At 44.6% G+C, this 72,089-nt stretch overlaps 1 protein-coding gene across 1 annotated transcript; it reads right to left on the reverse strand.

Annotated features, from left to right (window-relative positions):
* Window positions 1-24,405: 24,405 nt before the first annotated feature.
* LOC137345857 (probable G-protein coupled receptor 139) lies at window positions 24,406-34,820 on the reverse strand. Its single transcript, XM_068009105.1, has 2 exons — window positions 34,781-34,820; window positions 24,406-25,316 (listed from the first exon to the last, which is right to left on the reverse strand). The coding sequence occupies exons 1-2, from the start codon at window positions 34,818-34,820 to the stop codon at window positions 24,406-24,408; spliced, it is 951 nt and encodes a 316-aa protein (XP_067865206.1).
* Window positions 34,821-72,089: the final 37,269 nt, after the last annotated feature.

Genomic DNA, 72,089 nt, shown 5'->3' on the forward strand with positions numbered 1-72,089 from the left:
TTATCCACTCGGTAGGAAAAGAGAAATGGAGAGTATTTCTTAAATGGTGAGAGATTGGGAACTGTTGATATCCAAAGGTACTTGGGCATTCTTGTTGATAAGTCACTGAAAGCTAACATGTCGGTGTAACAATCAATTAGAAAGGCAAATGGTATGTTGGCCTTTATTGTAAGAGGATTTGAGTACAGGAGTAAAGAAGTTTTGCTGCAATTGTATAGAGCCTTGGTGAGACAGCACTGGAGTATTCTGTAGAGATTTGGTCTCCTTCCGTAAGGAAGGATATATTGCCAAAAGGAAGTGAGAGGACGAGTCACCAGCTGATTCCAGTGATGGCGGGACTGTCCAATAAGGAGAGAATGAGAAGATTAGGCCTATATTCTCTGGAATTTAGATGAATGAGAGGTAATCTTATTGAAGCATCCAGAATTCTTACAGGACTCGACATGTTTGAAGCAGAAAGGTCACTGCCTCTGGCTGGGGTGGAGGTGCATAGAACCAGGGACACATTCTCAGATAAGGAGGTGGGCCATTTAGGACTGAGATGAGGAGGAATTTCTTTTCTCAGAGAGGGGTGAATCTGTGGAAGGCATTCTCTACCAGAGAGCTGTGGAAGCTCATTCACTGAGTATGTTCAAGACAGCTGTTGTTAGATTACTAGACATTAAAGACATCAAGTGATAAGGGGATAGTGCAGGAGAATGGCATTAAGGTAGAAGATCATCCCTGATCTGGTTGAATGGCGGAGCAGACTCAAGGGGACAAATAGCCTAATCGTGCTCCTATTTCCTATGTTACTCACTGACCAGGCGATCCCTTCTTATGCATTATTTTCCCATGAAAGCCTATGGAGATCGAATCATGCAATTTTTTGAAGTGCCCAACTACAAAAGATTTCATTGAACCATCTGGCCGCCCAAGCCAAGCCAAACCCGCAAGATCTCTGACTTCCCATTCTCTGACATCTCTTAAGCATTTGAATGTTAGTGCCTGGCCAAAACAGTCAAAATATGGTGTCCTTGGCACCCAGTTGTTGTATCTCAGCTCCAACTCACATCTGGGCTTCTGAAATCCTGCAAAGGTGCCTATCTGTGAACAGTGGTATTTTAACAGATAATCTCCTGTATCTGTGTTCATTAACAGTGGTGCTTCCAGTAGTGAGTCTCCTGCATCTGTTGTTATGACTGAGGCGGGAAGAGTGCATTGTTTACTCTAGTTCCACTCCTCTTCTTATAACAAAAAGAAATGGAAGCACTTGTAAAACCTCCACACTTGGCAGAGTGAAATGCCATTGTTAGATGTGTTTCATTGCAAAATGTGGAAAAAAAACAGACGATGGAAAAAAATGAAAACAACATTTTCACACTCGTACTCATTCTCTTTACCTGTAGTTAATACAATTCTGCTTTGTACCATCTTTGAATTCATATAATATAAACAAAGTTAGATTCTAGAAAAAGTGTCAGCAATTACATTATTTTTGCCCGAAATGTGGATAATCTTTACGCGATAAGGTGGCAATAGTAAACTCCATCGGAATTGTCTGGCATTCTGTCAGTTCTGAAGAAGGGCCACTGACCTGAAACATTAACTCTGCTTCTCTCTCCACAGATGCTGCCAGACCTGCTGAGCATTTACAGCATTTCTTGCTATTACTTCAATGATATCTGATTTCTTAGTTCCTGGTTTTAACTCTGATGCCAACAGGTCAGCTAAATCCTTTCGGCTAACCTTGGTTAACGTTCTCACATTAAGCAGAGAAACATCCTCCTTCTCCAGAAAGGTCACAGCTACTAATGAAGACATTCCCGTGGTGTAGACGTTACTAAATTGCACAAGAAACCTGGTTTTGTTTTGTTTTTACTTTTTTTCTTTTCAATTATTGCACATCATTGGCGTTGGGTTTATCCCACAAAGAGCCCCCAAATATATGTTACAAACGAGGCAAGAGGAGTGCACTGTTTATTTTAATTCCACATCTCCACAGTTCACAACATATATATATTTCCAATTATGGATACAGTCAATTATGGACTCTATTTTCTCCCAGACGAAAACACACCCACCAGGTTTCTGTAACAAGCAACAAAATTATCAGTTCTTATAAAACAAGTCTTTACCAGTGATAAAGCAAAGCGTTAATACACAGATTAAAATATTAAAGTCCCATTTTTACCTTAACCCCTCACACACACACACACACCGCTTAACTGAAGAAAAAAAGATTTCTTAAAGGAAAACGAGAAGATATTATTACGACAGTTGTCATAAATTTTGTTACAACTTGGAATTGTTATTTTTGAAACTTCAGAGGCTGATCTTTGGGTGTTCTTTTTTAAAAGGAATTTCAACAAAATGTTGACCAGTAAACACGTTTTTACGAGAAAGCATGTGATATCAAGTAAATAGCACAAGGGGTTCTAACATGAAGGGACAGATATTTTCAAGGAAATGACAGACCACAATATATGGCTGTCACAGGATTGTTGATGAACGTTTTTTGGTTTCACTTTAAACTGTTAGAAGCCAGCTATTTTTTGGTCGAAGAAAGGCAGTTGGATTTTGATTATTGAGCTGCCAGCAGATCAGAAGAAAAAGAAACAGATCAATGTTACCTCTCTTTGAATAATCCGTGCTGGTGAATGCAAAAGCCTGTGTGAGGTTGTACCCTTGCCTCCTGTGCTTTGAAGACATTCCAAATGGTTGCAGAAACTTTGAATCTTTAAAAAATGACTTTGCATCGAATGTGTGAGGATTGAAACCCCTGTTGCTGCACACCTGCTGTAAGACCAATGTGAAGCCTTCTGTAGCTGAATTTCTTTCAATGCCTACCCAAACAGAAGGTTCACCAACATCACCTGGAAAGATTTCTAGTGGCAGCCACCTATTCATCTTTGGGACACCTCGCTAAAAGAAAGGACGTCCTTCCATATCTTTGCAGTCTAAGTTTTTTTTTATTCCTTCTATTTCTTTGTAACAGCTGCAAAAAAAATGTCCTTTTTCCCCCAGTTAACTTGTTTTTGGATGTATGTACATGTGTGAGTGGTAGGATAAAAAAAACTACTACGGGACTTTAATATCTCAATTCACGTATATATTTACTCCCTTATTGGTTCAGACTTGGTTTTATAATAAACGGATAATTTTGTTGTTTATTAAAGAAACCTGGGGACAAATAGAATATCTAAGTGACTTTTTTGGTAAGTGTGAAAATGTATTGATATGTTGTGAACTGTGGACAAGTGGTACTGAATTAACAGTGCACTCCTCCCGCCTCAGTGGTAACAATTTGGAAAGATGTCTTTTTTATTGGTTTTACGTCCCAAATGCTAATAGACAGCTGACACTGGGATCGATCTAGAACAGTTCATTTGAGGCGACATTGCGGATCAGTTTGGATAGGCTTTCCAGGAAATCCAGCGACAGAGCTTCCTTACTGGCTTTCCAGGAAATCCAGCGACAGTTTCAGTCTACTTCTTTCACTTACTTTGCAGATTCTCAAGAGATGGTAAACTGGCAGGCTTTTTCCAATCTGCCAGAACAGACAGAGTTGGGGTGGTTTTCTTGGCAAGTTGATTCTGCAACTCCCTTTCAAAACAGTGTTCAACCCAATTGTCCTTTTTTAAAAATTCAAAGCGAAACCAAAAAACATTCTGGAAGGCAAACCACTTGACCTCTAAATTCTTGACCTCTATCTTCTCTGTAAACATCTTCTCCAAGCCAAACAAACACAACCCTGATGGATATTTATTTGAAGGCAAGTGTATTCCAGTAATTGTTTACAATCCAAACCTCTCAGTGACCCTGGTAAACAAAAACATCCACGTACTCCTTTTCAATTTGAACACAAATTCTCAAAATGTATCAAAAAATAGAAGCACTCCTAATGCTATATCTATAAAAAGTGGAGTTTCCAGCAATGAGTCCTCTGTCGCAATGTCTGTGAACAGTGGTCTATGCGATCGGAAGTCTAATGCATTTGTGTCTATGAGCATTAGTGTTTCGAGTTGTGAGTCGCCTGTACTAGTGTTTGTGAACAGTGGCGTTTCCAGTAGTAAGTTTCCTTGATCTGTGCCTATGAACAGCCGTCTTTCTAGCCGTGAGTCCACTATACCTGTGCCTTTGAACAGTGTTGTTTCCAGTAGTGAGTCTGCTCTATTTGTGTCTATGAACAGTCGTACTTTGAGTAGTGAGTATCTGTTTCTGTGAACAGTGATGTATGCAGCAGTGAGTCTCTTTAATGTGTGTCTATGAACAAACGTGTTTGCAGCATTGTTTCTGCTTAATAAGTGCACCTTAGCGGTGGTGTTTCCAGCAGTAAGTCTCCTGTGTCTGTACCTATCAACAGTAGTGCTTCCAGTAGTGAGTCCCCAGTGTCTGTGCCTATGACCAGTGGTATTTCCAGTAGTGAATTTCCAAGATGTGTGTGTATGAACAGTGGTGTTTCCAGCAGTGAGTCTCCTGCATCTGTGATTATGACCAGTGGTGTTTCCAGCAGTGAGTCCCCTGTGACTGTGTCTATGAAGAGTGATGTATCTGTGTCCATGAACAGCGGTGTTTCCAGGAGTAGGTCCCCTGTATCTGATATAAAAACAAGAAATGCTGGGAATACTCAGCAGGTCTGGCAGCATCTGTGGAGAGAGAAGCAGAGTTAACGTTTCAGGTCAGTGACCCTTCTCAGAACTGGCGAATATTAGAAATGTAGAAGGTTATAAGCAAGTAAAGTGGGGGTGGGGCAAGAGATAACAAAGCAGAAGGTGTAGATAGGACAAGGTCACAGAACAGCTGACCAGAAGGTTGTGGAGCAAAGGCAAACAATATGTTAATGGCGTGTTGAAAGACAATGCATTAGTACAGATAGGGTGTTAATGGACTGGAAATTGAACAGCCACAAGTACAAACATGAAAAAAAACCAGTGGGTAAGCAAACTGAACAAACTAAGATGAAATAAAATAAAATAAACACAAGCAAATTTTAAATAAAGGAAAAAGAAAAAATAGCTAAAAATAAAAGTAACAAGGGGGGGCCCGTCATGCTCTGAAATGATTGAACTCAGTGTTCAGTCCGGCAGGCTGTAGTGTGCCTAATCGGTAAATGAGATGCTGTTCCTCGAGCTTGCGTTGATGTTCACTGGAACACTGCAGCAATCCAAGGACAGAGATGTGAGCATGAGAGCAGGGGTGGGGCGGTGGGGGGGGGGGGGGGGGCAGTGTTGAAATGCCCAGCAATCGTAAATTCAGGGTCCTGCTTGCGGACTGAGTGGAGGTGTTCTGCAAAGCAGTCAGCCAGTCTGCGTTTGGTCTCCCCAATGTAGAGGAGACCACATTGTGAGCAGCGAATACAGTATACTACATTGAAAGAAGTACAAGTAAATTGCTGCTTCACCTGAAAGGAGTGTTTGGGGCCTGGAATAGTGAGGAGAGAGGAGGTAAATGGGCAGATATTACATCTCCTGCGATTGCAGGGGAAGGTTCCATGTGAAGGGGACAAGGTGGTGGGGTAATGGAGGAGTGGACCATGGTGTCACGGAGGGAATAATCCCTTCGGAATGCTGACAGGGGAAGGGAGGGGAAGATGCGTTTGGTAGTGGCATCACGCTGGAGGTGGCAGAAATGGCGGAGGATGATCCTTTGGATATGGAGGCTGATGGGGTGGAAAGTGAGGACAAGGGGAACCCTGTCACGGTTCTGGGAGGGAGGGGAAGGGGTCAGGGTAGAGGTGCGGGAAATGGGCCGGACATGGTTGAAGGCCCTGTCAACCACAGTGGTGGGGGGGGGGGGGGGGGGGGGGCGGAATCCTCGGTTGAGGAAAAAGGAAGACATATCAGAAGTAAAAACAAGAAATGCTGGAACCACTCAGCAGGTCTGGCAGCATCTGTGAAAAGAGAAGCAGAGTTAACATTTCCGGTCAGTGACATATCAGAAGCGCTGTCATGGAAGGTAGCATCATCAGAGCAGATGTGTGGGAGTTGGAGAAACTGGGAGAATGGAATGGAGTCCTTACAGAAGGCAGGGTGTGAAGAAGTGTAATTGAGGTAGCTGTGGGAGTCGGTGGGCTTATAATGGATATTAGTAGACAACCTATCCCCAGAGATGGGGACAGAAAAATCGAGGAAGGGAAGTGTCGGAGATGGACCATGTAAAGGTGAGAGAAGGGTGGAAATTAGAAGCAAAGTTGATAAAGTTTTCCAGTTCGGGGCAGGAGCAGGAAAAAGCAATAATACAGTCATCAATGAACCAGCCAAAGAGTTGGGGGAGGGGGCCTGAGTAGGACTGGAAGAAGGAATGTTCGACATATCCCACAAAAAGACAGGCATAACTAGGACCCATGTGGGTACCCATAGCAACACCTTTTACTTGACGGAAGTGAGTGGAGTTGAAGGAGAAGCTGTTCAATGTGAGAACAAGTTCAGCCAGGTGGAGGAGGGTGGTGGTGGATGGGGATTGGTTGGGCCTCTGTTCCAGGAAGGAGCGGAGTGCCCTCAAATCGTACCAGTGGGGGATGGAGGTGTAGAGAGATTGCACATCCATAGTGAAGAGGAGGTGGTTGGGGCCAGGAAACTGGAAATTGTCAAAATGACGTATGGTGTCAGAAGAGCCCTGGATGTAGGGGGGAAAAGACTGGACCAGCAGAGAAAAGATAGAGACAAGATAGGAAGAAATAAGTTCAGTGGGGCAGGAGCAGGCTGACACAATGGGTCTGCCAGGACAGTCCTGTTTGTGGATTTTGGGAAGGAGGTAGAAGCGGGCTGTCCGGGGTTTAGGGACTATGAGGTTTGAAGCTGTAGAAGGAAGATCTCCAGAGGAGATGAGGTCAGTGACAGTCCTGTGGATAGTAGCTTGATGGTGGGGTCATGGTCCAGAGGGAGGTAGGAAGAAGTGTCTGAGATTTGGCGCTGAGCCTCTGCAAGGTAGAGGTCGGTACGCCATACAACAACAGCACTACCCTTGTCTGCAGGTTTGATAACCATGTCGGGGTTAGACCTGAGAGAACGGAGTGCCTCAAGTTCAGAGGGGGACAGGTTAGAGTGAGTGAGGGGTGCAGAGAAATTGAGATGTCCAATGCCTCGCCAACAGTTTTCAACGAAAAGATGATGAGCAGGTAAGAGACCAGGGGGAAGGATCCAGGTAGAGGGAGAATGCTGGAGGAGGGTAAATGAGTCTACTGATTGGAGGAAGGACTCTTGGTCAATGAAGTGAGCCCAGAGGTGGAGGTGACCGAAGAAGAGCTCAACGTCATGCCAAGTGTGAAATTCATTGAGGTGGGTATGTCAGGGGTTAAAACTGAGACCTTTGCTGAGTACAGAACGTTCAGTGTCACAGAGGGGGAGGTCAGAGGGTATAGTGAATACACGGCAAGGGGTCAGATCAGAAGGGGTGTGGTCAGAATGAAGTGAAGGGGAAGAAGCTCTGGTGGGGCATTAGTCCCCATCAGCTGCTGGAGCTTGCGTTCCTTGATACCTGAAAGGAAGAAAAAGTTTTTTGTTAATGCGTCAGATGAGACAATCTGATTCTATGAGCAGTGGTGTATAAAGTATTGAGTCTCCAGTTTCTTTGTCTGTGATCAGTAGTGTTTCCAGCTCTGTGTCTCCTCTGTATGTGTCTACAAATAGGCTTGTTTCGTGTACTGCAAACACACACACACCACAGGCCAAGTCATTGAGCAGTTGTGTATCCAGTAGTGAGTCCCCTATTTTTATGTTTGTGGACAGTAGTATATCCAGTAGTGAGTCTCCTGTATCTCTGTCTGTGAGCAGTGGTGTTTCCAGCAGTGAGTCACCTCTATCTTTCTCTATGAACAGACGTGCCTCCTGTAGTGGGACGCCTGTATCTGCACCTATTAACAGTTGTGTATTCAGTAGTGATTCCCCTATTCTATGTCTATGAAAAGTGGTATCTCCAGTAGTGAGTCCCTTGTACTTGTGTGTATGAACAATGTTATATCCATCAGTGAGTCTCCTGTATCTATCTGTGATGTGGTGTTTCCACCAGTGAGCACGTGTGTCCACGAACAGTGGTGTTTCCAGCTGTAGGTCCCCTTTAACTGTGTCGATGAATAGTTGTGCTTCTAGCAGTATGTCGCCTGTATCTGTGTCTATGAACAGTGGTGTTTACAGCAGTTAGTCTGCTGTATCTGTGTCTGCAATGAGTCGTGTTTGCAGCAGTGATTATAATGCAACTGTGAATATGAGCAGTGATGTTTCCAGCTGAGTATCTCCTCTATCTTTGCCGATGTTCTTTCGTGTTTCCAGCAGTGAGTCTCGTGTGTGTTTGTCTACCGATAGTGATGTATCCGTTCGTGAGTCACCTGTATCTGTGTCAATGAACAATGGTGTTTAGAGCAATGGGTCTCACGTAGCTATGCCTCGTAAGGGGTACAGATAGGATTTTTGTGGCCACAAACGTGAATCCAGGATGGTATGTTGCCTCCCTCGTGCGAGGGTCAAGGATGTCACGGAGCAGCTGCAGGACATTCTGAAGGGGGAGGGTGAACAGGTAGAGGTCATGGTATACATTGGTATCAACAACATAGGTAGAAAGAGGGATGAGACCCTGCAAGAAGAATTTAGGGAGCTATGTAGCAGATTAAAAATCAGGACTTCAAAGGTTGTAATCTCTGGATTATTCCCGGCGCCACGTGCTGGTGAGATTAGGAATAAGAGGATACAGCAGATGAATGCGTGGCTGAAGAGATGATGCAGGATGGAGGGCTTTAGTTTTCTGGATCACTGGGTCTGTTTCTGGCGAAGGTGGGACCCGTGCTAGTTGGACCAGTTGAACCTGAACGGGAACGGGACCAACATCCTTGCTGGGAGATTTGCTTGTGCTGTTGGGGGTTTTAAAGAAAATTTGCAGGGGGATGGGATACAGGTACAGTAGGCGGTGATGCACAGTCAAAATAATAGAAACTGAATCAGTCTGGAAGGCAGAGCAAATATAGACCTGTTAAGGCACAAGTGAAAAATGCAGGTCTGGATTGCAGCTATTTTAATGCAAGGAGTCTTCCTAATAAGGCAGATAAATTGAGGGTGATGATTAGCACATGAGATTATGATATTATTGCTATCACAGAGACATAGTTAAGGGAGGGGCAGGACTGGCAGCTCAATATTCCAGGGTATAGAATCTGCAGGCGAGAAAGGGGAGGTGGGGGGGGGGCGAGGTTGGTGGTAAAAGAGGAGGTGACATTGCACTCTTGATCAAGGAGTCAGTTACTGCAGTAAGGAGGGATGATATCTTAGAAGGTTCCTCAAATGAGGCCATATGGGTAGAACTTAGAAACAAAAAGGGGGGCAATCACTTGACTGGGAGTGTCCTATAGGTCTCCAAACAGTCAGGGAGAGATAGATGAGCAGATATGTAGGCAAATCTCAGAGAGGTGTAAAAATAATAGGGTAATAATAGTGGGGGATTTCAACTTCCCCAATATCAACTGGGATAGTAATAGTGCAAAAGGCTTAAAGGGGGTGGAATTCTTAAAATTCATACAGAAGAGCTTTTTGAGCCAGTATGCAGAAAGTCCTACAAGAGAAGGGGCAGGACTGGACCTAATCCTAGGGAATGAAGCTGGACAAGTGGTAGAAGTGTCAGTGGGGGAGCATTTCAGTGATAGTGACCATAACTCTAAGATTTAAGGTAGTTATGGAAAAGGACAAAGATGGACCAGAAATAAAGGTACTGAATTGGGGGAAGGCTGATTTGAATATGATAAAACAGGATCTGGCCAATGTGGACTGGGAGCACCTACTTGTAGGAAAGTCTACATCAGAGCAGTGGGAGGCATTTAAAGAGGAAATAGTGAGAGTTCAGAGCCAACATGTTCCTGTTAAGGTGAAGAGTAGGACCAACAGGTCCAGGGAACCCTGGATGTCAAGGGATATAGAGGATTGGATAAGGAACAAAAAGGAGGCTTACAGCAGATTCAGAGGCCTGAAAACAGCAGAGGCACTAGAGTAGGATAGAAATTGTAGGGGGGTACTTAAACAAGTAATTTGGAGAGCGAAGAGGGGACATGAAAAAACACTGGCAGGCAAGATAAAGGAAAATCCCAAGGTGTTTTCTAAGTAGATTAAGAGCAAGGGGTTAACCAGTGAAAGAGTACAGACCAAAGTGGCAATCTGTGTGTGGAGGACATAGATGAGGTTTTAAATGATTACTTTTCATCTGTGTTCACGATGAAGAAGGCGATGTCGGTGTAGAGATGAGGGAGGGGAATTGTGATATACTTGAACAAATTAGCATTGAAATGGAGGAATTATTAGCTGTTTTTGCAGACTTAAAAGTGGATAAATCCCAGGCCCAGATGAGATGTATCCCAGGCTGTTATGTGAGGAAAGGGAGGAGATAGCAGGAGCTCTGACACAAATTTTCAAATTCTCTCTGGCCACAGAAGAGGTACCAGAGGAATGGAGGACAGCGAATTTGGTACCATTATTCAAGAAGGGTAGCAGGGATAAACCAGGTAATTACAGGCCGGTGAGTCTAACATCAGTGGTAGGGAAATTATTGGAAGAAAATCTGAGGGACAGGATTAATCTCCACTTGAGGAGGCAGGGATTAATCAGGGATAGTCAGCATGGCTTTGTCAGGGGGGAATGGTGTCTAACTAACTTGATTGAATTTTTCAAGGCGGTGAGTGGATGTGCAGATGAGGGTAAAGCAGTTGATGCAGTCTACATGGACTTCAGTACAGCTTTTGATGAGGTCCAATTTGAGATTGGTTAATAAGATAAAAGCCCATGGGATTCAGGGCAATTTGGCAAACTGGATCCAAAATTGACTTCGTGGCAGGAGGCAGAGAGTAATGATCGAGGGTTGTTTTTCCGAGTGGAAGCCTGTGACCAGTGGTGTACCACAGGGATTGGTGCTGGGCCCCTTGCTGCCTGTAGTGTACATTAATGATTTAGACATGAATATAGGAGGTGTGATCAGTAAATTTGCAGATGACACGAAAATTGGTGGTGTCATAAATAGTGAGGAGGAAAGCCGTAGATTACAGGACGCTATAGATGGGCTGGTAAGATGGGCGGAGCAGTGGCAAATAGAATTTAATCCTGAGAAGTGTGAGGTGATGCATGTTGGGAGGACTAACAAGGCAAGGGAATATACAATGGATGGTAGGACCCTAGGAAGTACAGAGGATCAGAGGGACCTTGGTGTACTTGTCCATAGATCACTGAAGGCAGCAGCACAGGTAGATATTGTAGTTAGGAAGGCATATGGGATACGTGCCTTTATTAGCCGAGGCATAGAATATAAGAGCAGGGAGGTTATGATGGAGCTGTATAAAATGCCAGTTAAGCCACAGCAAGAATACCGTTTACAGTTCTGGGACAGAAAAGGCTAGGGTTGTTTTTCTGAGAGCAGAGAAGGCTGAGGGGGGACATGACTGAGGTATACAAAATTATGAGGAGCATTGATAGGTCAGATAGGAAGAAACTTTTCCCCTTAGCAGAAGGGTCAATAACCAGGGAGCATAGATTTATGGTAAGTGGCAGGAGGTTTAGAGGGGACTTGAGGTGAAAAAGTTTTCAATCAGAGGGTGGTTGGAATTTGGAACGAACTACCTGAAGGGGTGGTAGAGGCAAGAACCCTCACAACATTTAAGAAGTATTTAGATGAGCACTTGAAACGCCATAGCATACACGGGTCAAGTGCTGGAAAATGGGATTAGAATAGTTAGGTGCTTGATGGCTGGCACAGACACTATGGGCCGAAGGGCCTGTTTCTGTGCTGTATCGCTCTATGACTCTATGACAGTGGTGCATCCAGCAGTGTGTATCCTCTCTGTGACTATGAACAGACATTTTTCCAGTACTGAGTCACCTGCTTCTCTGTCTGTAAACAGTCGTCTTTCCAGCAGTGAGTCTCGTAAATCAAAGCCATTTGACTAATAATCCAGAGGCTCAGGTTATTGTACTGGGGACATGGGTTCAATTCCAACACAGCAGATGGTGAAAATGGAATTCAATTAAAAAGTCTGGAATTACAAGCTTGTCTAATGGTAATCCTGAAACCATTGTCGATTGTTGTAAAAGCCCAGCTGGTTTACTAATGCCCCTTAGGGAAGGAAATCTTTCCTTACCTGGTCTGGCCTACAAGTGACTCCAGAGCCCCAGCAATGTGGTTTCCTTATCAAACCACTAAGTTGTATCAAAGCTCGGTGAAAATTAAGAAAAGAGATGAAAATGGACAGACTCCACTGGAAATGACAACCTAGGCACTGGAAATGACAACTGCAAACCCAGCCCTGGCGATCCTGCATAGTCCTCCTGACCAACATCGGGGGTTGTGCTAAAATTGGGAAAGCTGACCCACAGAGTAGTCAAGCAACAGCCTGACATAGTCATACACACAGAATCATACCTTACAGATAATCACGCAGAGAGCACCATCAAAATCCTACCAGCAGAACAGACCCACCAGAAGTGGCACTAAAATAAAAGCAAAATGCTGCAGATGCTGGAAATCTGAAATAAAAACAAGAAATGCTGGAACCACTCAGCAGGTCTGGCAGCATCTGTGGAAAGAGAAGCAGAGTTAACGTTTCAGGTCAGTGACCCTTCTTCGGAACGGTTCTGAAGAAGGGTCACTGACCCGAAACGTTAACTCTGCTTCTCTTTCCACAGATGCTGCCAGACCTGCTAAGTGGTTCCAGCATTTCTTGTTTTTACACCAGAAGTGGCGACAGACTGGTATACAGTCGGGAGGGAGTTGCCTTGGGAGTCCTCAATATTGAATGTGGACCCCATGAAATCTCATGACGTCAAGTCAAACATGGGCAAGAAAACTCCTGCTGATTACCACCAACTGCACAGCCGCCACCCCGTCTCCCCCAACCCCTGCCCCCCGGCTGCTGAATCAGTGCTTCTCCATGTTGAACATCAATTGGAGAAGACACTGAGGGTAGCAAGGACACAGAATATACTCTGGGTGGGAACTTCAATGTCCATCACCAATAGTGGTTCAGTAGCACCACTACTGACCGAGCTGGCTGATTCCTAAAGGACATGACTGCTAGACTGGGTCAGCAGCAGGTGGTGAGGGAACCAACAAGAGGGGAGAAGAAAACTACTTGACCTCGTCTCACCAATCTATTTGTCGCAGATGCAGCTGTCCGTGATAGTATTTGTAGGAGTGACCACCTTACAGTCCTTGGGAAGATGAAGTCCCGTCTTCACATTGAGGATATCTACCATCATGCTAAATGGGATAGACTTTGAACAGATCTAGAAACTCAAAACTGGGCATCCATGACTCGCCGTGGGCCATCAGCAGCAGCAGAAATGTATTGAACCACAACATGTAACCTCATGGCCACATTTCCCACCACCCCCACCCCCCCTCCCCAACTCTACCATTACAAACTATTCAGGGGATCAAACTTGGTTCAATGAATAGTACAAGAGGGCATGACAGTAACAGCAACAGCAACAGGCAAACCTACAAAAATGAGGTGTCAGCTGGTGAAGGTGCAACACCGGACTCTTGCATGCCTAACAGTGGAAACAGCATGCGATAGAGAAGGATGAGCGATTCCCACAATCAATGGATCAGACCTAAGCTTTGCAGTGTTGTCATCCAGTCATAAATGGTGGTCGATGATAAAACAACGAACAGGAGGAGCAGCTGCCACAAAAACCCCTCCACAATGATGGTGTGGGAACTCGGCAGCTCAGTGCGAAAGACAAGGCTAAAGCATTTGCATCCAGCTTCATCCAGAAGTGCCAAGTGGATGGTCCATCTCAGCCTCCTCCTAAGGTCCTCGGCATCATAGATGGCAGTCAAATGCCAGTAATGACCATCTCCAACAAGAGAGAATCCAACCATCTCTCCTTGTCATTCAATAGCATTACCATCACTGAATCCCCAGTATAAACATCCTTGAGGTTAACATTGACCAGGAATTGAACTGGACCAGCCACATAAGTACTGTGACGACAAAAGCAGGTCGGACTTGGTGATTCTGCAGCGAATAACTCACCTCCTGACTCCCCACATCCTGCCCATCTACAAGGCACAAGTTAGGAATGTGATGGAATACTCTCCACTTGCCTGGATGAGTGCAGCTCCAACAATACACAAGAAACTCGTTACCCTCCAGAACAAAGCAGTCCTCTTGATTGACACACCATTTATCACTTTCAATATTCACACCCTTCATCACCACGCACAGTGGCTGCAGTGTTTATCATCTACGAGATGTACTGCAGCAACTCACCAAGGATCCTTGACAGCACCTTCCAAACCAGCAACCTCTACCACCTAGAAGGACAAGGTCAGCAGGTGCGTGGGAATACCACCACCTGCACACACTCCTCCAAGCCACACATCATCCTGACTTGGAACTACATTGCCACTCTTTTTCTGTCACTGGGTCAAAATCCAGTTGCTCCCTTCCTACCAACATTATACCACATGGACTGCAATGGTTCAAGAAGGTGGCTTACCGTCACCTTCGCAATGGCAATTGGGGATGGCTAACAAATGCTGGGTAGCTAGTGATGCCCACCTCCTGTGAAAGAATAAAAACACAATCACCTTGGAGTATGTTCTTGACACAACTGGAGTGCAGGATGTTACACAACTGGTTAACTCTTTCAGCTGGCTTCAGTTTCTCCGTGAAGCCACTTCATTCAGTGTCATGAACTCATAGGACCCAGGTTCAGTGCATACCTTGGAAACCTCTGCAGGAGACGAGGTTCCTTTGGTTGGATGTATGACCTAAACATTTCATCCCACGTATCGTCTAGACAGCTCTGTACCCGCATTTCTGTCATATATAGACGTTTTCTTCCCATGTTTGTCAAGAACCTTTTCTTGCACTTTTGGAAATTTGGACCAATGATGTCTGGGCAGTGTGGTTCTTACTCGGGGTGTTGTTCCTAGGTGTAGCATGGCATAACGTCTCAAAGCCCCTATGGTGCTGAATCTGCCCTTGTACATCTTCGATCTCTGTCCCTTTGTCCCACAGGTTGCAGTATTTTAAATATTGTCCGCTGCCCCGTGCCATTGTATTCCACAGTCTGCCGACCCACTTTCCAAATACTGTTTTAGTTCGGAGTCTAGAGGAGGATTGAGGAATGAACTGATCGAGTTGTTTAAACATTAAAGGGATTTGATTGGGTAAATAAAGAGGAATAATTTCTTCAGCCAACTGAATCACCAGCTGGTGTCTGACCTGATGAATATTTCCAGCAGTTTCTGTTTTTAATGTTGCATTTTCACGAGAGCAGTTTTCCTAACAAAACGGAACTTGTCTCAAGGACGCATTTGCTTTTTCAGCTCTTCTCACACAAGAGCGTTCTTTATATTTCCACACAAGTGTTTTAAAGCCTGCAGTTTCTGAACACAGCCTCCTGCGTCACAGGAGTTCAAACGATATTTCTCTCAGGACCAACCTGTTCTAATCGCTCCTTATTCACCATTCGCAATCTTTTCATTTCTCCTCCATTCATTTCAATCGCACATTTCAGCAGATAACTTGAATTCGGAACAATTTCCAACTTGATGCGCCGCCTCAGCTTGTCAGCCCATCTTTCATTCACTTCATCTGCTCAGAGAAAAGCGCCAGCCAGCGTGTAAAAAAAAACCCAGGTCTTCAGTTAGCTTTGAAATTATCAACAGATTCCCAAGAAAATGTTGTGAGCAATGGCGCCGCTGCCCTTCCGGAGGTCAGTCCTGCTTTCACAGCGCTTGTCTGACTGGCCATCCCACAGATCAAAAAGTATCGACTGGTTTCAAGGCACAGATGTACATTGGTGTAAATGGGAGATCCACCCCCAGGAACAGCGGTGGTGTCAGAACAACATAAACGCTTAAATATTGAATGTGAGTGTTATATTAGGTAATCCCGCAGTAAAGTGACAATGAAATGGAAGGAGGAAAGTAAAGGAGGGTTAGTGATCGTGGAAGGAGAAAAATCTGGGATTTGCATTTTGGAGCATCAAGTACAGCCATGTGAGAGCGCGAGGTTTTGATGCAGTAAATTGGTTTCCGTCAGCAAAACAAGAAAAATATAACAAACATACAATGAAAACTGATTCTTTATTGCAGGCGAAGCAGAAAGCAAAGGTATAAAGACAGCTGGTGTTGGAACGCGGATTCAAACTGAGGTGACTGCGGCCACAACACAGAGAATTAACTACAATATGATCACAGCACCACATGCCAATTACACAGTGTAGCGAGTACTCTATAAATACAGTGAAAAACGGAACTGCTTCGAAAAGATGCATTTTGGTGAAGACCAAAATAAGAAGTTAAAAATACTCCCACGAATGGAATTCGACACATGTCCCAGCAGTGACTACAGCTTTAATGCACTGCTTTAGACCGTTCACTCAGAGTATCATAAATAACTGATTACAGCTTTGAATCTAACTGAAAACTGGGTTCCCCCAATTGCCCACCGAGTCCAAGGTTTTGTATTGGACGGAGAGAATCCAACCAGAAGCTGTGGGTCCCAAACGGAGTCGAGATTTATCCACAAATAGAGTCATATATTCCCCAACTTCACACAAAAGTGAAATGTTGCAGATGCTGGAAATGTGAAATATAAAAAGAGAATGCTGGAGTTACTCAGCAGGTTTGACAGCATCTTTGTAATGAGAAACAGAGTTAATGTTCCAGGACGATGACGTTTAGGAAGTTACACAACGACTGAAAAGTTTGACTTGTTAAAATTGCATTGTTGCTGTCAGCAATTTCAATCCCGCTCTCCTATATCATAGATGAGAATACTCACCATTATACTAATGAGGAACACATCCACAGTCTACAGATGGTGGCGTTCATGGTTCTTGTTCCACTCAGTCTTTCCAAAAATACATTTGATAACATTTGATTGTATTCTCTCTGTCCAATGCAAAACCATGGAGTGGGCGGGCAATCATCAGGAAAACCAGCTTTCAGTTAGTTTCAAAACTGTAATCAGTTATTGATGGTAACCTGGGTGAACGGTCTAAGCTAGTAGATGAAAGCTGTAGTCGGTGCTGGGGCGTGTGTCGAATTCCATTCGCGGGGAGTATTGTTGACTTCTTATTTTGGTCTTGTCATCAAAATGCATCTTTTCGAAGCAGTTTCGTTTTTGAGTGTGTTATAGGGTAAGCGCTGAGCTGCCCAGGTGGTACGTGGCGCTGTGATCTTACAGTGGTTAGTACTCTGCGTCGTGGCCGCTGCAACCTCGGTTCAAATCCGAATTATGGCACCAGCTGTCTTTGTACCTTTGTTTTCTCCTACGCCTGCTGGACGAACGCAATGAAGAATTACTTTGCATGATTGTTACGTTTTTTCTTTTTCGCGAACGGAAACCAATTCCATTTGTTAAAAGAAAATTTACAATTCACATTTCCATCTCTTTGTAAATTCAGATCCAGAGTAATTGGATCGAGGAGACTGAGTAACAAACACCCGCGCAGAAAAGTGCAGACAATTTGAGGCACAGAAACATACACACAGACAGTTACACAGACAGACATAAGCACAAAGACAAATTTACCAACAGACAGTTAAGTTCACGCCACACAAGTATGAGGCAAGAACGAATCCGACCATCTCTTCTTGATAGTAAATAATGGCAATTCTCTCTCTCTCTTTGGCCTCCTTGTCTCGAAAGACAATGGGTAAGCGCCATTGCGTGTATTAATAAAAAAACAAAAAAGTCATTGCAGATTCTGCAAAATTCAGTTCAGCAATTGTCTTTCGGGTGGGATTTTCGAAAAGAGCAACACGGATCATGTCCGACAAGAATGATGAAAAGTCACAGAGTAGAAACGTTAACTCTGTTTGTCTCTGCACAAATAATGCCAGACCTGCTGAGTATTTCCTGCACTTCCTGTGGTTTTTTAATTTCAGATTCCCAGCATCCACAGTATTTTGTGTGGATGTATTCTGAATGTCCAGAATGGATTGAAGTGTATTTTAAATTGGCCTACAACTGGATATTTATCTTGCCTGTTTTGTATAAAATGGGGTGAGGGGAGGCGGGAACCTGCCCAGTGTGCAGGACACAGGACGAGAATCTGTTCCATTTCCTGGTCACATGTCCGCAGTTAAATGATTTCAAGCACTTTGCTCAGCAGTTGTGTGAGGTTTCCTTGCTGGATGAGGGCAGCAGAGTGGGATTGGGAATCCCATGGGAATCTATTTTGAGATGGAGATTGAAGAAGAGTCTCTTCGGGCCTGGTGGAGCGGCGATGAACTGAGCGAATAGTGTGACCAGATTCCTGATCATTCAAAGAAGGAATTTTGATGTGTTTATTTTGTTTGTTTTTTCTTCACGGGAGTCGAACAAAACTGAAAGCGTATTCGAAAAATATCCTCTTGTGAGCATGTATAAGGCTCTGTGTAGATATTATTCTCAAAATAATTGAAAGATGGAATATTCACCATTTGTTCAAGTTCAGTACATTAATATGTGAAATGGGCAGCAAATTGGATTTGAATTTCTGAAGTGAATAAAGAGTAAATTAAAAACTATACAGTATGAGCCGTCATGCGGCAGAGCTGAAGTAATCTTGTGATTACTCGAAGGTTAAAAATCAAAGACAACCACAGGGGATAGTAAGTTATCAGGTGTAGATGGAAATGTGGAGTAATCAACTCAGCAATGAACTTATTGAAAGGCGGAGCAGGTTCGTGTGGTCCAGTGATCTACTCCTGCTCCTAATTCGCATGTTCCTGCATTTACCGTTTAAACTAGGCGACCACTGATTAACTAATTGCTATTATCCCTGGATCGCTTTTATGATCAATGTTGAATGTTTTTAAAATGATTTTTTTTTTGTTTCCGTGAGTAAATGGGCCCAGGTCGCGCGAATACATCGACAAATGAACTATGTTCTGCTAAACATAGTCCCGGATTGGCCTGAATGTGACTCCTGTCGAACAGCAACGCATTAATTGGTACCTGCTTATTTCAGAAGAGGAAATCAAATAGTGTTTCAGCAAGCGACATCCATACACAAAACCACCGCTGCTCCTGGAATACAACTCAGTATTATGTGACTTTAAATAAATTCCACATTGTTTGTATTGGATAACATACTGACCCAGGGAGTCCTTCACACAAACTGAGATGTGGATGGGACACGAACATCTGTTTCTGGAGTTAAAGGCTGCACAGATAGAGGCATTGAGTCCAAAAGCAGGGCAGTTATGCCAGATTTTTCTAAAGCTCCGGTTAGGACCCAACTAGAGCATTGTGTCCACTTCTGGTCTGATTGGATAGCTCGGTGGAGAACCGGCATGAATTCGATGGACCGAGTGGCCTCCCTCTAAAGTCTAACCGACTTTCTGACTCCAGACACAAACCCAGGGGGCGAGCTACTAGAAAAAACACTGTTCATAGACACAAACCAAGTCAACTCGCTACTGGAAATTCCATAGCTGAAGGTTCAAAAAATCCACAATGGTGATGGAGGAAATGTTGGCGAAATAGAGACAATAAAAGACCAAAAGCAGTGCATGTCCTTTACAAGATTGATCTGTTTATTATTTTACGGATTTCACACATATTTGTCCTCCACCTCCTTATCTTTAGATATTAATTTGACACAGGATTATTCTCCTTTCACCCACCCCTGGGATTTCTCACATGTTCTGAATCATATCCCGCATTTCACCTATTCTCACACCAACCTAAACCTCAGTGCTGGTTCCTTTATCTCTTTGGGTCCAGCAGTGTGATTTAATGCAATGAAATTCTACCTCTATTCTTTTTTCTTTTGGGCCTCCTTATCTCGAGAGACAATGGATACGCGCCTGGAGGTGGTCAGTGGTTTGTGAAGCAGCGCCTGGAGTGGCTATAAAGGCCAATTCTAGAGTGACAGGCTCTTCCACAGGTGCTGCAGAGAAATTTGTTTGTCGGGGCTGTTGCACAGTTGGCTCTCCCCTTGCGCCTCTGTCTTTTTTCCTGCCAACTACTAAGTCTCTTCGACTCGCCACAATTTAGCCCTGTCTTTATGGCTGCCCGCCAGCTCTGGCGAATGCTGGCAACTGACTCCCACGACTTGTGATCAATGTCACACGATTTCATGTCGCGTTTGCAGACGTCTTTTTAGCGGAGACATGGACAGCCGGTGGGTCTGATACCAGTGGCGAGCTCGCTGCACAATGTGTCTTTGGGGATCCTGCCATCTTCCATGCGGCTCACATGGCCAAGCCATCTCAAGCGCCGCTGACTCAGTAGTGTGTATAAGCTGGGGGTGTTGGCCGCTTCAAGGACTTCTGTGTTGGAGATATAGTCCTGCCACCTGATGCCAAGTATTCTCCGAAGGAAGCGAAGATGGAATGAATTGAGACGTCGCTCTTGGCTGGCATACGTTGTCCAGGCCTCGCTGCTGTCGAGCAAGGTACTGAGGACACAGGCCTGATACACTCGGACTTTTGTGTTCCGTGTCAGTGCGCCATTTTCCCACACTCTCTTGGCCAGTCTGGACATAGCAGTGGAAGCCTTACCCATGCGCTTGTTGATTTCTGCATCTAGAGACAGGTTACTGGTGATAGTTGAGCCTAGGTAGGTGAACTCTTGAACCACTTCCAGAGCGTGGTCGCCAATATTGATGGATGGAGCATTTCTGACGTCCTGCCCCATGATGTTCGTTTTCTTGAGGCTGATGGTTAGGCCAAATTCATTGCAGGCAGACGCAAACCTGTCGATGAGACTCTGCAGGCACTCTTCAGTGTGAGATGTTAAAGCAGCATCGTCAGCAAAGAGGAGTTCTCTGATGAGGACTTTCCGTACTTTGGACTTCGCTCTTAGACGGGCAAGGTTGAACAACCTGCCCCCTGATCTTGTGTGGAGGAAAATTCCTTCTTCAGAGGATTTGAACGCATGTGAAAGCAGCAGGGAGAAGAAAATCCCAAAAAGTGTGGGTGCGAGAACACAGCCCTGTTTCACACCACTCAGGATAGGAAAGGGCTCTGATGAGGAGCCACCATGTTGAATTGTGCCTTTCATATTGTCATGGAATGAGGTGACGATACTTAGTAGCTTTGGTGGACATCCGATCTTTTCTAGTAGTCTGAAGAGACCACGTCTGCTGACGAGGTCAAAGGCTTTGGTGAGATCAATGAAAGCAATGTAGAGGGGCATCTGTTGTTCACGGCATTTCCCCTGTATCTGACGAAGGGAGAACAGCATGTCAATGGTCGATCTCTCTGCACGAAAGCCACACTGTGCCTCAGGGTAGACGCGCTCGGCCAGCTTCTGGAGCCTGTTCAGAGCGACTCGAGCAAAGACTTTCCCCACTATGCTGAGCAGGGAGATTCCACGGTAGTTGTTGCAGTCACCGCGGTCACCTTTGTTTTTATAGAGGGTGATGATGTTGGCATCGCGCATGTCCTGGGGTACTGCTCCCTCGTCCCAGCACAGGCATAGCAGTTCATGTAGTGCTGAGAGTATAGCAGGCTTGGCACTCTTGATTATTTCAGGGGTAATGCTGTCCTTCCCAGGGGCTTTTCCGCTGGCTAGGGAATCAATGGCATTACTGAGTTCCGATTTGGTTGGCTGTATGTCCAGCTCATCCATGACTGGTAGAGGCTGGGCTGCATTGAGGGCAGTCTCAGTGACAGCATTCTCCCTGGAGTACAGTTCTAGGTACTGCTCAACCCAGCGGTCCATCTGTTTGCGTTGGTCAGTGATTATGTCCCCCGATTTAGATTTGAGGGGGGCGATCTTCTTGATGGTTGGCCCAAGAGCTCTCTTCATGCCATCATACATTCCTCTGATGTTTCTGGTGTCTGCGGCCAGCTGAATATGACTGCATAGGTGTTGCCAGTAGTCGTTTGCGCAACGCCTAGCTGTTCTTTGTGCAGTACTTCTGGCTGCTTTAAGTGCTGCGGATGTTAAATCGCTGGGGGCTTTCTTGTAGTTCAACAGTGCAATGCGCTTAGCGGCTATGACAGGTTCCAGCTCTTCATTATGAGATTGAAACCAGTCTGCATTTCTCTTCGCACTTTTGCCTTAGGTGGTCAAAGCTGACTCATAGATGGCGTCTCTGATGTGGGCCCACTTGGTCTCAGCATCCCCTGTGGGAGTGTTTTGAAGGGCTGTTACAAGTGAATTTAGAAATTTTTGTAACAGCTGTGGATGAGAAATTCTGCTCGTGTTGATGCGCGGGTGGCCCTTCTGCTTGGAATGATGCAACTTCTTTGGTCTGAGTCTAACCTTGCTGCACACCAGGGAGTGGTCGGTGTCGCAGTCCACACTGTGGAAGCTGCGTGTGATTTGAACACTGTTTAAGGCGGCTCGCCTTGTGACAATGAGGTCTAGCTGGTGCCAACGACGTGATCTTGGGTGCCTCCATGAAACCTGGTGACAGGGTTTAGTGTGAAAGAACGAGTTGGTGATGCAGAGGTTATGATAGGTACATAACTCAAGCAGTTTCTGCCCGTTCTCATTCATCCTTCCAACGCCATAGCGCCCAAGGCAGGAGGGCCATGAGTCATGGTCGGCCCCAACCCTGGCATTAAAGTCCCCCAGCAGGAATAGGTGTTCGGTGTTGGGGATGCTGCTCATGATGTTATGGAGTTGTTCATAGAACTGGTCTTTAGCTTCAGGTGGGGAGCAGAGTGTTGGAGCATAGATGCTGAGTAGGTGTACTGGACCAGAGGTGGTGAGCAGTCGGATGGACAGTATGCGTTCCGAGCCATTTGAGGGAGGCTCTATCATGCTGAGCAAGGAGTTTCTGATGGCGAAGCCCACTCCATGCTGTCTTGGTTCTTCAGGATCCCTGCCCTGCCAGAAGAAGGTGTAGTCTTGCTCTGCTGGAGAGCCACTCACGGGAGGTGAGTCTCCTGAAGTGCTGCAATGTCCACATTGAATCTACTGAGCTCGTTGTTAATGATGGCGGTCTTCCGAGAATCGTTGATTTGTGTAAGGTCTTCTGACAGGCCAGGACACATAGTTCTGACGTTCCAGCTTGCAAAGCAAAGGGCTGGTACCTTCTTTCCTTTTTTCATGTTGTTTGGTGCGGTGTATCAGTCCACCTTTCGGGCAAGGACCCTGAGCTCCAAGCACCCATTGAAGCAGGCAGACTGTGGCGGGACAGAACCTTATTGACCGGGGGCTGCCCGGTTTGAGGCGGGCGGTAGCTGTCCAGTGAGGTGCAATGACCTCTCCCACCGACAAAGGCAACCCGTGGCGCCCAGTTTCTACGCCAATTTATCTGGACTTATAACCCGTAACTGCTGCCTTCCGTGTTGTTTCAGTCGCTGTGAGGCAACTATGGAGTGACCTCTCCATGGCGCATGCCTGGGCAAATTTATGGAGGTTGAGAGTTGCCCAGTCGTCAAAACCCCCCTCTCGGCCTTTCTGGTGGGGTCCAAAGGAGTGCAGGACACGACGTTTGGCACCAGTATGGCTGCAGGAACTGCCGGAAACATGCCAAAGGTGACACATGACCGCCTACGGGGTTCCGCTCCGGATTTTCTGTCAGGGTTTACTCCCTTAGCCTTGGTCTCTCCCGAGACGCCCACAAGGCAGTGGGGTTGTTGGGGCCCCTACACAGGTGTAGGATGGTGCCGGTGGGAGGAGGGGATGCAAGGGGGAGGGGTAGAGGGAGGGGGTGGGGGGGTTGCAGGGGAAGGGGGTGCGGGGTGAAGATGGTGCGGGGGGGGGCGGGCTGGGACGGGGTTGTGAGGGGGTGAGCTGAGAGGGTGGAGCAGGGAAGGGGACGGGGGTGGGGGGGGGGGGTGGAAGGGGGGTAAAGGGGGGGGGGGAGGGGGGGTGGAATCTGGTGCAGGTAATAAGCCATTTCCTCAGTGCCCACCATCGACGTCCGGAAAGCTCATCCACGTCCTTCGGGAGGTGAAGCATCATTTGGCAGACTTAGAGGTGATTACATTTGCTGAGGGTTTTTTTTTGCAGTTGTTTAAATAAAGGCATGCAGCATTGCCGACAGTGCGCTGCAGATGCTCTCCGAGCCATCTCCCGCGGGCGCTTTGAAGTTGCGGCCGGGGGTGGGGGGGGGGGGGGGGCGGGGGGGGGGGGTGCGTTCGTGGATTTTTTGGGTGTTCGGTGCACCTTTTCCCAGGACTTCTCTCGGGTCCCGCAGCTCCTTCTTCACCTCAATGGACTTACCGCATGCCGTGGCTGCAGACACTCTGGACTGTGAAGACAGCAGGATCGGAGATTGAAGTATCGGCAGCTGTGCTCGTCAGTTTCATCTGGATCAATTTCATTGAGAAAACAAAGAGAAAACAAAAACCTCTATTATCATCTGGATAATGTCACCGTTTCTACCTCGGTCACAGACTCCTACATTGAAAAACACAGTCTTTGTCTGATATTGTCCAACATTATAACTGGAGCAGAGTGGGCCAGAGATGGAGTCAGCAGAAGACACAAAGAACACAGGATATGATATGAGATGTGATTCAGCTTCAATTCTGGGAATTCCTCTGTTATTTTCTTTGTTTCAATAATGTAAGTATTATCCTCAGTGGATATTTCATCCCATTCTTCAGCTCCTCTCTGAATTTAGTCTGGATCACTGCATAAATACACGTGTTTGTGCAGCAGCTCAAAAGCAGGAGCATGTAGCTGGTATAGTCTGCGATCATCATCGGGTCATTGAAACCTGTTGAATAATATTGGTTTGTAATTTGGATTAATAGGAAAACTATCACATACGTCATCCATAACAGTATGAAGTTTCCGGATATAGCGAACAGTAAAATGATAGATTTTCTTCTGCTCTCTATCTCCGGATCATTGTGATCCACGGCATTCCTGGTGCCCCTCAACCTCCTGCGGACTCTACTGGCCACTAAAATGTGTCGAATGGTCAGAGCATTGAGCAGTAATATCAGGAATGTTGGGAGCAGTGGGGTGAGACAGCGGTCAATCCAGCTAAATGCTACCCATGCAGTTAATGTGTAATACTGCAGCTTTTGATTGCAGGCCCAGGGTATGTTGTCGATTGTAATGTAGGGTTCAAATGTAAAGTACCAGGGAATGTTTTTAAAACAGAACAGCAGACACACAGTTCCTATAACTACAGCTGCCGTTTTCTCGGTGCAATATTTAGTCCTCAGCTTCTGGCAACAAATAGTAACAAAACGATCAAAAGTGAAAGCGACTGTTAACCAGACAGAAATATCAGTGGCTGCACGAACCAGGACGGTGTGGAAAGAGCACACAGGGGTGAGAAACAGGAAGGTAGTCGGGAAATAATAATCATTAATCCGATTTAACACCACGTCAGTGATAGTGACCAATAGATCCGCTGCTGCCATGGCGACCAGGTAGTGAGTGATACATCTGGAGAGACCGCACTTTCCCCGGGACAGGAACACAATCGTCATCACATTTACTGCAAAACACAAACGAACAGAAAAAAAAGGATCATCCATCAGGATACAAGGAATGATTCAGGTCCACAGTGTTTAGTATGAAATGTCCTTTACTGCAGGATCATGGGATGGGAACTGGAGTTTACTGCTGCTGGAACTGTGTAATTGAAAAGATTTTGATATGAAATTGCAATGTAATGTATACAGTGTGGAGTAAATAAATTTAAAGAGATACCTTTAGCAAATAACATAGAACGAACCAAGTAGACTTTGTGTGGAATTTGCTCAGAGCTGCTCCCGTTCCACTGTAACATCATCGGACGTGCAGTGGAGAACGGAAGAGCTCGGGGTAAATTTCCAGCCATTTAACTGCTACAAGTAAGTTAACAGTGAGATAATAAACTATAAATAATTGCAAGAAGTAACAGTCCAGTGAAAGAACAAATGAACTAATCAAAAGAAAACATAAAAAAATTAATTGAAAGTAAGTAATAAATGGTCAATTATAAATTGGAAGATAAATGATCTAGTAGGGAATCGTGAGAATGAAACCGGCCCAAAATGTGGTAAATGCTAAACGAGGACCGCCAAGAAATTAGATTAAACGGCGGGGTTTGGATCCGTGAACAGCAGAGGAGAGTAGATACCTGGTGAGGGAAATGGCCTAGAGTTGCCAGGTTATATTTTCAGACTAGCGGTAATGAGTAAAGACCGGTGAAAAACAGCTGCCAAACAACATATTACATGGTGAATTGCTGTGGATCAACTCGACCAAATAACAGAAGTTTCTGTTTACAAACCACCGGATGAACATTTCAGATGGTCAGCCGATTTCCCCTCTCTGGAAATTCATCGGCGATTTAAACAACACAATCCCATCTGAATAAAATCCAACAATGGCCGCAAAGTGAAGTTGAGATGTGAGCAGCAACACAACAATATTTCATCCGTTGATCCTCGGAACAGAAGAACTTTCCAAAGTAGACGATAGAAGAAGGACGACAATCCAGACCAGGATGTTGTCACCTCTGATATTGCAGGAAACCTCAGAGGGAGATGGTGGTGGCGATACCAGGATGGCTGCAAAGATCAGTGCAAGTGAGACCAGAGGTTTCAGGTAAAACCAGATACCTACCGAGAGTCACCTTCAGAGATAATGAGTAAGAAGGTGTTCCCTCTGAATTGGCCGAATCGCTCTGTAATATTAAACCGGTACATCAGCAATATTGAGAATCCATCTCCCTGGTGTGAAAGACTGTCCTGAAGTCCATCCCAGAGGATCGGGGCAATATATGAACCTGAGCTCCAGAACAAACAATCAACAATATAAGAGATATTCCGAATAGTTTGACTGGGATCCTTGGGATCTGCAGGATATTGTGTCCTTCAACAGTTTAACAATTTGATATAGAAAGAGGGTAAGCCGGAAAGTGAGAGAGAGAGAGAATACAACATGTACCAGAGACATTTCTGCACTGAAGAGACATCCTGAGCAGCTGGTGTCGAAATAATTAACTGTATTCCTCTAGAACTGACTTTGATAATAAACTCTTCGGTGTAAATTCTATCACAGGCGTTTCAGAGTGTATAAGCTTAATTTAATTAAGTGTTTGTGTGTGTGTGGTTGGGTGAGGAGTGAGTGGGACGGGTACCTTTGACACAGAAATGTCGTGGGAAAGTTCTAAGAAAAATGACTGCAGTAATCCGGATTCAGAGATGTTGTGTTGCTTCCCAGTCACTGCGAGAGATGGAGGTGAGGCATTTTCTTGAACCGTTGCAGTCCGTGTGGTGAGACTGCTCCCAATACGTTTTAGTTTCGTTCGTAACTTATTTATCTAAAATATTCTGCCATAAACATTGATCAATCATGCCACCTGTTCGTTATTCAAATAGTCATTGATTTAACAATTGTACCAGTTATTCAATGATTTATTCATTATAGTCCCCGTCTTACTTAGAGTGACAGTTTAAGGAGTCGTGACTCTGAATTAACAATGAATCTAATTATAAAACGATTACAATCATTTATACTTGTTTCTGTTTGTAAATGTTATGCAATGACTGGAAACAAAGCAAACAATGTCCATCGCTCACAGAATCCAACCACCAATGTCGCCTGTTAAATCTAAAAATGTCATTATAACTGTTCCTTAATGCTTATCGTTTCCCAACTCTCGATTCCTTCAGCCTCAGCGTTCATTGTTCGTGTAATATCCGAAATATAAACATTATAATGTATTTTTCAACTGACATACAAAATTATCATACAGTTTAGCGAGGATACATTTTAACTGAAGTTGGTGCACGATTGAAGCTTTGAATATGATGTTTGACCAGTGTGGTTTCAGGAAATAATTGGCAATACAACAATGTTACCAGCGACCTCAGCACAGAGTTCCTTGAACTTCGCAGTAATACCTAGCTCTGGTAAGTTTCACACACAGTGTCAATATGGGCCTTCACCTTCTGTCGGGAGGTGGTCACTTTGACTTCCGAGTGCACAATTAAATGTGAATTTGCACACAAAGCCCCACAAAATAATAATCTGTTTCGTGATATTCGTTTAGGAGTACTTTGTTCGAAAGAGTACGAAAGGAAAGACATCACATCCGGTGGCGCAAATTGTGAGTCAAAAAATACTGATTTGGAAGCTACAGAGTTTGTGAACTTAAGGTTCATATAAAACAGCCAAAAAGAGTCTGTTGTTCAACTATGCAGCATGGCATTAGTACTTCACTGAACTATCAACCTGGAGTTTCAAAAGGGTCGCGAAACCACATCCTCCTGACTCAGAGAGGAGAGGGGAACCACTGAACCACGGCTGGTGTAGTTAAGGGCGATGGAGATAAAGTGACCAGAGAATGTCCACAGGAGAACATTCAGCAAAGGCCCGTGTCGCTGCTGCAGATTAACTGGAACTACTTCATAATCTCATCATATCCCATTCTGTGAATGCTGTTCACATTCTTAAATAAAACCGTAACAGCCCGAGACTATTAATGTAGAAAACCATTGGTGTGTTAGCTGGAGTTTGAAAGAACGTTGTCCTATCAATAAACATATCCCAAATGGAAGATGGAGGAACGGCAGTGCATGATATTCTCGTAATTTCTGTAACAGACCTGAAATTAGCAAAATAATCACTTCAAAACGAACAGAGTAAATGAACAGAGAGAGCATTCATCGAGGGAGAGATGGATTTAGACCATCAGTAATACTTCAGAGAGACTTACTGGGAACTCGAAACACGGTAAGAATAACTTCAGAAACCATTTGTCCCGATAGAGGTTTCAGTTACACTGATTCCAGTCTTGCGATTAATGTTTCACTCATTTCAGAAGTTCTGATGATCTGGTGATTAACGCAGAGGAATATAAAAACACAAGAGGAGGTTATTGAGCCCCACAAGCCTTTCCCAACACTCCATTAGACCCTGGATAATCTGTGCCTTAACTCCATTCATGTCTTGTTTCCATCGTCCTTCATATTCTTACCTTAAAAATCTATCAATCTCAGTCTTAAAAATGTAATTGAGCAAGCAGTAACAGGCTTTAAAGAGAACGAACTCCAGATTTCCACTATTCCTTCCGTGAAAAATTCTGCTTTCATTCTTAAATGGCATAATTCTAATTTTAAGATTATTTTCCCTTGTTTTCGATTACACGGCGCCAGGAAACAGTTGACTTCCATCTACCCTTCAAATCATATTATCAGTTTAAATACTTGGACTGTGTCACCCATCAAAATTCCAAACACAAGGGAACACGGGCTAAGTTTATGGATCCTGTCCTCTGAATTTGATCCTTTCAGCCCTTGTATCATTCTGTTGAACCTGCGCTGAAACCCCCAGGCCACCCCCGCCCCAAAGCCAATACATCTTCCCAGTGGGGCGCTGCCCCACTGAATGCAGTACTCCAGCGGGGGTCTGACCAAGACTCTGTACAACTGCATCTCATGCACAGTTTATCATTCATACATCCGTAAGATAAAGGAAAGTAACATTACATTAACATGCATCACCGATCTCTGTCTCCCAGCTCGCAACCGGTTCCGAAGAAGGGTCACTGACCCAAAACGTTAACTCTGCTTCTCTTTGCACAGATGCTGCCAGACCTGCTGAATGGTTCCAGCATTTCTTGTTTTTATCCCCGATAATCTTTCACCCCTTGCTTATCAGCTTAAGAATCTATCTACCTCTGCCTTAAAAATATTCAAAGATTCTGCTTCCACCACATTTGGAGGAAGAGATTTCCAAAGACTCACGACCCTCTGATGGAAAAATAAAATCCTCATCTTTGTCTTAAATGGATGACCACTTATTTTTAAACAGTGATCCCTAGTTCTAGATTCTCCCACAAGAGGAAACATTCTTTCCACATTCACCCTGTCAAGACCCCTCAGGGTTTATGGTTCAATCAAGCTGCCTGTTACTCTTCTAAACTCCAGCAGATACAAGCCGAAACTGTCCAAGCTTTCCTCAGAAGACGACCTGCCCACTCCATTAGTCTAGTAAACCGTCTCCGAACTGTTTCCAACGCACTTACATCCTTCCTCAAAAAAGGAGACAAATAATGTACACAGTATTCCAGATGTGGTCTCACCAATGCCATGTATAACTGAATCATTACCTCCTTACATTTGTATTCAATTTCCCTCGCAATAAACGGTAACATTCCATTTGCTTTCCTAATGATTTGCTGTACATGCATACTAGCCTTTTGTGATTCATGCATTAGGACACCCAGATCCCTCTACATCTTAGAGCTTTGCAACCTTTCACCATTTAGATAATAGTTAATACACGTGCACAAGATGACATTGCATGAAGATAACAATTTGGGGTTTTATACAACAAAACTTCTGTTCATAGCGCGCGTTTATGGTAAATAAATGTGCCAAAGTGCTTCACAGGAGCATTATGAAGCAGACTGTGACACAGAACCACAGAAAGAGATATGAGGTCAGATGGGGAGACTGTGGCACAGTAGTCATGTCACTGAACTAGTAATGTAGATACCCAGGCTGATGCCCTAGATGCGGGTTCAAATCCGATCACAACAGCTGGTAGAACACAAATTCTATTAATTAACAAATCTTGAATTGAAAGTTAGTCTAAGTAATGGTGCTATGAAACTATCATTGATTGTTGTCAAACCCATGTGGTTCACTCATGTCCTATAGGGAAGGAAATCTGCTTTCCTGATGTGATCTGGCCGACATGTGACTTCAGACCCACAGCAATGTGGTTGACTCTTAATTGCCCTCTGAAGTGACCTAGGAAGCCATTCAGTTATCAAGGGCAACGAGGGATGGGTAATGATGCCAGCGATGTCCATATCCATGAAAGAAGTAAAATAAAAACCAAAAACTTGGTCAAAGTAGTAGTTTTTAAGGAGTTTCTTAAAATACAGCGAGGTAGCGAGGCTGACAGTGTAGAGAGGAGATTTTGCTGGATATTATAAGCATATTATGATCCCAGTAAGCAGATCATATGCAGGAAGTGGCGGAATGGGAGGAACATAGAACATAGAACATAAAACATTACAGCGCAGTACAGGCCCTTCGGCCCTCGATGTTGCGCCGACCTGTGAAACCATCTGACCTACACTATTCCATTTTCATCCATATGTCTATCCAATGACCACTTAAATGCCCTTAAAGTTGGCGAGTCTACTACTGTTGCAGGCAGGGCGTTCCACACCCCTACTACTCTCTGAGTAAAGAAACTACCTCTGACATCTGTCCTATATCTATCACCCCTCAACTTAAAGCTATGTCCCCTCGTGTTTGCCATCACCATCCGAGGAAAAGGACTCTCACTATCCACCCTATCTAACCCTCTGATTATCTTATATGTCTCTATTAAGTCACCTCTCCTCCTCCTTCTCTCCAACGAAAACAACCTCAAGTCCCTCAGCCTTTCCTCGTAGGACCTTCCCTCCATACCTGGCAACATCCCAGTAAATCTCCTCTGCACCCTTTCCAAAGCTTCCACATCCTTCCTATAATGCGGTGACCAGAACTGCACGCAACACTCCAGGTGCGGCCGCACCAGAGTTCTGTACAGCTGCAGCATGACCTCGTGGCTCCGAAACTCGATACCCCTACTAATAAAAGCTAACACACCATATGCCTTCTTAACAGCCCTATTAACCTGGGAGGCAACTTTCAGGGATTTATGTACCTGGACACCAAGATCTCTCTGCTCATCTACACTACCAAGAATCTTCCCATTATCCCAGTACTCTGCATTCCTGTTACTCCTTCCAAAGTGAATCACCTCACACTTTACCGCATTAAACTCCATTTGCCATCTCTCAGCCCAGCTCTGCAGCCTATCTATGTCCCTCTGTAACCTATAACATCCTTCGGCACTATCCACAACTCCACCGACCTTCGTGTCATCCGCAAATTTACTAACCCACCCTTCTACACCCTCTTCCAGGTCATTTATAAAAATGACAAACAGCAGTGGCCCCAAAACAGATCCTTGCGGTACACCACTAGTAACTAAACTCCAGGATGAACATTTGCCATCAACCACGACCCTCTGTCTTCTTTCAGCTAAACAATTTCTGATCCAAAGCACTAAATCACCTTCAATCCCATACTTCAGTATTTTCTGCAATAGCCTACCATGGGGAACCTTATCAAACGCCTTACTGAAATCCATATACACCACATCCACGGCTTTACCCTCATCCACCTGTTTGGTCACCTTCTCAAAAAACTCAATAAGGTTTGTGAGGCACGACCTACCCTTCACAAAACCGTGCTGACTATCGCTAATGAACTTATTCTTTTCAAGACGATTATAAATCCTATCTCTTATAACCTTTTCCAACATTTTACCCACAACCGAAGTAAGGCTCACAGGTCTATAATCACCAGGGCTGTCTCTACTCCCCTTCTTGAACAAGGGGACAACATTTGCTATCCTCCAGTCTTCCGGCACTATTCCTGTCGACAATGACGACATAAAGATCAAGGACAAAGGCTCTGCAATCTCCTCCCTGGCTTCCCAGAGAATCCTAGGATAAATCCCATCTGGCCCAGGGGACTTATCTATTTTCACACTTTCCAAAATTGCTAACACCTCCTCCTTGTGAACCTCAATCCCATCTAGCCTAGTAGTCTGTATCTCAGTATTCTCCTCGACAACATTTTCTTTCTCTACTGTAATAGACGTGATATCTACTGACGTGATATATAGTTAAACTCTGATCTTGAATTAGAAACAGCAAAACAAATACTTCAGAAGAAACACAGCAATTTGAAGAATACGCAAAACGAGCGGTGATACAGTTAAACCCTGCATAAAATAAATACGTTTAGAATCCATAACCAGGAACACAAAGAATCGCTTGGTCAAATGGATGCACAATAAATTAAACTTTATTTATCTATGAGAAATAATTATGAACATTGCTGCGGGACACCGAGATATAACTGACCCCGTGAGCGGATACATTCAGAGAAACCCTTCGAAATACAGGAGTGAATCTTCCAATGGGAGCATTGGGCTGCATTGGCCCTGAGGTTGGTGAGAGTCAGTGAGAGTCAGTGAGACAACTCACTTCACTCTTCTCTTCCTGTGTAACATCTTTAAATAGGCTCAGCAGAATTTCAAAAAACAACAGCCGGAGCATTGGAGTTTAATGTCGGTCACATTTCTTCAGAAATAAATCTGTAAAGGTTCAGTGTCCTCTGGAGATGGGGACTCGTTCCACTGATTGTGAGATTTTACTTTCGCAACTCAAGTGGGGAATTTGAGTCCGTGGTACAGTAAGGGTTAAACTGCATCATTTTCACACACTGGGCTCTGTCACATTAAACTGTAAATGTGAGGGAGAAGAAAGTAACAGCGACATAGATTGCAGGGCGATATAATGGAAGTGTTTAAAGTTATGGAAGAGTGGGAGAAGGTCGATGGAAGAACATGGTTTCGAAAAAATGAGACAGTGAACACCGGGATTTGTTCAGTCCCATTATTCAGATATTCTCACTGTTCTCGGTCTGTTTCCACAATGTGTTGAATATTATTCCTGATGATAACAATCCACTCCGAGTGTGGATTTGTGCTCCGTGAAGGAACACAGACTCTCCCTCTGATCTTCTCTCCTGGCCGGTTACCAGCCTGTTCTAAGTTACCTCTTCTCCCACCGAGCGGGTATTCTGTTCCCTTCAGCCGGTGGGAGGCAGCTGGTTTCTATCCCAGACCTTCCTGCAGGTGGGGCAGGGAATTCAATGCAGTGAAAGAGTGATTTGAACACTGCAGCGGGAGGCAGCAGAGCTGAAAGATTAAATGGAAGATATTTGGAACAGAAAGCAGGAGAAATTTCTTCACAAAGAGAGTTGGGAAACGGTGCAGTTCAGTTCCAGGATTAGGGGTCGAGGCAGAAACTATATCCAGATACAGAGTAGATTGAACAGGTGGATGGAGGAAGAGGTGGTGAAAGTTTAGGGGGACAGGGTGTGGAAATATGATTAGGATATCTTCTATGTACAAGAATCTGGAGTTAAATTACATGGTATTTGAGAGGACCAGTGATTTGACTGGGTGGACGGACATGCTCAGAGTGCAGCGTTTTTGTATCAACCTGAAGCGTGAGATTGGTGAAATCCGGATGGTGAAAGCTGAAACGAGTTTCTCAACTGGGGCAACGCAGGACAGTTTCACAGAGTCCCGCTGCAGTGTTTAAATCACTCTTTCACTGCATTGAATTCCCTGCCCCACCTGCAGGAAGGTCTGGGACAGAAACCAGCTGCCTCCCACCGGCTGAAGGGAACAGAATACCCGCTCGGTGGGAGAAGAGGTAACTGAGAACAGGCTGGTAACCGGCCAGGAGAGAAGATCAGAGGGAGAGTCTGTGTTCCTTCACGGAGCACAAATCCACACTCGGAGTGGATTGTTATCATCAGGAATAAGATCCAACACATTGTGGAAACAGACCGAGAACAGTGAGAATATCTGAATAATGGGACTGAACAAATCCCGGTGCTGACTGTCCGTACTCACAAGTATATATCTGTCAGCAGATCTGTCCCCAGCAGAAATCAGAGGGGGAGAAACTGGGGCATTTTGTAAAGCAGTGAAGGAAGAGTAAAAGTTATTGCTTGTCAGATATTACTGACTGTTACTGGAATGAAGGAGAGGAGAGTGAGTCTGTTGGGCAATGGAAAAATTAAACTGAAATAGTCCGTTTTATCACACACTGCACTGATTCTCAGTTCAGACGGAACCAGTTTGAAGATGTTAAATGAAGAAAATAATCTGCAGGCTTTGATGGAGATTTAAAAGAACATTTTAACGTCAACAAATAATCTGTCAATGAGTAGAGGAGAGTGGAAAATACAAGGAATGAGGTTCTGCTTTTGGATTGGCGTGAGAGAGAAAAAGTGAAAAAGAACAGTTCCCGAGATAAGAGCAGGAATACAGTTAACCTCTGCTTTATACATTTAGTGACTGAATATAATCACTTACCTGGGATTCCAATTGCTGCTATAATCGGATAGTAAATCATTACTGTCTGTAACATTGGTGGTAACATTTTAAATGGATAAAAGCTCAATGGAACTCTCATTCTGTCTGAGAAGTGATGGTGACTTGCCGCTGGACACGGAACTCCAACTAACTGTGGGATGAGAGATTATGAGAAATCCCATATTTATAATTGAGAGACACCTCCCGTGAGATCCTGAAGCAGAGGAGCATTGACATTATTTCCAGTCATTTGAACAAGCAGCCAACACCCTTCAATGTAATAAAAGCAAAATACTGCGGATTTGGGCTGCTCTCGTTATACTGGCAAATAGACATTGTAATTGTTTTTGTTTAAAGAAACAGGCCAGAATCGGAATTACATTTTCTTCACATTTCTATCTAACAACACACTGAATGCCCGGCCCTGACTGCATCACTTCTGCGCGTTAAACAAAAGCAGCTTTGTTTTCTGTTGTAATGTGAATCGGTTCATCTTTGTCGATGCACCCACCATGTGAATTCTCAAACTGATTTTAAGGTTTGACACCAGCTCGGCAATGGAAACTTTTCCATATTTTTCAAGCGGGTAGAGGAGCCGTAACTGAATTAGAAAGTTATGTGTTCTGACTGTGAACAGTTCTGGCTTTGCACTAATTCATGAAATACAATAAATCTAAAATATCAGGTAGAAATAGATCATCATGAACACTGGCTTGGGAAATCCACAGTTTCACTGATATTTACATTCTGTGAAGGTTGCAGCTGATGTTAAAAGAGATCCCGTTCAGTTCTAAGAAGCTATAAGGAGCTGCACAATACTGAAATAGGGTCTGACACATTTGAAGGAAAATCTCTTTGGAAATCTACATCCCCCGGGATTCTCTTTCCGGTGGTGGGGATTCGAGTTTCTGCTCAGTTTATTAGTTTCTATTGTTGTCCAATCCAGTTAGTTTTACTATGAACTTTCTAGTGAAGTAATAGAAGATGAAGACATGAGCACATGAAGACCATTAGCAGTCCATTCAGCCTCTCAGTCCTGCTCCGCCATTCCAGTAGGTCATTGTGATCTGCAGTTCAGCTAGATTCCCCGCTGCCCCCTCCCTGCTCCCACCTTTGCTCCATATCGTTTGCTGCCGAAAGCTTTAAAAATCACTGCCCTGAAAAGCTACAAATAAACCCGCAGCATTCACAGCTTTTTGACAAGAGGGTTTTAAATTTTAGCTCTCTTCGTGTCAAAAAGTGCTTCCTGATATCACTTTTGAAGGACGTCACTCGCATTGAACATTCATTGCACAGAATTATATAGAATTTCCAGCACAGAAGCAGACCACTCGGCCCATCTGGTCTCTGTTTATCCTCTACAGGAGCTTCCTCTCACCTCTCTTTATCTAACACTATCACTATGACCTTCTATTACTATTACACACATTTCATCTGAAAAAATTAGCTTTCTTTTAAATACATCGATGATATTTGCCTCAACTGCTCCTTGTGATGTGAAATCCACAATATGTTCCATTGTGCTTTATTCTTCCAGCAGAGGAAAGAGTTCTCTGTATCTACCCAATAGAAACATTTAACATTTGTATTCACTTCTCAATGAGCAGCCCTCAATCTCTTCCACTGAAGGAAATATAAACCATATGTTTTCCACCTGTTCTCATAATCTAACCCGTTTTAACCCGGTATCATTCTGTTGAATCTGTGCTTCATCCACGACAAGGTTATTATATCCTTCCTGAACATTGATTCCCAGAACTATAAGCAGTGTTCCTGATTGGTTCTGAACAAGTCTGTCTATAAATGAAGAACTGAATAATTGCATTTGTTTTCCAGCCAGCATTCTGTTGGCCATTTTGATAAACTTTTTATACTTGTTTTTAATGATTTTTGCATTTGGACTCCCAAATCTTTCTGTTGTCTGCAGCCTGAGGCTGACCCAGATTTTTATTTCTTTGTGCATGGGGTGTAGGCGTTACAGACAAGGACAGCATTTGTTCCCATCCCTAATTGCCCTGAACAATCTGAAGTCCATCCATTTTAGCTATAGGACTGTTAGGAAGGCATTTGACCCAACGGCAGTGAAGGAACAGCGATATATTTCTAAGTCTGGATGGTGTGTGACTTGAAAGGGGAAAGCAGGTGGTGTTCCCATGTATTGGGGTGAACGCTGTGGGTTTGGAATGTGCTGTTGAAGGAACCTTCATGAGTTTCTCCAGTGTATCCGGTAGATAGTACACACTGCAGCCACTGTGCACCAGTGATGGAAGGAGTGAATGTTAAAGTTTGTGGATGGAGTGTTGATCAAGCGGGCTGCTTTGTATTGGATGGTGTTGTAGGTAGATTTGGGGAGTCAGATTTGAGCTTAACTTGACCATTTTTATATTGTATCCATTGTAATGAATAACAAGGTCAAGGAAGCAGTTTTAATACTAACAAGTGGCCAAAGTGACGAAATACAGAGCGAGTATGTACCAATGAGAGGAAGAAGCTCCACTTCACAGAAAAAACGGCCATGGACAATTAAAGAGATTTGGGATAGCATAAAGCAAAAAGAAATGGCTTACAGAAATGCAAAACGCAGCACAGATCCGGCCGAATGGGATCGACACAAAGACCAGTAAAAGGTCACAAAGCAGCTTATAAGAGCTACTAAAAGAAATTATGAAAGGAAACTTACAAGGAACATCAAAATCAATAAGAAGAAATGTTATAGTTACATAAAGGGAAAACGGGTGGGCAAGAGCAATGTAGACCCACTAAAAGCTGAAACTGGACATATTGTCATTAATAATGGGGAAATGGCAGACATGGTGAACAACTACTTTGCCTCAGTATTTACAGTTGAAAAGGAGGATAACTTGCTGGAAGTCCCGAAAAAATTAATAGGCGCTAGGGGACAGGGACTTAATACAATTAATGTAAGTTAATCATCAGTAACAAGGAAATTAATGGAACTAAAGAGTGAGAAATCCTCAGGAACTGATGGTTTTCATCCGAGGGTGTTAAAGTAAGTAGGCGTGCACATTGTAGATGCCCTAACTATAGTCTTTCAGAGTTCCCTAGATTCAGGAGTGGTCCCTCTGGATTGGAAAGTTGCACATGTCACTCCACTTTTTAAGAAGGGTGAAAGGGGGATCCAAGGAAATTACAGACCAGTTAGCCTGACATCTGTGGTGGGCAAGTTGCTGGAGTCTATAATCAAGGTTAGGGTGACTGAACTCCACGGAAAATGTCAGTCAATTAGGGACAGCCAGCATGGATTCATGACGGGAAGGTCATGCATGACAAATGTCATTGTATTTTTTTGAAGAGGTGACAGGGGAGTGTCCATGGATGTTATTTATATGGACTTCCAGAAGACAATTGATAAAGTCGCACATAAGAGACTGTTAACTAAGGTAGAAGCCCATGGAGTTGAGGGCAAATTATTTACATGGTTAGAAAGTTGGTTGAGTGGTAGACGACAGAGAGTGGGGATAATGGGTAAGTACTCCGATTGGCAGGATGTAACTAGTGGTGTCCCACAGGGATCTGTGTTGGGGCCTCAATTATTCACATTATTTATTAACGACTTGGATGATGTCATAGTAAGTCATATATCTAAATTTGCTGATGATACAAAGTTAGGCAGCATTGTAGACAGTCTAGATGATAGCATAAAATTGCAGAGAGATATTGACAGACTAGGTGAGTGGGCAAAACTGTGGCAGATGGATTTCAATGCGGGCAAGTGTGAGGTTATCCATTTTGGACCAAAAAAGGATAGAGCAAGGTACTTTCTAAATGGGAAGAGGTTAGGTGCAGTGGATGTCAAAAGAGACTTGGGGGTTCAGGTGCATCGATCTTTAAAATGCCACGAACAAGTGCAGAAAATAATCAAAAAGGCTAATGGAATGCTAGCCTTTATATCCAGAAGATTGGAGTATAAAGACACAGAGGTTATGCTGCAGCTGTACAAAACCCTGCTTAGACCCCACTTGGAGTACTGTGAGCAGTTCTGGGCACCACACCTTAGGAAGGATATATTGGTCTTGGAGAGAGTGCAACGTAGGTTTACAAGAATGATACCTGGACTACAGGGGTTAAGTTACGAGGAGAGATTACACATATTATGCCTGTTTTCACTAGAATTTAGAAGGTTAAGTGGTGATCTGATTGAGGTCTTCAAGATATTAACAGGAAAAGAAAGGCTCGATAAAGATAAACTATTTTCACTGGTTCTAGATTCTAAAACTAGGGGGCATAGTCTAAAAAATAGGACCAGACCATTCAGCAGAGTTATTAGGAAGCACTTCTTCATGCAAAGGGTGGTAGAGGTTTGGAACTCGCTCCGACAAACAGCAGTTGAAGCGAGAACAGTTGTCAATTTTAAATCTGAGATAGATAGATTTTTGTTAAGAAAAAACATTAAGGGATATGGGCCAAAGTCAGTTATATGGAGGTAGGCCATGGATCAGCCAATATCTCATTGAATGGCGGGACAGGCTCGAGGGGCTGAATGGCCTACTCCTATTCCTGTCTTCCGATGTTCCGATGTTGCTAAGAAGCCATTTTGCATTGTGTGTTAACTGATGACGAGATACCCATCAGGAAAACAGATGATTTTAAAAGTAATGAACTTCGATTTAGTTATAATTAATGAATCAATAATCATTTTAGATAGAATGGGTTTTCATTTAAAGCTTATTAAATTTGCTTACTGTAATTTTCTGTTTCTGTGTCAGTGCAGTTTCAGCCAAAAGTGATTAAACATTGGACTTTTCTCGGATCCTGATCAAGCCCAAGAGATGGTACATCGTGACTTTCAAGAGATTGGCTGCAATGAATGGAGAAGTGTTAGAGATCAGATTTGGAGACAGTTTCAAACCAGTCCATTGGAATCGAACGAACACAGGTGGCCGTTAGTGGAAGACATCATTAAAAACCAATTAAGTTTACCCAGCAACAACTAGAACCAATTATTGTTTTACAGGAGTCTGACTGAGGTGGTGTGATGGTCATCCAGGGGTTAAAAACAGGGGTCTTGCAACATTTTGTCAGGCAGGGACACTGGAAGAGCTCGGAGGTAAAGGCACAGACCATCAGCCACGTTCTCCACCTGAGGAGAGATCTGGACCAAAGAAAGAGAACCGCTTCACTCTGTGACCAAGTTCACCTGCTGGAGCTGGAAAGTTATATTCCCAAGTCTGTTAAATATAATTTTAATTTCAATTGTTAAATATTGTTTTACTCTCAATATAAACATTCTGGATTTATTAATCAAATATCCACTTGTCTGAATTGGTTAATTTCGTGCCTGAAGTGATTGTCCGCAACAGAGATTTCAGACTTTCAGGGGCGACCATGGCAGGACTAGAATAAACAGGAGAACTCTATTAATAAAGAACAATGCTGTCTCATCAAGGAGAGTACTACAGAAGGAAGGAAGAGGGTGTCTTTTCGGGAAGTGATCACCTTTATTGAAGGACGAGTGGAAAATAAGAAGTTGAGGGCAGGAAGACTCCGGGCCTTCAGGCATTTGGAACGTACTTTGGTGCTGCGGAAGATGACAAGATTATCAGGAGAAAGAATCGAAAGATCCAGGAGTTACAGCAGCTGCTGGAAAAACAGAGAGAGCAAAATGGTCAGGTGTTAGAGGCCTTAAGTATCCAAATGGATCAGCAAATGTTAAGTCTGTCGACCCGTGTTCGCGACCGAGAAAGAGATGCGGACAGAACGGTTGACATGCTGCAACAGCAGAGCTATTCAATTGTGACTGCTGGGGCAGTGGATGTTGAAGCACAACAGCTAAGACAGGGACTTGCCGAGTGCAAGGCAGAAAATGAAAAGCTTCAGTTCGACCCAGGGGACGCTGGAGGTGTCCTTAAGGAATACATTAACCAGTGAGAGCTGGAGGTAGATTATACTCAGTGTCAGTTATGGATTTGTGAACTAGATTGACAGTTAGGTAGACAGCGGGCTGTGGTCACTACCGTTACCAGGGGAAGTGAGATACCTGATATATGACAGTCTGACCCAGAGCGTGTGTGTCTGACTGGGAATAGCCTGATCCCTCACCGCCCGCAGGGATGACCTGTCCCCCACTGATAGGAAGAAGGAGCAATCCAGTAACACCTTTATATGCAGCTCCTCTGGAATATACTTCTGTCAAATACTGCGTTAAGAGCATCTGAATGTCGAGGTTGCAGGACTTGTCCAACCACCCCTTATACTGAGAGACTGTTGAAGTCATTTCAATGCACCCAGTTACCGAGGTTCACCATTTCTGTCGTCGCCTCCTAACCTGGTAGTTCATCAGACAACACACAGTAACATCCTTCTTCATGAACTGAGTAGTCCCGTGTCCCGCTTCCCCTTCCCAGTGAAGAGAAAGTAGAATCATTTCTGTCACTGCAGTATCAAAGAAGACAGTGAAATATCCAAACGGTGATGTGGGACATGAGGAGGAGCAATGCGTTCCGCTCATCACCTCTGAGATACAAGCGTGAGAGAGAGCAAATGTCATGGTACAAGCGTGAGAGAGAGCAAATGTCATGGTGCAAGTGTAAGAGAGCGCAAATGTCATGGTGCAAGCGTTAGAGAGAGCAAATGTCATGGTGCAAGTGTAAGGGAGAGCAAATGTCATGGTGCAAGCTTAAGTAGAGCAAATGTCATGGTGCAAGCGCAAGGGAGAGCAAATGTCATAGTGCAAGCTCAAGAGAGAGCAAATGTCATGGTGCAAGTGCAAGAGAGAGCAAATGTCATGGTGCAAGCATAAGAGAGAGCAAATGTCATGGTGCAAGCGTAAGAGAGAGCAAATGTCATGCTGCAAGCGCAAGAGAGAGCAAATGTCATGGTGCAAATGTAAGAGAGAGCAAATGTCATGGTACAAGTGTAAGAGAGAGCAAATGTCATGGTGCAAGCGTAAGAGAGAGCAAATGTCATGGTGCAAGTGTAAGAGAGAGCAAATATCATGGTGCAAGCGTAAGAGAGAGCAAATGTCATGGTGCAAGCGTAAGAGAGAGCAAATGTCATGGTCGAAGTGTAAGAGAGAGAAAATGTCATGGTGCAAGCGCAAGAGAGAGCAAATGTCATGGTGCAAGCGCAAGAGAGAGCAAATGTCATGGTGCAAATGTAAGAGAGAGCAAATGTCATGGTGCAAGTGTAAGAGAGAGCAAATGTCATGGTGCAAGCGTAAGAGAGAGCAAATGTCATGGTGCAAGTGTAAGAGAGAGCAAATGTCATGGTGCAAGCGTAAGAGAGAGCAAATGTCATGGTGCAAGCGTAAGAGAGAGCAAATGTCATGGTCTAAGTGTAAGAGAGAGAAAATGTCATGGTACAAGTGTAAGGGAGAGCAAATGTCATGGTACAAGTGTAAGAGAGTTGGGAACAGTACAAGATGGAGATTATCCCTTGAGGTAAATAGGCGCTGGCAGATTTATGATGGGGTGATTCAGAATTCGAGGATTTGGAGCTTAGGCGAATTCCTTTATCTGCCTGTCCAAGGGTTCTAAAGGATAATGCAGGCCCAGATGTTTATAATCCATAGACCAATGCGGAAATGGTAGATCACATTTTATGCGTCCTCGGGATTATGGGGGTAAATATAACTGAAAAGATACATCAGACTCAGCAACGCCCAGATGAGTCAGCTCGCACCTTCTCCAACTGATTCTATTCTTTGAATAAACGTTCCCAACATTGTCGCCCCTCGAATCATCCACGGAGAGAAAAATCAAATCAGTTTCAAAAATATGTTTTTGAAGCAACTCCATCCAATGGTTCGGAGCACTCTGGCAATTTTGACCAAAGCGACCGATCCACGACACCAAGGCGAAGCCAATACCATCGAAGTGGAATCCGTCATTGGAGACCAATTTGCTGTTATGCAGTCGGCAAATACTGTCTGACCAAGAGCACCTGTTGTGAAGAGACACCAATGAAGCGGGTCTGCCCGCTTCGGCTGGTTGGATGTGGGGTTGCAGCGTGATTGTGATTGGGGACTAATCATTTCTGTTACTTTTGAGGGGGACCAGTAACAGACTGTGTTAATTGATACGAGCTCCGTCATCACGATCATCCACACCCCACACCCTGAATACTATACAGCAGTGGGAAAGGGTCCACATCACTGACAGGTTCTACCGGGAATGATACTCTGGTGTGTCCTGGAAAGGCTTCTGAACTCCGGTTGGGATACTTTACCCGCACTTTGCCATCACCAGTATATCTGACCATACCGGCAGGAAAGGGGAATAGTGGGAACTGATGTGTTAAATCAGTACGGAGCAATTATTGATTATAACCGTAATTGTATGTGTCACGGATCAGGAAGTAAAATGTCATGGTAATCTCAGATGTTCAATATGTCTATGCAGTCAAAAAGGCGTGTGTGTATGAACCTCCTAGGCTTGATAATATTCAGATAGATCAGCTGATTCAATGACATCTCGTTACTTTTACAACCAGCAAACATGAAGGTGGACGGATTGAAAGAGAGGAGCCCATCAACAGACCTCCTCACCCATTAATCAAACAATACTAGATCTCCATAGAAAGTCACTCCTGTATCAGAGAAATGATCCAGTCCCTCATTAATCAGGTCATTGTGAGACCAGGTATTTTCACAGCGAGCTCACCAATTTGACCCGGAAAGAAAACTGATGGCAGTTGGAGATAACTATCGACTATTGTAAACTCAAATCCGTAACCCCAGCCTGTTCCCCTGTTGTGTGAGAAATTCCCACTCTTCCATCGAAAATACCAGTTGGTTCGAAGTATTTCTGCACATTAGACATTTCTAAAGGGTTTTGGATCATCCCCATTAAAAAGGATTAGTATCGGGGAACAAAGTTGCAATTGGACTTATCTGAAACAGGGATTCCACAATGGCCACACAATTGTTCAGAAACGATTGGCAGCAGCCCTGAAAGATTTTCTTTTCCAGACCAGAGTTCCTGTTGCAGTATGTAGACGATGTGCTGCTAGTAACCAAGACTGTAGACGGGCCTTTGTCATCGCTCGACCAACTGTTAACAATTTTGACTAAGGCGATTCTCAAAGTCAATCAGCTTCAGCTCAGTTATTTAAAGAACGAGTTACATTATTTGGAGTTTGAATCTGTTTGGAGGGAATTGACCGACATGCCAACAAATTAGAAATCATCCCGAGACTGCCGCTGCCTCAATCTTAAACCGTACTTCAATCGTTTTGAGGTTTGGTTAGCTATCAGTGAAACTATATTCCTGACTTTCCCGAGATAGCAAAGCCGCTGTCTGAACTTCTGATATCCAGTCTGACTGGACAGAGTGCCACACTGAAGACAAAACAAAACTTCAAATGGTAGTTATGCAAGCTCTGAGTTAAATCATGCCTGATCCTACTCAGCCATTCCAAATAGAGGTCAAAAAGTCCATCTGTTGTGCTTTGTCAGAAATACGCAGGACGACTGCAGCAATTGCATTTTCGGGAGGGATCCTGAAAGAGGTTCAAACTATGTATTCTGCGTGTGAACGTCACTTGCTGGCCACGTTTTGGGTCATCCACCACTTTACATACATCACAGTTTTGCAACAGATCAATTTAAACTCACCACACACAACAATGAATTAACTAATGATGGCAGGAGACTCATTCGTTTCAATTCAGCGATTAAGCCAGTGGACTTTCAAATAACTGAACTGAGATTTTGATATTTCATAAGTGTCATTTTTGTTCCCATCCTGTCATGAAAAATACCATCGACAGCACCCTGGATGTATATTGATGGTTCCTCCGACCACTTGCAAGATTCACCCCATTAATAGTTAAACTTGATAAAGACACTAGTTCAGCCTCAAAGAACTGAGAACAAAGAACAAAGAAAATTACAGCACAGGAACAGGCCCTTCGACCTCCAAGACTGCGCCGATCCAGATCCTCTATCTAAACTTGACGCCTATTTTCTAAGGGTCTGTATCTCTTCGCTTTCTGCCCATTCATGTATCTGTCTAGATACATCTTAAAAGACGCTATCGTGCCCGCGTCTACCACTTCCGCTGACAACGCGTTCCAGGCACCCACCACCCTCTGCGTAAAGAACTTTCCATGCATATCCCCCCGAAACTTTTCCCCTCTCACTTTGAACTCGTGACCCCAAGTGATTGAATCCCCCACTCTGGGAAAAAGCTTCTTGCTATCCACCCGGTCTACACCTCTCATGATTTTATACACCTCAATCAGGTCCCCCCTCAACCTCCGTCTTTCTAATGAAAATAATCCTCATCGACATAACCTCTCTTCATAGCTAGCTCCCTCCATACCAGGCAACATCCTGGTGAACCTCCTCTGCACCCTCTCCAAAGCATCTACATCCTTTTAGTAATGTGGCGACCAGAACTGCAAGCAGTATTCCAAATGTGGCCGAACCAAAGTCTTATACAACTGTAACATGACCTGCCAATTCTTGTACTCAATACCCCGTCCGATGAAGGAAAGCCTGCCGTATGCCTTCTTGACCACTCTATTGACCTGCGTTGCCACCTTCAGGGAACAATGGACCTGAACACCCAAATCTCTCTGTACATCAATTTTCCCCAGGACTTTTCCATTTACTGTATAGTTCAATCTTGAATTGGATCTTCCAAAATGCATCACCTCGCATTTGCCCGGATTGAACTCCATCTGCCATTTCTCTGCCCAACTCTCCAATCTATCTACATTCTGCTGTATTCCCTGACAGTCCCCTTCACTATCTGCTACTCCACCAATCTTAGTGTCGTCTGAAAACTTGCTAAACAGACCACCTATACTTTCCTCCAAATCATTTATGTACATCACAAACAACAGTGGTCCCAGCACGGATCCCTGTGGAACACCACTGGTCACACGTCTCCATTTTGAGAAACTCCCTTCCACTGCTACTCTCTGTCTCCTGTTGCCCAGCCAGTTCTTTATCCATCTAGCTAGTACACCCTGGACCCCATGCGACTTCACTTTCTCCATCAGCCTACCATGGGGAACCTTATCAAACGCATTACTGAAGTCCATGTATATGACATCTACAGCCCTTCCCTCATCAATCAACTTTGTCACTTCCTCAAAGAATTCTATTAAGTTGGTAAGACATGACCTTCCCTGCACAAAACCATGTTGCCTATCACTGATAAGCCCATTTTCTTCCAAATGGAAATAGACCCTATCCCTCAGTATCTTCTCCAGCAGCTTCCCTACCACAGACGTCAGGCTCACCAGTCGAGAATTACCTGGATTATCCCTGCTCCCCTTCTTAAACAAGGGGACAACATTAGCAATTCTCCAGTCCTCCGGAACCTCACCCGTGTTTAAGGATGCTGCAAAGATATCTGTTAAGGCCCCAGCTATTTCCTGTCTCGCTTCCCTCAGTAACCTGGGATAGATCCCATCCGGACCTGGGGACTTGTCCACCTTAATGCCTTTTAGAATACCCAGCACTTCCTCCCTCCTTATGCCGACTTGACCAAGAGTAATCAAACATCTATCCCTAACCTCAACATCTGTCATGTCCCTCTCCTTGGTGAATACCGATGCAAAGTACTCGTTTAGAATCTCACCCATTCTCTCTGACTCCACGCATAACTTTCCTCCTTTGTCCTTGAGTGGGCCAATCCTTTCTCTAGTTACCCTCTTGCTCCTTATATATGAATAAAAGGCTTTGGGATTTTCCTTAACCCTGTTTGCGAAAGATATTTCATGACCCCTTTTAGCCCTCTTAATTCCTTGTTTCAGAATGGTCCTCTATTCCTGATATTCTTCCAAAGCTTCGTCTTTCTTCAGCCTTATGAATGCTTCCTTTTTCCTCTTAGCTAGTCTCACAATTTCACCTGTCATCCATGGTTCCCCAACCTTGCCATTTCTATCCCTCATTTTTACAGGAACATGTCTCTCCTGCACGCTAATCAACTTCTCTTTAAAAGCCTCCCACATATCACATGTGGATTTACCTTCAAACAGCTGCTCCCAATCTACATTCCCCAGCTCCTGCCGAATTTTGGTATAGTTGGCCTTCCCCCAATTTAGCACTCTTCCTTTAGGACCACTCTCGTCTTTGTCCATGAGTATTCTAAAATTTACGGAATTGTGATCACTATTCCCAAAGTAGTCCCCTACTGAAACTTCAACCACCTGGCTGGGCTCATTCCCCAACACCAGGTCCAGTATGGCCCCTTCCCGAGTTGGACTATTTACATACTGCTCGAGAAAACTATCCTGGATGCTCCTTAGAAATTCTGCTCCATCTAGACCTCTAACACTCAGTGATTCCCAGTCAATGTTGGGAAAATTTAAATCTCCTATCACCACCACCCTGTTGCTCCTACATCTTTCCATAATCTGTTTATATATTTGTACCTCTATCTCACGCTGGCTGTTGGGAGGCCTGTAGTACAGCCCCAACATTGTTACCGCACCCTTCCTATTTCTGAGTTCTGCCCATATTGCCTCACTGCTCGAGTCCTCCATAGTGCCCTCCTTCAGCACAGCTGTGATGTCCTCTTTGACCAGTAATGCAACGCCTCCACCTCTTTAACCTCCCTCTCTATCCCGCCTGAAGCATCGATATCCTGGGATATTTATTTGCCAATCATGCCCTTCCCTCAACCAAGTCTCAGTAATAGCAATAACATCATACTCCCATGTACTAATCCAAGTCCTAAATTCATCTGCCTTACCTACTACACTTCTTGCATTAAAACAAATGCACCTCAGACAACCAGTCCCTTTGCGTTCATCATCTGCTCCCTGCCTACTCTTCCCCTTAGTCACACTGACTTCATTATCTGGTTCCTTACACGCTTTAGTTACTACCTCCTTACTGTCCACTGACCTCCTCATTTGGTTCCCATCCCCCTGCCACATTAGTTTAAACCCTCACCAACAGCATTAGCAAAAGCACCGCAAGGACATTGGTTCCAGTCTGGCCCAGGTGTAGACTGTCCAATTTGTAATAGTCCCACCTCCCCCAGAACCGGTCCCAATGTCCCAAAAATCTGAACCCCTCCCTCCTGCACCATCTCTCAAGCCACGCATTCATCCTGACTATTCTTTCATTTCTACTCTGACTAGCACGTGGCACTGGTAGCAATCCTGAGATTACTACCTCTGAGGTCCTACTTTTTAACTTGGCTCCTAACTCCCTAAATTCTGCTTGTAGAACCTCATCCCGTTTTTTACCTATATCATTGGTGCCTATGTGCACAATGACAACTGGCTGTTCACCCTCCCCCTTCAGAATGTTCTGCAGCCAATCTGAGACATCCTTGACCCGTGCACCTGGGAGGCAACATACCATTCGGGAGTCTTGTTTTCGACCACAGAACCGCCTATCTACTCCCCTTACAATCGAATCCCCTATGACTATAGCCCTTCCACTCTTTTTCCCGCCCTTCCGAAAAGCAGAGCCAGCCACGGTGCCATGAACCTGGCTACTGCTGCCTTCCCCTGGTGAGCCATCTCCCTCAACAGTATCCAAAACGGTATACCTGTTTTGGAGGGAGATTGACCGCAGGGGACAGCTGCCCTGCCTTCCTGCTCTTTCTCTGCCTTTTGGTCACCCATTCCCTTTCTCCCTCAGCAATCCTAATCTGCGGTGTGACCAATTCACTAAACGTGCTATCCACGACCTCCTCAGCATCGCGGATGCTCCAAAGTGAGTCCATCCGCAGCTCCAGAGCTGTCATGTGGTCTAACAAGAGCTGCAGCTGGACACAATTCCCGCACGTGAAAGAATCGGGGACATCAGCCGTGTCCCTGAGCTCCCACATTGAGCAAGAGGAGCATAACACGGGCCTGAGATCTCCTACCATTTTTAATCTTAAGCTTAACTTAGTCTTAACTTAGATAAATGAAAAAGGAATGAAAAGTTTTTACCAATCACACAATAAAAAAATAAAAGAAATAGAAAAAGCATTATCTCATCTACACACCACCGAGTCCTTTTTTTTGGTTTGAGGAGGAGGGCGGGAGGGAGACACTACAGGTGTAATGTCTCGGGTTCAGCCGCTGCCCAAATATATAGGACTTACTTACCCAGCTGCCACCTCGCTCTCACTGTCGCTGCTGCAAAAAGAAACTGCCGAAACAAAAAGGTAAGTTTATATAAGTTGGAACTTACTTACCCAGCTGCCACCTCGCTCTCACTGTCGCTGCTGCAAAAAGAGTTTATGGGTGCCACACTTTCGTTAAGATGTGAAAGCTTTGGCGACAGAAAAGATTCAAGAGAATGCTTCAAGGGGTGAGGAACATCAGTTATGAAGGTAAATTGGAGAAGTATTTTTTCTTTGTTCGTTGGATGTGGGCATCGCTGGTTGGGTCAGCATTTATTGCCCATCCCTAAATGCCCTTCAGAAGGTGGTGGTGAGCTGCCTTCTTAAACCACTGTAGTCCTTGGGTGTAGGTGCACCCATAGTGTTGTTAGGAAGGGAATTCCAGGATTTTGACCTAACAACAATGAAGGGTCGGTGACATAGTTCCAAGTCCAGATGGTGTGTGTCTTGGAGGGGAACTTACAGGTGGTGGTATTCCCATGCATCTGCTGACCTTGCGTTTCTAGGTGGTAAAGATCGCAAGTTTGGAAGGTGCTGTTGAAGGAACCTCGGTGAGTTGCTGCAGTGCATCTTGTAGGTGGTACAGACTGCTGCCACTGTGCATGGGTAGCGAAGGGAGTGAATGTTAAAGGTGGTGGATGAGTTGCCAATCAAGCGGGTTGCTTTGCCCCGGATAGTTTCGAGCTTCTTGAGCACCCATCCAGGAAAGTGCAGAGTATTCTATCACCATCCTGACGTGTACCTTGTAGATGGTGGACAGGCATTGGGGAAAGAGGAGTTGAGTTACTTGCCACGTAATTTCCAGCCTCTAACCTGCTATTGTCACCACGGTATTTATATGACTGGTCCAGAGAAATTTCTGGTCAATCGTAAACCCCCAGGATATTGATGGTGGGGTATTCAGCGATGGCAATGACATTGAATGTCAAAGGGAATTGGTTACGTTCACTCTTATTGGTGATGGTCGTTGCATGGGCAATTGTTGGGCGTGAATGTTAATTGCCGCTTATTAGCCCAACCTGAATGTTGTCCAGGTCCTGCTTCTGTGGACATGGACTGCTTCAGTATGTGAGGAATTGTGAATGTTACTGAACACTGTGCAATCATCAGCAAATATCCCCACTTTAGATTGTATGATTGAGGGAAGATCATTGATGAAGCAATTGAAGATGGTTGAGCCTAGAGCATTACCCTGAGAAACTCCTGCAGTGATGAAGCTGAGATGATTGGCCAACAACAACCACAACCGTCTTCCTTTGTACTAAGTATGACTCTAACCAGTGGGGAGTTTTCCCCCTGATTCCCACTGACTTCAGTTTTGCTCGGGCTCCTTGATGCCACACTCGGTCAATTGCTCCATTGATGTCAAGGACTGTTACTCTCACCTCAGCTCTGGAATTCAGCACTTTTCTCCATGTCTGGACCAAGGCTGTAATAAAGTCTGGAACTGAATAGCCCTGCCGGAACCCAAACTCAACATCAGTGATCAGTTTAGTGAGGAATAAGTGCTGCTTGAGAGTACTGTCAATGACATTTTCCATCACTTTGCTGATTTTTGAGAGGAAAATCAAGGGGTGGTAAATGAACGAATTGGATTTGTCCTGCGATTTGTGGACAGGATATACCTGGGCAATTTTCCACATTGTCGAGTAGATACTAGTGTTGCAGCTGTAATGGAACTGCTTGACTCTGAGTGCAGTGAGCTCTGGAGCACAAGTCTTCAGTATTACAGCTGGGATACATTCGGAGCCCATAGCCTTTGCTGTATCCAGTGCCTTCAGCCCATTCTTGATATTACATGGAGTGAATCAAATGTTTCTGAAGACTGGCAACTATGATGCCTGGGACCCCAGAAGGTGGCCAAGATGGATCATCCACTCGGCACTTCTGGTTGAAGATAATTGAAAATGCTTCAGTCTTATCCTTTTCAGTGATGTAAGGTGCTCCACCAGCATAGAGGATGAGGATTAGAATTAGAATTAGAACATTACAGCGCAGTACAGGCCCTTCGGCCCTCAATGTTGCGCCGACCTGTGAAACCATCTGACCTACACTATTCCATTTTCATCCATATGTCTATCCAATGACCACTTAAATGCCCTTAAAGTTGGCGAGTCTACTACTGTTGCAGGCAGGGCGTTCCACGCCCCTACTACTCTCTGCGTAAAGAAACTACCTCTGACATCTGTCTTATATCTTTCACCCCTCAACTTAAAGCTATGTCCCCTCGTGTTTGCCATCATCATCCGAGGAAAAAGACTCTCACTATCCACCCTATCTAACCCTCTGATTATCTTATATGTCTCTATTAAGTCACCTCTCCTCCTCCTTCTCTCTAACGAAAACACCCCCAAGTCCCTCAGACCTTTCCTCGTAAGACCTTCCCTCCATACCAGGCAACATCCCAGTAAATCTCCTCTGCACCCTTTCCAAAGCTTCCACATCCTTCCTATAATGCGGTGACCAGAACTGCACGCAATACTCAAGGTGCGGCCTCACCAGAGTTTTGTACAGCTGCATCATGACCTCGTGGCTCCGAAACTCGATCCCCCTACTAATAAAAGCTAACACACCATATGCCTTATTAACAGCCCTATTAACCTGGGTAGCAACTTTCAGGGATTTATGTACCTGGACACCAAGATCTCGCTGCTCATCTACACTACCAAAAATCTTCCCATTAGCCCAGTACTCTGCATTGCTGTTACTCCTTCCAAAGTGAATCACCTCACACTTCTCCGCATTAAACTCCATTTGCCATCTCTCAGCCCAGCTCTGCAGCCTATCTATGTCCCTCTGTACCCTACAACACCCTTCGACACTATCCACAACTCCACCGACCTTCGTGTCATCCGCAAATTTACTAACCCACCCTTCTACACCCTCATCCAGGTCATTTATAAAAATGACAAACAGCAGTGGCCCCAAAACAGAACCTTGCGGTACACCACTAGTAACTAAACTCCAGGATGAACATTTGCCATCAACCACCACCCTCTGTCTTCTTTCAGCGAGCCAATTTCTGATCCAAAGCTCTAAATCACCTTCAATCCCATACTTCAGTATTTTCTGCAATAGCCTACCGTGGGGAACCTTATCAAACGCCTTACTGAAATCAGAGTCTTCTCCTTTGGCTAGTTGTTTAATTGCCCACTTCCTTCCTGGCCGACTGTGGCAGGACTGCAGCTCTTTCATCTGATCCATTGGTTGTAGCTACGCTTAGCTCTGTCTTTAAACTGCTGCTCCACTGTTTAGCATGTTATGTGGTTCTGTGTTACAGATTCACCAGGGGGCACCTCAGTGTTTATGTATGTATGGTGTTGCTCCAGATATGCTCTTATTCACTCCTCCTTGAACCAGTGTTGGTTGCCTGGCTTGATGGCAATGCCAGCGTGAGGGATATGATGGACAATGAAATAAAAATTGTGAAATTCGTTGATCTTCTGAATCTTTTCCCTCTGATGCTTCCTATTCGTTATTTACAAGGACAGCAGCGGTTCAAGAAGGCAGCTCACCTCCACCTTCTCAAGGGCAATTAGGGATGGGCAATAAATGGCCGCTCGCCAGTGACACCCACATTCCATGAATGAAGAAAGAAAAATAATAAATGTCAATTCCCTCCCAGGAATTGGTAATTCTTCAAACCGTGAAATCCTGCACACGCTGCAAATCTGGATTAATAACAGATGTTGGAAACACTCAGCAGGTCTGGCAGCATCTGTGGAGAGAAGAAGGCTGGGTTAACATTTCAGGTTCCTCGAATGATCAAAGACCAAAACCGTTGTGCCGAGCTTCCTTCCTGTGCAGAAACCACTGGACCAGATGTCTTTCCAGCATTGCCATTGTTTATTTTAGTTTAATTCTTTCTGTATTTCATCCCTTTCCCTCGGATAGTTTTCTGTGAAACTTTCAGCATTGCGTTCAGTTCTTTGTGCATGTTGTTTATTTCAAGTAATGTAAATGTTGTCCTATAAAATCAGACATAAATACTGCTCAGTGTCGAGTAAAATATAACGGAGTACATTTACACATGTCCTATCAATAAGGACAAACCTTTTCTTAAAAGAAAAATGTAAAATGTTCAAAGAAGTGTAAGAATCCTGTGAAATCGCAACATTGGATTTTTCTTGTTAATTAACGAATACTAAGTTCAATGTAGTGACTGTACACTTCTTTAATTTCACTGTTATGCTGAATATTATACTGAAATATATTTTTCATTCTGTTTATGATAATCTCTGGATAAAAGCATCTGAAAGGTGACGTGATGGAGAACTGTGGTCTGGATTTACATTGGCCAAATGTTTTATTGACCAGAAAGATGTAAAAATAACAAAATGGTCAAAAATAAGCTTCATCAGAACTCGAACAGAGTGTGAAAACAGGCAGGTTGTTGTGTCAGACGAGGAGATAAGCACTTCAGCAGAATCTCAGAAGCCCACATATGAGTTAGACCTCAGACTTTTTTTTTTATTATTACTTCATGGCAATGTGGTCATTACTGGCAAGACCAGCATTTGTTGCCCATCCGTAATTATCCTTGAACAGAGTGGCTTGTTCAGCTATTTCAAAAGGCAGTAAAGAGCCAACCACATTGCTGTGGGTCTGGAGTCACATGTAGACCAGACCAGGTAAGGACCACAAATTTCCTTTTCTCTTGGACATTGGTGAACCAGGTGGGGTCTATTACAATCAGTGATAGTTTTGCAGTACCATTACAAAGACGAGCTTTTAATTCCAGATTATTATTAATTAACTGAATTTAAATTCCACCAACTGCCGTGGTGGGATGTGAACTCATGTCCCTCGGGAATTAGTGTTGGAGGTGGATTAATAGTCCAATGACATTATCACTATGCCGCCGTCTCCCCTGCAGCAACTGGGTGCGAAGAACACTATGTTTCCTTTGCTTCGGCCAGGCACTGGCATTGGATCGTTTCGGAGTTGATAGCTGTTGGAGCGTGGGAAACCAGAGGCCTTGAGAGTTTGAGCTGGCTTGGGCGACCAGATGAATCAATGATATCTTTTAGAATTGGGTCTTTCAAATAGTATTGAGGTAATGATTGTGTTAAATCGGTCTCTGTTGACCTTTCTGTCAAAAAAAAAATGTATCAAAGGGGATTCTTTGGGCAGAGAGAGAGGCCTAATGAGCCAGAGGAAGTTTGGGACCATCCTGAAGATGAGTTCTCAGAGAAGAACGCGGCTGACTCAGGGACCACACGTTGACTCGCGTGACCAGGGACTGATAATGTGGAGATCAAACTTCTACACAGATTGTAATGGTCACTCTGCTGTGCTTTGATATTGCTGTTCAGATATTAGATAATGCCAAGTCTTACTTATACTGAATAAAATAAAACTATTTTCAACAATGAAGGTTATTACCTGGAATCATTTCAGCATTTGGAAAAGGGGGATAAAGTGTTAGTTGAGTCCCTTACCTGGACTTCTAACAAGTGACGAGCCAGCCAGGAGTGATAAAACATTTTTCTTTATTTTTAGTTTTCATTCCGTGCAAGTGGATTGCTAGGTCACGTGACCGATCGCCTTCCTGAGAGTAATGAAGTGACCGTGGAATGAGTCTGGGTAATTGTGGCTTATGTACAAGGACATGGAGTTAAATAATCTTTCTGATCGTGACCTGCTCTCATTTCTTGCAAGTCCGAAAGGGGTTTGAATCAAAACAAAGCATTGATTGTGTCCAGGAAGAGATTAATGTGGGCAAGTTTAATTCAAAACGAGGGAGCGTCCATTGCAATATGCGACCCATTTTTGGACACAACGCGGATATTTGAGAGATGACAAACTCCAGGAAGAAAAATAATAGTAAAATGAACTTTTCATCAAAGAAAAGGAACAGTACTTAGTAGAACGTCAGAAGTTAGAGGGCAAATTGAGTGAACTCAAATGTGCAGTGAGATATCGGCAGGCGAGCGCCCTGGTGGGGGCTGTGCAAGCAGTGCGGACCTAACTAATAAAGGAATGAAACCAAGAGTTAAAGGCCCAAGTCCAAAGACTTGGGCAGGAATTGGAGGACACAAAAGGTGATCTCCAGTTGATGGCTGGCCAGCTCACACGGGAAGCTGACCAGGTTTCGGGCAATTACAGAATTTATGAGCTGCAGATTTAGCCAAGGCAGCGTAATGCTGTGGTCTCAGATGTAACTGTCCAGGGGAACAGACCAAGACATTCCAGCTGGGATAATAATACTGGCGGGATGTATCGAGAGATCCCATCGCAGGGAGTGCGGCCCGTTAATGTGGACCCACACTGGAAAACAGTCATTCCCAGGGACGGCAATTGGTGTCTCAGACAACGTTACTCAGGCCACGTGTGCAACCCCTACAAGCGGGAAGGAGGCTGAGGCCTTGTCTTGAGAGTTAAGGACCATTAAAATTGGTGACTGTCCCATCAAAACAAACACCAGGATCGAAACTTTTGTTTGGGTTCACTCTGATATAAAAGGGATTTTTCGGGGTACTATTGACCCGGGAGTGAGGGTCACTGTCGATCCTGATGTGGTAACATCCAACAGGTTAGTGAGTTGGATGATCAGCCGTGGTCATAATGAATGGCAGAGCAGGCTTGAAGGGCCGAATGGCAGGAACTGGAACAAAGCCTGCGCTGCAGTAAACTGGCATATTCAAAGTTTGGAGATAACATTCTTCAACCGGGGAATCTGATGCAGTGAAACGTTTCAGCAGTGGAAGGGTCTTACAGACGGGCAGTAACATGGTATCGATACAGGAGACTGGGACACATGTCAAAGGATAGAGGAATTTGATAAAATGATGGCGATGTTTATAACCTCACACATATCCAGGGGACAGTTGGGAGTTTTGGTTTCTGTTGTGATTTTGCCCTCAGTTCTATTCGTCCACCTCCAGCAGGATGGGGAGAGGATGGGGCAACAATGATAGATTCCAGCCCTCCGGACACAGTCGCTGGTGGATTTCCAATGTGATGATCATGTCTGACCAGTGATAACTGCTGTCATTAATGGGGCCGAACAACAGACAATGCTTTTAAACATGGGGTCATCCGTGACCGTCATCCATATATCCAAAATTTGATAGATTCTCCCAGATAGCAGTGGAGGTTCATGAATTCAGGATACTGATAGACTCTGTGCTGTGTGAAGTGTGATCCGTGGTAATTCTGCACACTCCAGCCGGGAGGGGGATTTTAGGAGCCAGTGTGTCAGGACAATGCAATCTCCTGATAGATTCCGTAAATCAATACCTGTGATTTGGGGGGAGGGGGATGGGGGGAGGGGCAGGGGGATTGGGGGTGGGATCTGCCGAGAAACTTCAGATACTCATTCTGGAACTGCGATTAAAAAGGCAAAAAGTGATCAACACACTCGCTCAAATTTATAACAAGTTTGTTGCTAAATTAACTCATGATTGTGACTCTTCTACAATGAAGAGGCAATAAATGAGCCCCAACATTCCTTCACTAAACAGAACAATATTCTGAAAGACAGTCACCCATGTACACTCAATGATACGATCTCTATTATAACAGCATGTTATTAGAAAAGGCATGTTCACCACAAATTCACCAATCTGACCAATTAAAAAGCCTGATGGCAGCTGGCACCTGACCAATGATTATCGGAAGTTGAATTCTGTCACACCAGCATGTGCTCCAGTGGTGCGAGAAACTCAAACCATCCTGTCCCAAGTCCCAATGACTCAGTGTTTCTCCACATTGGAAGTTGCTGATGGTTCCTGGAGCATCCCCGTTCGACGGGAAGACCAGAATAAATTTGCCTTTACATTTGAGGATCAGTGTTATATGTGGATGTGCCTCCCACAAGACTTTCAGAATGTGATGACGTTATTCCAGAAACATATGGCCGCTGCTATTAAAGCCTTTTTACAACCACAATGCTTGATACAATATGTGAATGATTTACTGTTGGTTCCCAGCACTAAGGAAGAACATGTCCTGCTTTAGAAGATCTCCGACAGTTATTGCAGAAACAGGATTCAAACCCAATCTCCGCAAGGCCCTGTTGATACAGCAGCAACGTGTCACCTTATGGAGAGTGTCAGTGTCAGTTACTGTTCAGGAACCTGATATTCTAAATGTTCAGACTATATAAACATTACCACATCCCACTTCTAAAACTGTTTGTGATCATTTCTCAGACCAGTCGGTTATCAGAAAATGTTTATCCTGCGGTCTGCCGAATGAGAAAACAAACCTCAATCTGATTTACTGGGAGGGAAGGGAGACAATGTATAGTCCGACTGAACACCGGAACATACTTACACTGTCCTGTCCCTCAAGCAGGCAGGAATGCAGGCGGCATTTCAAATAGCCCTCGACCTTAGGCAGCCTTTCCACCTGAAAGGAGGGGTAACCGACCAAAGTCTGGCTGCAGGTCTCTCTCAGGATGTCCAGGGTAACCTGTTGCCAGTTGCGTCACTAATCCTCAGTAAAGTTGAAAAAACCCATGAGCCCTGTGAACGGCATTTGTTCACCACCTTCTGGGAAGTAAAACATTTCACATTTATCACAGACTTGCAGAGTTCACCTTATAGTTACCTCACTGTTCACTGAATTTACTACTGAGACCCGGGGACACGTCAGTCTCTCCTGCTCGAATAAACCATTGGACATTGCCGCTAATGGAGAGTCACTTGGACATTACTCCAAAACACACCACTCTGTAACCTCAAATGATGCAGTATGAGGGAGAGCCGCATGAAAACCCGCTCCCTCTCCTTAACTTCACGGCATATCCAGTCCGGAAGTCTGCAATCAAAAACACTCCTGATATTTACATCCATAGCTCATCATTCCATATGAACGGGATGTCCATGACTGGGTTTTCTGTTATTCTCCACAACCATGTTCTTCAGTATCGATTTATCCTCCATTCCACACAATATACTGAGATGGCAACCCGAGTCATGACATTAATCGAAACTACCGAACAACATGTGAATATTTGATCCGATAGTGCCCATGATATTCACACTCTGCTATACACCACCTGGGGAACCGTCAGCATTACAGGATTGTCTGCTCATTATCGACACATTTAACAAATGGATGGAGGCATTCCCCTGTAAAACCAGCATAACCATGGCAACAAACCAAGTCTGATGGTGTGAGGTGTTCTGCGGGTAGGAAATACATTTTCAAATGGATAGTGAACCGAGGCCCCATTTTACAGAGCAAATCTTTGCTGAATTATTGAAATTGATGGAAGTCACTCAAAAGCTAGTCGTGAGTTATCACTCACTATCCTTCGAGGTAGTTGAATGAGGCAATCGGAACTTGAAAATGAATGTTGGAAAAGTTTTGTGTCTATGTGCCTGATGACGGTCAGGTCAACATTTCACTCCACCACAGGAATATCCCCTTAACAGGAAATGATGTGTAGAATAATGAGAATAAAAGCAAAATACTGCAGATGCTGGAAATATGAAATAAAAACAGCAAGTGCTGGAAATTCGCAACAGATCTGGCGGCATCTGTGGAGACAGAAACAGAGTTGACTTTTCAGGTCTGTGACCTTTCAGCAAAACTGATAAAGGTTAGAAAAGTAATAGGCTTTGAGCGAGTGAAAAGGGGAATGGGGGTAGAACAAAAGGGAAGGTGTGTGATAGGGCAGAGGGCAGGAGAGAGTAAATGACAAAGATGTCAGGGAACAAAGGCAAAGGGTGCGATAATAGTTGTGTTAAAAATCAAAGCATTAGTCCAGAGAATGTGGAAATATCATAACTCAGAGCCTTCCTTCTCTCTTATACCCCTTTGTTAGACTCTGGATGGAGCATCATCATTTACAATGCTTTTCATTTCCTGCAGGGGTGGTAGAGGCAGGGACCCTCACAACATTGAAGAAGTATTTAGATCAGCACTTGAAACGTCATAGCATGCAAGGCTATGGGCCAAGTGCCGGAAAATGGGATTACAATAGTTAGGTGTTTGATGGCCATCACAGACACGATGGGTCGAAGGGCCTGTTTCTGTGCAGTATAACTCCATGACTATATGACTCTAACATGCACAATCTTTAGTGTAAATGGCTGTAACATCAAATTCCAGGGAAACAACATGGGGATCTTTGTTCTGAACTCCTTGTAGAAACACAAATGGGTTGTGGTCTGTATAAACTAGTACTTCCTCCGACTATTGGTACATATACCTCAAACTGTTGAAGAGCCAGTGCAAGACTAAAACATCTTTCTCAATGTTTGAGAACTTTCTTTTCTGCTTATCATGCTTCCTAGAAAAGTCGCTAATGGGCTGTTCCATACCAGCTTTATCATCTTGGAGCAGCATCACTCCTCCCCCTATATCACTGGTGTCGATAGCCCCCTTTAATGTTTTACTGACATCTAGAGCTGCAAGAACTGACTCTTTATCAAAATGGCCTTTGACTTCTCAAATGTTGTTTGGTATGAATCTGACTATTCAGACTTCACCTTTTCCTTTAACAAATTTGTCAATGGTGTGATAACTATGTCGGAATCAGGGACAAAATTCTTGTAGAACACACATATACCCAGAAATAGTAACACTTCTTTCTTTACCTTGGGTACAGGAAAATCTATTGTTGCCTGAACTTTGGTCTCTTGCAGTAACACTTGACCTTGACACATGATATGTCTTAAATAAGTGATCTTGGCCTTAGAAAACTTGCTCTTTGCCAGGTTTATGACAATGTTAGCTTTGGCCAGCCTGTGAAACGGAGAGCTCAAATGTCTGATATGATCGCTCCAAGTCTCGCTGTACACCAAAAGGTCATCGATGTACACAACACAATTACACAACCCAGCAATCACTTGATTGGTTAAGCTTTGAAAGTTAGCTGGTGCATTTTTCATACTAAATGACATGGCATTATATTGGAACAGACCATCTGCTGTCACAAAGAAGAAATTTCTTTGTCTTGGTTGGTCAAGGGAACTTGCCAATATCCTTTAAGCAAATTGTTCTTGCGAACAAAGGCCCTACACCACCAGTACAATCCTCCAGCCTCTGTATCGGATAGGAGACCATTTTAGTTAACAGATTAACCTTTCAGCAATTAATGCAGAATCTTAAAGAACCATCTGGTTATGTTTAAAGAACCACAGGAGAACTCCAACGACCTTGACAGGATTCAATTATATTATTATTTAACATGCATGAGGCAGTGACCCCATTCACTGCCTGTGTCTGCGTGGGTTTTCTCCGGGTGCTCCGGTTTCCTCCCACAAGCCAAAAGACTTGCAGGTTGATAGGTAAATTGGCCATTATAAATTGTCACTAGTATAGGTAGGTGGTAGGGAAATATAGGGACAGGTGGGGATGTTTGGTAGGAATATGGGATTAGTGTAGGATTAGTATAAATGGGTGGCTGATGCTCGGCACAGACTCGGTGGGCCGAAGGGCCTGTTTCAGTGCTGCATCTCTAATCAGAACTAATTTACTACCCTGTTCTTGCAGCCATCGGTATTCCTGGTAAGACAGTGAAACAGATAGTATAATGTGAATAGCTATATGTGACCATTCATCTTATTTGTTCTCTACTCATTGCTAACAGTTAAGTATAAAGTAATTCCTGTGTTTTCTCAATGTGAATTCTTAATTGAAATAAAAAAGTTTCTTCAATTTTAACCACAGACAATGTTGAAGCAACAGCCCCTTCAACGTTTACAGAAGAAACTCCTAGACAGGATTGGAACAGACAATAGATCGGAAATCAATACGCAATTTTTAATGTCGAAGGCTGTTAAGTGGGTTACCAGTGTAATGTGAGGATTTTAATAGTTATTGCTTTTAAGCAGTATTTCATGCTTGACTTCAGGACAAGAAGGCCCAGAACAGGATGGAGTCATCCCAGACTGGTGGAGGTATCCCAGATCTTTGACATTTCTTGACAGCAGAGGAAGAAGCATTATAATTAGTAGGGACCCAAGGAGGCAGCTCCAGATCAGATAAAGAGACTGGAGTCTCTATGCAAGAGTGAGGATTGGCTTCCAATGACATACTGTTCACTTCTGGAAATCCACATTGTGTATAATTGGCATGATGAGATCTGCTCAGCTTAACCCACTCATGTTTCTGTTCTTTCATACAAATCGACATCAGCAGAAGACTCAACCTGAAGTGGGACAGCCAATAACCACTGAGGAGGAGGAGCACTCAGAGGATGCACCGTTCCATGATGCTCCAGCATCTTCCACCAGCACAGATACTTACACCTCAATGGGTTGGCTGCAGAATCAGGGTCACAATCTGATGATAGTGCTGCACACATGCTCGAGCAGCTGGCTGAGGCTGAGACAGCTGAAGCCTCAGAAAGTCAGAGGACCTTGGATGGCCAGGTCCTTGCTGAGTCCCAGGCTGACACACAGATAGCTGGGAAAGTATGTTGCGAAGAGGACGTGAGCTTGCAGACCGATATAGATAGGTAGAGTGAGCAGGCAAAATTGTGGCAGATGGAGTATAATGTGGGAAAATGTGAAGTTCTTCACTTTGGCAGGAAAAATAAAAAAAAGCAAAGTATTACTTAAACAGATTTTGACTGCAGAATTCTGAGGTGCAGAAGGATCTAGATGTTCTCATGCATGAGTCACAAAAGGTTAGTATGCAGGTACAGCAAGTAATAAAGAAGGCTAATGGAATGCTATCCTTTATTACGAGAGGAATTGAGACTAAAAATAAGGATGTCATACGTCAGTTATGGAGGGCATTGGTGAGACCATATCTCAAATACTGTGTGCAGTTTTGGTCTCCTTATTGAAGGAAGAATGTGAATGTGTTGGAGGTGGTTCAGTGGAGGTTTATTAGATTGAGACCTGCAAAGAGCATGTTGTCTTATGAGGAAATATTAGACAGACTGGGCTTATTAGCACAGGAGCTTAGAAGAGTGAGCGGAGACTTGATTGAAGCATATAAGATCCTGAATGGTCCTGACAAGGTGGATGTGAAAAGGATGTTTCCTCTAGTGGGGGCGTCCAGAACTAGAGGGCACTGTTTTAAAATTTTAGGGCAGCGATCCAGAGCAGTTTTTCTCTCTCAGAGGGTTGTGCGACTTTGGAACTCTCTGCCTCAGAAGGTGGGGGAGACGGGGTCTTGAATAATTTTAAGGCGGGGTCGACAGATTCTTGTTAGGCAAGAGAATCACAGGTTATCTGGGGTAAATGGGATTGTGGAAGTCGACACACAAACAGTTCAGCCATGATTTTATCGAATGGCAGAGCAGGCTAGAGGGGCCGAATGGACTACTTCTGCTCCTAATTCGTCTATTCACCGAAAGACGAGCCTCTGGTATCGACAGCAAAGAGCATGTTGGAGCTGCAGAATGAGTCAAGGTAACATCTGACAGAGCTGCAAGAGGCAGTGTGCAGCTATGAGTGGAGGATGGAGGAGTCCATCCATACCATGAGTGCTGCCATGTCTCCAGAATGTGAACATATTGCTTCCTCCATTGAGAGGTTGGTAACACTCATGGAGAGCCAGGTACTGTAGGTGCACAGAGACGTACACACCATCGTATTGGCCATTAGCTCTATGCAGCAGTGACAAGGTGAGAGAAGGACCAGGTGCCAGGAGCCTTCTCCAACTCCTCGTTCAATTCTGGTCAGCAGGGAGGTTCAAGTGAGCCTTGAAAGGGAGAAGGAGAGGCTCACGTCCACAGCTAGGGGCTCCCCTCAGGGCACTGTGAGTGTGGACACGGGCTCCTATGTCCCTCTACCAGTGATGCCAGCTCCAGTAGCCATGATGCCTGAAGAGAGTCCTGTACTGGAGACCTCCAGGCCTCAGGCAGTTAGAGGACGGCCACCACTATAATCACAGGTCAAGTGACAGTCTGATCAGCAGCCTGCCTCCAGCCCAGCTGCTGGCAATGGGTTCACACCTTGTTCAAGCACTCATAAACATATAGAGAAAACCACCTAGAGACACTGGGAGTTTCAGTGGTGATTGAAATTAGACATGTGTGGAATCAAATAAATTCTTTTGTTCAAGAAATTAACCTTCTTTAAGCAAATGTGATTATTCCATCATAAATTAATTGTGAGCTGCTGTCTTCACCCTTCCCCTCACTGGAATGCCAATGTAGGCACAGCCCTCATTTGAATATTTTAAAAATTTAATCATGGGATTTTTTTGGCATCGCTGGCTAGGCCAGCATTTATTGCCCATCCCAAATTGCCCTTGAGAAGTTGATGCTGAGCTGCCTTCTTGAACTGCTGCAATCCATGTGGTGCAGGTACACCCACAGTGCTGTTAGGAAGGGAGTTCCAGCATTTTGACACAATGACAGTGAATGAACGGTGATATAGTTCCAGGTCAGGATGGTGTGTGGCTTGGAGAGGAACTTTCAGGTGGCGGTGTTCCCATGCATCTGCTGCCCTTGTTCTTCTAGATGGTGGAGGTCGTGGGTTTCAGGTGCTGTCCTAGGAGACTTGATGCATTACTGCAGTGCAGCTTGTAGATGGTATACACTGCTGCCACTGTGTGTCGGTGGTGGACGGAGTGAATGTTTGTAGATGGGATGCCAGTCAAGTGGGCTGGTTTGTCCTGGATGGTGTCAAGCTTCTTGAGTGTTGTTGGGCTGCACCCATCCAGGCAAGTGGAGAGTATTCCATCACACTCCTGACTTGTGCCTTGTAGACATCCCTTGGGGAGTCAGGAGGTGAGTTATTTGCTGCAGGACTCTTGACCTCTGACCTGCTCTTGTAGCCAGGTTATTTAGTGGCTACTCCAGTTCAATGGTCAATGGTAACCCCCAGGATGTTGATAGTGGGGGATTCAGCGATGGAAATTCCATTAAATGTGAGATGGTTAGATTTTCTCTTATTGGAAATGGTCATCGGCTGATACTTGTGTGGCGTGAATGTAACTTGCCACTTCTCAGCCCAAGCCTGGATACTTTCTACACGGACTGCTTCAGTATCTGAGGAGTTGCAAATGGTGCTGAGCATTGTGTAAACATCAGTGAACCTCCCCATTCTAACCTTATGATTGAAGGAAGGTCACTGATGAAGCAGCTGAAGACGATTGGGCCTTGGGCACTATCCTGAGGAACAGCTACAGTGATGTCCTGGAGCTGAGATGATTGACCTCCAACAACATCAACCATCATCCCTTGTGATAGGTATGACCCAAACCAACGGAGAGTTTTCCATCTGATTCCCATTGGCTCCAGTTTCACTAGGGATCCTTGATGCCATCCTCAGTCAAGTGCTGCCTTGATGTCAAGGGTAGTCACTCTCATCTCTTGAGTTCAGCTCTTTTGTCCTTGTTAGAACCAAGGCTGTAATTAGGTCAGGAGCTGAGTGGCCATGGCGGAACCCAAACTGAGCATCAGTGAGCAGGTTATTGCTAAGCAAGTGCCAATTGATGGCACTATTGATGACACCTTCCATCACTTCACTGATGATTGAGAGTCAACCAACTGGGCGGTAATTAGCCAGGTTGAACTTGTCCTTCTTTTTGTGTAAAATACATACTTGGGCATATTTCCATGTTGCCGGGTAGATGTCGGTGTTGCAGCTTGGCTCAGGCATAGCAATTTCTGCAGCACAGATCTTCAGTCCTATGGCCACAATGTTGTCAGGGCCGATAGCATTTGCAAGATTCAGTCCCTTCAATCATTTATTGATATCACATTGAGTGAATCAAATTGGCTGAAGACTTGCATCTGTGATGTGAGGGACTTCAGATGGAGGCTGAGATGAATCGTCCACATAAAAATTCTGGCCGAAGATTGGTGCAAATGCATCAGCCTTATCTTTTGTACTGATGTGTTGGACTACCCATCATTGAAGGTGGGGATATTTGTGGAGTCACCTCCTCCAGTTAGTTGTTTAATTATCCACCACCATTGACAACTGGATGTGGCAGGACTGCAGAGTTTTGATCTGATCCATTGGTTATGGGATCGCTTAGCTCTGTCTATTGCATGCTGCTTACGCTGTTGTCACGCAAGTAGTCCTGATTTCTAGCTTCACCAGGTTGACTCCTCATTTTGAGATATGCCTGGTGCTGCTCCTAGCATGCCCTCCTGCATTGAACCAGGGTTGCTGCCTCGGCTTGATGGTAATGGTAGAGTGGGGGATATGCCAGGCCATGAGGTTACAGATTGTGGTGGAATACAATGCTGCTGCTGCTGCTGCTCATATCCATTGTGCCTCATGGATTCCCAGTTTTGCATTGCTAGATCTGTTCGAAATCTATCCCATTTTGCACACTGGTCGTGCCACACAACATGATGTATAGTACCCTCAATGTGAAGACAGGACCTTGTCTCCACAAGGACTGTACAGTGGTCACTCCTATCAACGCTGTCATGGACAGATGCATCTGTGGCAGGCAGATTGGTGAGGACGAGGTCAAGTACATTTTTCCTCCTGTTGGTTCCCTCACCACATGCTACAGGATAAGTCAAGCTCGGCCAACTCTGTCAGTAGTAGTGCTCCCGAGCTACCCTTGAAGTTCCCCACCCAGTGTACATTCTGCGCTCTTGCCACCCTCAGTGCTTCCTCCAAGTGCTGTTCAACATGGAGGAGTACTGATTTATCAGCTGAGGGAGGGCAGCAGGTGGTAACCAGCAGGAGGTTTCCTTGCCCATGTTTGACCTGATGCCATGAGACTTCATGGGGTCTGGAGTCTATGTTGAGGACTCTTAGGGAAACTCTTTCCCGACTGTATACCACTGTGCCGCCACTTTGACTGGGTCTGCCCTGGCGGTGGGACAGGACATACGCAGGGATGGTGATGGCACTGTGTGGGATATTGTCTGTAAGGTATGATTCGGTGAGTATGACTATGTCAGGCTGTTACTTGGTCGGTCTGTGGGACAGCTCTCCCAACTTTGGCACAAGCATCCAGATGTTAGTAAGGATGACTTTGCAGGGTCGACAAGACTGGGTTTGCCGTTGTGGTTTCTGGTGCCTAGGTCAATGCTGGGTGGTCCGTCTGGTTTCATTCCTTATCTAAGTATGTAGGCATCATGGCTGTTTCCTGGGAAGTTGGTACATCCTGCACAAATGCTTTCGCTGGTCGCAGACCAGTTGTACGTTGATGGAATGGAAGCCCTTCTTGTTGATGAAGGCGGCTGGCTGCTCTGGTGGAGCCTCAATGGCCACATGCAGGCAATCTATCACACCTTATACCTGGGGGAAATCCAGTGATGACCATCTCTGCCTGAATGTCAGGGTCGGTCCACTAGCGGACATAGTCAGTGGCCCTCTTGAACAGGACATGTGTTACCTCCTTGATGGTGGGCTGCTGCCTGGGAAACCACACACGTGTGCCCAGTGGATCCTTGGAAAGATCACGATGCATAGAAGTTTGCTACCACTCTCATCTTCAGGGCCACTGGTATGGGCTGACCCCCTCAAATCCCTTGTCCATGAAACAGCTCGTCCTGCAGCTGGGTAGATAGGTCAGTGACGGGCTGCAGTCTTCACTGACAATGCCTCTTGGACATTTGGCAGTAGCTGATTCAAGTCCAGCACACTCTCTGATGCAGGTGGGCCCTTCTTGGCATATCTGGCTGCTGTTGGTCTAATCACGGAGCTTCACAGGCAGGTGCAGCTGCCTCTTGGCCACACCCTCCATCGGAGGCACCGCAGTGCCTCATAGGGATCCTAAAATACAGTGTGTATGAGGCCCATGTCAAGGAATCAGTGGGCCTACAAAGCAGTGTCAATGCTGAGAGAACCCTGCCTTGTCAGCCTGGCTTTTACCACTTCTCCTGGCAGAATCCCTGATGGCCCTCAGTGCCCACACTTGCTGACAGTCGACCCTCTCAACCAGCAGTATGAGCAGACAAACATCTGACCCAACAACTTGGTCATCGCATACACCCAGCCCTCCCCCCACTCCCAACCTTACAGGGCACTGGAAACCCTGCTCATCCAGCACTTCGATCAGTGACACTGACCCCCTCCCCCCCGCCCCCTTGCAGAGCACCCGAGATACACATTTGCCGCAGAATTCTCGGCTCATCAGTAAACAATTTTTAAGTAACGATTATATTTAATTCAGAACTAGAAAATAGATCTTTCAATACTTCCTTAATCCACTTTCGATAATCCTTTGAAAACCTGGTTTGAGACAGTATTGAGGTAAATCTTATGTTTTTTCTCTTTCTCACAGTTAACATTGTGACAATTCTGGTTCTGTCCTGTGGAAAGTGCGGTCTCTCCAAATGAATCACTCACTACCGGGTGGCTATGGCAGCGGCAGATCTGATGGTGGTTATCATCGAAGTCTTTGTTAGAGTCGCTCTGAACAGGATCCAGAAGCTGGCCAAGTGCATCTACCCTGAGGCACAGTATGGCTTTCGTGCAGAGAGATCGACCGTTGACATGCTGTTCTCCCTTCGTCAGATACAGGAGAATGCCGTGAACAACAGATGCCCCTCTACATTGCTTTCATTGATCTCACCAAAGCCTTTGACCTCGTCAGCAGACGTGGTCTCTTCAGACTACTAGAAAAGATTGGATGCCCACCAAAGCTACTAAGTATCATCACCTCATTCCATGACAATATGAAAGGCACTTTTCAACATGGTGGCTCCTCATCAGAGCCCTTTCCTATCCTGAGTGGCATGAAACAGGGCTGTGTTCTCGCACCCACACTTTTTGGGATTTTCTTCTCCCTGCTGCTTTCACATGCATTCAAGTCCTCTGAAGAAGGAATTTTCCTCCACACAAGATCAGGGGGCAGGTTGTTCAACCTTGCCTGTCTAAGAGCGAAGTCCAAAGTACGGAAAGTCCTCATCAGGGGACTCCTCTTTGCTGACAATGCTGCTTTAAATCTCACACTGAAGAGTGCCTGCAGAGTCTCATCGACAGGTTTGCGGCTGCCTGCAATGAATTTGGCCTAACCATCAGCCTCAAGAAAATGAACATCATGGGGCAGGACGTCAGAAATGCACCATCCATCAATATTGGTGACCACACTCTGGAATTGGTTCAAGAGTTCACCTACCTAGGCTCAACTATCACCAGTAACCTGTCTCTAGATGCAGAAATCAACAAGCGCATGGGAAAGGCTTCCACTGCTATGTCCAGACTGGCCAAGAGAGTGTGGGAAGATGGCGCACTGACACGGAACACAAAAGTCCGAGTGTATCAGGTCTGTGTCCTCAGTACCTTGCTCTATGGCAGCGAGGCCTGGACAACGTATGTCAGCCAAGAGCGACGTCTCAATTCATTCCATCCTCGCTGCCTCCGGAGAATCCTTCGCATCAGGTGGCAGGACTATATCTCCAACACAGAAGTCCTCGAGGTGGCCAACATCCCCAGCTTGTACACACTACTGAGTCAGCGGCGCTTGAGATGGCTTGGCCACGTGAGCCGCATGGAAGATGGCGGGATCCCCAAAGACACATTGTACAGCGAGCTCGCCACTGGTATCAGACCCACCGGCTGTCCATGTCTCCGCTTTAAAGACGTCTGAAAACTCGACATGAAATCCTGTGACATTGATCACAAGTCGTGGGGGTCAGTTGCCAGCGTTCGCCAGAGCTGGCGGGCAGCCATAAAGACGGGGCTAAAATGTGGCGAGTCGAAGAGACTTAGTAGTTGGCAGGAAAAAAGACAGAGGCGCGAGGGGAGAGCCAACTGTGCAACAGCCCCGACAAACAAATTTCTCTGCAGCACCTGTGGAAGAGCCTGTCACTCTAGAATTGGCCTTTGTAGCCACTCCAGGCGTTGCTTCACAAACCACTGACCACCTCCAGGCGCTTACCCATTGTCTTTTGAGATAAGGAGGCCAAAGAGATATTACGCAGGATTAATAACATGTATTTTCCAATTAGTTTCCTGTTTCTGACTCCGGTGTGTACTGTCATGGGTGTCATATACATTGTAACTGTAGACTGTTCTGTCTGGTTTACTGTCACCTTCACTTTTGATTGTTATGTAGCAATCAGCTATCAGAATCAACAATCAAAATACAGTACTGAGAAAACAGTGACAGTGGTTATCGTCACTGTGTTTGTGGTGAGCTGTGTGAGAACCATCCCCTTTTACTACATTACTGCACCAGCCTTTATAATTGACAATGTGTCATGGCATTTTACTCCATCAGCTGATTATTTCACTTCTCCTTTGTGGAAGGCATATGAGTGGATTGACAGCATCATAACCCCTCTATTCCCAATCCTTTTAATTATATTGTTCAATGCTCTAACTGTCAGACACATTATAGTCGCAAATAGAGACCGCAGGGAACTCCGAAGTAACAGTGAGAATCAAAATGATCCAGAGATGAAGATTCGGCGGAAATCCATGATTTTGCTTTTCACTATTTCTGCCAATTTCATACTATTGTGGATGACGTATGTTGTGTATTCGGTAAACTGGCCAGTGATGAACTTTAATTATACCGACAAATATTTCACTGACCCCATATATATTACACAACAAGTTGGGTTTATGCTGCAGCTTCTCAGTTCCTGCACAAACACTTGTATCTATGGACTAACACAGTGGAAATTCAGAGAGGAGCTGAAGAACGGGGTGAAATATTTATTAATAGTGAATGGGAAATTATATCAACAACATGTTCAACATCACTAACTTGAAGCAGGACTGATAGTTTTACAGGTCTTCATGCTTTTATATGCTTGATATTTTGGGGCAGGACAACAGCAAATAAAAGATTTTGTATAATTATGCAGACTGGCTAAAATATTAAAGTTGAATTTTACTGTCGCAAATGAAAGGTAAAGTCTGTGGAATGGAGTCACATGTGTCTTACATGAAATATTCCAGTGTTAATTTTGTTACAGGATTTGTGGAGTTGCAGCTACCGCACACCACCAGAAATCATCAGATTCATTCCCCATAAAGGAGAGAGGAAGCTAAAAATAAAAAAAACATGTTCCAACATGCATTTCAATTCACGATTGGATCAGCACATGTAAACTTTTCTTATTCCACAACAAACTCATATAGTTTAAAAGGTAACATTGCAGAAAAAGAATTCTCATATAAAGGTCAAAATGGGATTTAATATTAGGGAAGCATCTGTTCATTGCCGGTATTCCCGACAGTCATTCACGGTTTGATCTCATATTTGTTACCCAAGTCCCAGTGAAACGTACTTGAACGTATCTGCTGGACAACTGGATCATGCTGGATTACATTTAACTGGCCTCACTTTCCTCGAAACGTCCCTTTCTCCAATGTCATCCTGGAATGCAGAGTAAACCCCCCACATCTCTCCACCAATAACCAAGTCTTCTTAATCTCCACTGCCCACAATCTCCTCCTCCATCACCTTCAGCAGCAAGTGTGTGAAGTTATTTTCTACTAAACTCGAGAACATCCGTCATCTGTTTCTGTTGAAAGCCACCTTCACTTCCCCACCTCACCAAACCTATTCCAGGATCCCCCTGTACTGGCCGTGAACAGAATGCTTTTACCAATTTCTCTTGTATCTCCCTTCAAAGACTATTTGAATCCATCTTGTCCATGAAACCCACCTCCTGCTACATTGAGCTTATTTCCACTCACTAATAAACCATTCATCTTCTGTTCCTTGTCCCAATATTATTTGTTACTAAATGACTCCCTTCTCACATGTGCCCATTCCCTTTCGAAACAGCTATTGTCAGCACTTCCCCAACAGCCAATCCTCAACTCCTCTGTTCTTCCAAACTACATGGTGAACCAACCTTTTCTCTTCAAATCCCTTCAACATGTTGTTGCCTCCCAAATCCGTGCATGTTTCCAACAATAATATTATGATCACTATTTGATACATACAAACGTATCGGTGGTTGTTAACTAAGTCTGGATCATTACTCATTATGAAATCTAATATGGCATGGCCCTCTGTTGATTCTAGGACATAATGCTGCAGAAAACTATCCCGGGAATACACCAGAAATTTGATATATTTCCGGCTTAGGCTGGTCTGCAAGTCACATTTTGTATGAAAGTTAAAATCCCAAAATAAAATCTCTCTGACTTGGTTACATGTGTGTCCAATCTCTGCATTTATACAACTAGCACTTCCCAGCTGCTACCCCCACTACAGTGTTAAATCATTTTTTATTTTTTTAATTCCACCCAAAAAGTCTCCAATACACTCTTAACATTAGTTATATCCTTTTATCATTGAAGTGATTTCATCCTTAATTAGTGAGGCTACATCATCACTCTACCATTTTCCCCATCTTTCTTGTCGACCTGAAAACCTGGTACATTTAAGTTCCCAGTGCTGACCGCCTTGCATCCAGGTCTCAGTAATGATGACTATGTCATCCAATTCAAGTTGCAATGGGGATAAATTCCCTCATTACTGGAACCATTCTGGTAAATCTCCTCTGCACCCTCTCAAGGACCATCACATCCTTCCTAAAGTGTAATGATGAGAACTGGAAGCAATACTTCAGTTGTGGACTAACCAGAGCTTTATAAAGCGTCAGCATAACTTTCCAGCATTTTCTTTATACTTAAGATGGGATACACCCACAATGCTCTTCGGAAGGGAGTTCCAGGATTTTGATCCAGCGACAGTGAAGGAACAATGATATCGTTCCAAGTCAGGATGGTGTGTGGCTTGGAGCGGAACTTGCAGGTGGCGGTGATTCCATGCATCTGCTGTCCTTGTCCTTCTAGTTGGTAGAGGTCATGGGTTTGGAACGTACCTTGGTGAGTTGCTGCAGTGTATCTTGTAGATGGTACAAACTGCTGCCACTGTGCATCAGTGGATGGAGTGCTGATCAAGCAGGTTGCTTTGACCTGGATGGTGCTGAGCTTCTTGTATGTTCTTGGAGCTGCACTCAGCCAGGTAAGTGGAGAGTATTCCATCACACTCCTGACTCTGTCTTGTACAGGCTCTGAGGAGTCAGTGAGTAATTCTGCAGTGAGTAACCCACCTCCTGACTCGTCAAAGCCTGTACAAGACAGAGTCAGGAGGTGGGTTACTCACTGCAGAACTCACAGCCTATGATCTGCTCTTGCAGCCACAGTACCTATGGCTTTTCCAGTTCTGTTTCTGGTCAATGGTAACCCCCCCAAGATGTTGAAAGTGGGGGATTCAGCAATGGTAATGCCATTGAATGTCAAGGGGACATGATTAACTTCTCTCTTGTTGGAGTTTGTCATTGCCTGACACTTGTGTGGCGTGAATGTTACTTGCCACTTATCAACCCAAGCCTATATGTTGTCTAGGTCTTGCTGCATATGAACACGGACATCTTCAGTATTTGAGGAGTTGCAAATGGTGTTGGACATCGTGCAATCATCAGCGAATATCCCCACTTCTGACGTCATGATGGAGGGAAG

Source organism: Heterodontus francisci, chromosome 29 (assembly GCF_036365525.1).
Source record: "Heterodontus francisci isolate sHetFra1 chromosome 29, sHetFra1.hap1, whole genome shotgun sequence".
NCBI classification, from domain to species: Eukaryota; Metazoa; Chordata; class Chondrichthyes; order Heterodontiformes; family Heterodontidae; genus Heterodontus; species Heterodontus francisci.

Excerpts from the sequence above, each read along its gene's own strand:
- LOC137345857 (XM_068009105.1), bottom strand. The coding sequence starts at position 34,820 with ATGATTTACTATCCGATTATAGCAGCAATTGGAATCCCAG. Across the intron at positions 25,317-34,780 it reads AGCAGCAATTGGAATCCCAG|TAAATGTGATGACGATTGTG; the intron begins GTAAGTGATTAT and ends TGTGTTTTGCAG.